Source organism: Megascapheus bottae, chromosome 35, assembly GCF_031878675.1.
Source record: "Megascapheus bottae isolate mThoBot1 chromosome 35, mThoBot2.hap1, whole genome shotgun sequence".
Classification (NCBI taxonomy): domain Eukaryota; kingdom Metazoa; phylum Chordata; class Mammalia; order Rodentia; family Geomyidae; genus Megascapheus; species Megascapheus bottae.
This window is the reverse complement of record NC_143543.1, coordinates 7,463,130-7,533,479: the sequence shown is the minus strand read 5'-3', so window position 1 is coordinate 7,533,479 and position 70,350 is coordinate 7,463,130. Positions and strand designations below refer to the sequence as shown.

The window sequence follows — 70,350 nt, the reverse complement described above, 5'->3', positions numbered from 1 at the left end:
TAGTGTGACCCAGTGATAGAATACTTGCATAGCATGCATGCATGAAGACCTAGGTTCTCTGGACTGCTTACACAGAAAAGCCAGAAGTGGTGCAGGCACTCCATAGCCTCCAGAGAGATCAAGGCCAGAGTGTCCAGGCCTTGAGTTCAGGGGCCATAACTTGGAAGAAAGGAAGGAAGGGAGGGAAGGAGGGAGGGAGGAAGGAAGGAAGGAAGGAAGGAAGGAAGGAAGGAAGGAAGGAGAAAAAAGAAAGACAGTGAGAGAGCGAAAGAGAGGAGAGAGAGAGAGAGAGAGAGAGAGAGAGAGAGAGAGAGAGAGAGAGAGAGAGAGAGAGAGAGAGAGAAAGTTTCGAGCTTGAGCTGGACTTGAATCTCTACCCACAGATGTCAGACTCCCCAGCAACTGGGTGAGCCACTGCAACGGACTGGCACCACCCCCTGCAGTCCTTGGCCTTTTTTGGGTCTTCATTGTTAGCATATTGTTTGTTTGTGCGTGTGTTTTAAAGAGCCAGTTGTATTCTAGCCCACCCCTGCTACTTTGTTTTTATAACTACCATTCTCCCAGAAGATATTATGCTCTTAACTTTCGTACACACACACGGTGATGAAAACCTACTGCCCTTACTGCCACTCTTGGGTGGGTGGGTGGGTGGGTGGGTGGTGAGGGGGTACAGCTGGGGACAGAGGAATTTCCATCTTCAGAAACAGTGATGAAGTGACATGTTGACACAGTATCTGTGCTCCAAATGAGATGAGAGGCCACTAAACGGATTTTTTTGCATTTTTGGGAGCACCCCCATGTAGGTGCTTCAAAGCAGTGTGTGTGTGTTCCTTCCTGGACTCTGCGGGCAGGGAGACTGGCAGACCCGCTGGCCCTAAAATACAGTTCTTTCTGGAGTACAGAAACAAGAGCAGGAATGAACAAGAGTTGGTGTGGGGTGGGGTGGGTAAAGACACGCATCGAGAAGGCAGGCAGGCAGGCAGGCAGGCATCCACAATTATCAGGCTGGATAGATCTACTAGTCACATTCAGGTGACCCAGTCAGTTACTGAGTTCTGGATATTTGGGGGGCATTTCTTCCCAGGGAAGGTTGTAAGGATGAAGCCTGCCATGAAACAGAGCCTTATTTTTGATCAAAGGAAGGCAGGCACCCAGGTTTCCCTGCCCCCCCCCCACACCACCACCAGGAAGGCAATCATACTGTCACACAGACAACATGTGAATCCTTGAGGCTGAGGAAAGCATCCCTGTGGAAGGAATGCATTCTGTGGTCTCTCTTTGAAGCAAAGATGGCATGTTGATGTCACCTTACCCTGAATCATTGTTCCTTCCCCCAGATGGCTTCCTCCACTTCATCTTTTTCTTTTTTTCTTTCTTTTTTGAGGGGTGGGTCCTGGGGCTTGAACTAGGCCTGGGCACTCTGTTCTTCACCTGAAGGCTGCCACTGTACCCTGGAGCAAAGCCCCACTTCCCGTTTTCTAGAGTTTATTTGGAGATAAGTGTCTCTCAGGTCGTCCTTTGGTACCCAGGCTGACTCTAAACCTTGGTCCTCAGACAGACAGACCTCAGCCTCCTGTGTGGCCACGCAAGTGCCTGGCAAGTTGGTCTTTCTTCTCTACTCACAGGAAGCCACCGGAGATGCGTATTGACTTATTTATTTATTTTTTTGGTTGGTGGGTGGGGATGGTCGTGTGACTTGTACTTGAACTGAAAACAATTATGGTGGGGCCAGGAATGCAGTTTCATGGGACAGTGCCTGCCTAGCCTACCTGAAACACTCAATCAGTGTTAGAAAAAACTGGGGGAGAAAGAAGGAAACAGGCCGGATGATCTTCCACTGTTTACTGGGATAGATAGAGCAGCAGCAGCGGGGAACACAGCCTTCCTGCAGGCTTGGAGACTATGTGGAACAGGGTTCAAGAGTGGGGTTTGTGAGGTCTGAGCAAGGAGGCAGGCAGGGGTGAATGAAAAAGTTGAAGGAAACCCCCCCAACCCAAAACAAAACCAAGAAAACGTCCACAAGGGAAGGTTGGGCGGGGTGTTGGATGGGCTTTCCGTCTGGGCCCCCATTGTGGCATGTTTACATGTGGGCAAGCTCGGGTACATTGGCTATGCTGGAGTCAGTCTGCTGCTGCTGCTGCTGCTGCAAGGTTTCCCTGGTACCACATCCATGGGGGGGAAATCCAGAAGTGTGTGGTGCTCTGGCTCAAGTGGTAGAGCTATAGCCTTGAGAAAGAAGCCCAAAGACAGTGCTCAGGCCCTGAGTACAAGCCACAGGACTGCCCCCCCCCAAAAAAAGAAAAAAAGACAGAGAAAGGAAAGAAACCTACCTCCTTTTCCTCGCTCCCCTTATCCATGTTTCCTAAGAGAACTGCTTTTGTTCTCTCTCCACCAAGCCACCAGATCTAAGTAAAATACAGAAGTTTAGGCACTCAATAACTCTCCGGTTCAAAGTACAGAAAAAGAAAAGGGTGGGAGGGAGGGAGAGAGAGGAAGACAGGAAAAGAGAGAGAGAGAGAGAGAGAGAGAGAGAGATAAAGAGAGAGAGATAAAGAGAGAGAGAGAGAGAGAGAGAGAGAGAGAGAAAGGGCCCCAAAGGGGACACATGAAAAACACAATATCGAGGTTATTTTTAGGTTGAGGCCTACCCTCAAACAAGGCCTCTGAGACTGCCTCCTTCCTGGTGGGATTGCCTTCACTGGAGCCCTGCATTTGGAGGGGGTGCGCCTGGGCTGTCTTGTCTCTGAATGCCTAGTGGTACTTTCCCATGCCTACTGAACTGAAACTCAGGGCCTGGGCTTTCTCCAGGCCAGAGCTCTACCACGTTGTCAACCACAGCAGCAACAGGAGCATTCATTTCTGACTTCACTGAGGAATGGAAGCCGGGTCTTCCCATATGCTAAGCAAGCCCTCTACCACTAGGCCAAACTCCCGGTCTCATCTATCCTACTTCCTTGAAATGTAGTATTTGATTTTTTTTCTTTCTTTCTTTTTTTCCCCCCTTTGGTGGTTTCTCTTCCCCAGTCCCCACCCCCACCCACAGGGTGATGACTAAGAGGAATGTCAAGCCATTTCCATGACAATATTTACAAGACAAAGCACAGTCCAAGCTTCCTTTCTGGGAAGGAGCTGACTAGCTGAGTGGCTTGCCTTCACCCCACCCCCACCCCCACCCATCCAGCGTCTTCCCCCGCAGACACACACACACACACACACACACACAGGCACACACACAAGCACGCACACATGCACACACGCACACACACGTGCGCACGGGGAAATGGCTCACTCTTCACTCTGTCTTGACAAACACAGCCTCTCATGTGCTTGGCCTGATCCTTGGGCAGGAAAAGGCAGCTTTGGGAGTATTTTTTTCTGCTGCCTGCCACTTCCCTGTTTCCCTGGGTGGCTTGTTTCCTGCTAGCTGGACTGGTCAGACTGCTACCACCCGCCCCCTGCCGGTGGCAGAGTGAATGCCCCGCCCCAGTCCACCGGGGACCCCCTGGGAGACAGACAGAACTGGGGGAGGGCGTGGGCATGTCTTGGCAGGACTGGGCTCTGCCCTGTACCCTTTGGTGAGGCCGGGTGTGTGAGTACGAAATGCCCCGTGCAGCTGACCCCCACTAGGCTGACCTCCCTGTGGAGAGAGGAGAGAGGGGAGGAAGTCAGGAGTCTCGTCTCCTCTTCATTTTCCTAAGCTCAGGCCAGGCCAGGCCAGGCCAGGGCCTGCTTCCATTTCCCAGGCGAGAGATTTCAGGATCACAGATGATGATGATGATGATGATGATGATGATGATGATGATGATGATAATTGTGGATGATGGATGATTGGTCCTGCCTGGGGCCTGGATTGCTGTCCTTGAGCTTTTTCACCTGAGACTGAGGTTCTACTATTGGAGCCACAAATCCACTTCCATCTGGCTTTTTGGGCAGATGTTATTGATATAGTTTAGTGAGTTAGTACTTAGTTCGTATTTTGCCAGTTCATTCCCAGTGCCGAGATCCCCCTCCCCGCCACCCCAGGTCCTCAGACTTGAAGTTAGGGCCTGGGCAATTGGTCCTTGGACATTTCTTTGGCTAGTATTCTGCCAACTGAGCCACAGAACCACTTCCAGCGTTTTCTGCAAAGGTGTTATCATTGGCATTGCATTTTTTTTAACTTTTAAAAAATGATCAAGGGGCTGGGAGTTTGGCCTAGAGCGGTAGAGTGAGTGCTTGTCTAGCATGCACAGAGACCCAGGTTTGATTCCTCAGTGCCAACTACATAGACAAGATGGAAGTGGTGCTATGGCTCAAGTGGCAGACTGCTAGCCTTGAGGAGAGAGCCCATGGGTATGCTCAGGCCTAAACTTCAAGCCCCAGGACTGGGAAAAAAATTAATTAAATAAATAAATAAATATAAATAAATACTGTTAGTATGGGCTGGGAATGTGGTATTGAGCCACAAGTGTCTAAGGACAGCGCCCAGGCAGGCAGGCAGGCAGGCAGGCCCTGAGTTCAAGCCCCAGACTGGCAAAATAAATAAGAAGATAAATACAATATATCCATTTCTGTGTACTACGGAGGTCAGGAGTGTGGCCCACTGCCAGGGTGCTTGCACAAAGACCTCTTCCCCGCCCTGGGTGGGTGAGGAGGTTTGTTCTCCGTTGCCTGGAAGGGGGGGGGCAGGGGCTTGATCGATCTTGGGTCTGCTGTTTCCCCTTGTCCTGGGATGCCACCTAGCAGACACTGTCTGTCATGGCGGACAGTGATTCCAGGTTGTTGAGGAAGTTCTGGTGAAGAGGCTCATCTTGAGAATAGTGAGTAACCCACTGGCTGTCAATTCTGCTGGGTTGTTGAAAATGAAACTCTCTTGGAGCTGGGAGTCCAGTGTCTCATGTGTGTCACTGCACCTACTCGGGGTGAAAGAGGGAGAGAGAGGACTGGAGAGAGAGAGAGAGAGAGAGAGAGAGAGAGAGAGAGAGAGAGAGAGAGAGAGAGAGAGAGAGAGAGAGGGCGGGAGGGAGGGAAGGAGGGAGGGAGGGAGGGAGGGAGGGAGGGAGACAGAGACAGAGACAGACAGACGGATATACAGAGACACAGACACACAGTAGACAGATGAAATTTACACAGAGAGACACAGAGACAGAGGAGGGGTAGCTAGTGGGAGGGAGAATAAGAGACTGCTTGTGAAATGTCAGGAGGACACAGAAAGGGCCTCGACAGATGAGATGGTAAATAGGTACATGGTTCCTTCATTTCCAAGGAGGAATTTTTTTTTCCTCTAGTCTTGAGCCTGGGATAGTGTCCCTGAGCTGCTTTTTGCTCAAAGCCATCACTGTACCGCTAAGCCACACTCCCAGTCCTTATTGCTATTATTATTACTTTTTTTGGAACAACCTTACCACTTCTTTCACTTGCTTCCCCATCCCTGAGAGAGAGAGAGAGAGAGAGAGAGAGAGAGAGAGAGAGAGAGAGAGAGAGAGAAAGAAAGAAAGAAAGAAAGAAAGAAAGAAAGAAAGAAAGAAAGAAAGAAAAGTCTAAATCTCAAAGAAACCACACCACCATGCCATGCATACCAGGTGTCCATGTCATGGATCCCACGTCTATGTATCTGCAGTGCCTTCAGCGTTCAGAGGAGTTCCACCTTCTGACCAAAAGAGAGCAGGTGCATCACCCACCCACCCACCAACTCACTCACAACACAGGTCAGGGAAACCACGGAGAACACCCAATAGGGAGAGAAGTTCCTACTGATTATGACAAATAAGGGAGATTATTGGGCCTAAGTTCCTTTTAGTCTGGCTTACTTCACTTAATATGATTTTTTCCTAAGTCTTTCCATTTCTTTACAAATGGGGCGATGTTGATCTTTCTGACAGCAGCATAGAATTCCATTGTGTATGAATACCACATCTTGTTGATCCACTCATCAACTGAGGGGCATCTGGGTTGGTTCCGTATCTTTGCTATGGTAAATATTGATGCAATGAACATTGTTGTGCAAGTGGATTTAGTCTTTCCATGTTTCTGAACGATTGGGTAAATGCCAAGTATTGAAATTGCTGGGTCATATAGGAGATCTATGCATAGTCTATTGAGGAACTGCCCTACTGCTTTCCATAGTGGTTGAACGAATTTTGCACTCCCACCAACAGTGTAGTAGTGATCCCTGCTGGCCACCTCCCCTCCAGCATCTTTAGTTACTAGTTTTCTTGATCCTGGCCATTCTAACTGGGGCGAGGTGGAATCTTAGCATTGTTTTGATTTGCATTCCTTTTATGACCAGAGATGTTGAGTATTTCTTCATGTGAGTGTAGGACATTTTTATTTCTTCTTCAGACAAGTCTCTCTTTAAGTCTTTGGCCTATCTTTAATGGGATGGTTCTTACTTTGAAGATTAGTTTTGGAGTGATTCAATCTTTTGAGCTGTTGAAATATTTTAGATATGAGGCCTTTGTCTGATGTATGGTTAGTGACGATCTTCTCCCATTCTGTAGGCTTCCTAATGAACTTACTACCTTTGCCCTCTGCCATACAAAAGCTCTTTAGTTTAATGTAGTCCCACTTATCCAGCCTTTCTCTGACTTGCTGTGTTTCTTCGTCCTTATTAAGGAAATTTCGACCTGTGCCAAGGAGGCCTAGTGTATCCCCTATTCCTTCTTGTAAAGTTTTCATTGTGTCGGCTTTTACCTCCAGGTCTTTGATCCATTTGGAGTTAATTCTAGTGCAGGGTGACAAAGAAGGATCCAACTTTAGTTTTCTGCTGGTGCTTAACCAGTTCTGTCAGCACCACTTGTTGAAGAGGCTGTCTTTCTTCCATTCTATTTTTTGGCTCCCTTAGCAAAGATTAAGTGGCCATAGGTCCGTGGTTTAATATCTGGGTCCTCAGTTCTATTCCATTAGTCTTCAGGCCTGTTCTTGTGCCAGTACCAATCTGTTTTGATGATTATAGCTCTGTAATAGATTCTAAAGTTTGGTATTGAAATTCCTCCTTCGCTGTTCTTTCTGCTAAGAAGTGTTTTTGCTATAGGGGGTCTTTTATTATTCCATATGAAATTTTGAAGTGCCTCTTCTGTTTCTTCGAAGAATGACACTGGGATATTTTTAAAGTGTGTGTGTGTGTGTGTGTGTGTGTGTGTGTGTGTGTGTGTGTGTGTGTGTGTGTGTGTTTAGTGTCAGTCATGGGACTTGAAGCCAAGGCTTGGGCAGTGTCCGTGAGCAATAATCCTCAAGCGTAATCCTCTACCACTGAGCTACAGGGAGCAAGAGGCAATGCGCAAGGGGCAAAACATGGTACAAAAGGCAAGGCTCATGGGGCAAGGCATGGGTCAATATGCTAGGCACAATGGGCAAGGCATAGTGCAAGGGGCAAGGCTAATGGGTAAGGGAGGGCACAAGGGGCAATGTGCAATGGGCAAGGCAGGGCGGAAATGGCAAGGGACAAGGGGCCAGGAAGGACACAAGAGGCAAGGCCCAACGGGCCACACTGTGAACAATAGGAAAGGTACAATGGGCATGGCTAGGGAAAAAAGGCAAGGCTCAACGGGCAAGGAAGGGCGCAAGAGCCAAGGTGCAAATGGGCAGGCAAGGTGAAAGAGGCAAGGTGCTGAAGACCAATGGAATAGAACTGAGGACCCAGATATTAAACCACAGACCTATGGCCACCTAATCTTTGACAAGGGAGCCAAAAAAATAGAATGGAAGAAAGACAGCCTCTTCAACAAGTTGTGCTGGCAGAACTGGTTAAGCACCTGCAGAAAACTAAAGTTGGATCCTTCTTTGTCACCTTGCACTAGAATTAACTCCAAATGGATCAAAGACCTGGAGGTAAAAGCCGACACACTGAAAACTTTACAAGAAGGAATAGGGGATACACTAGGCCTCCTTGGCACAGGTCGAAACTTTATTAATAAGGATCAAGAATCACAACAAATCAGAGAAAGGCTGGATAAGTGGGACTGCATTAAACTGCAGAGCTTTTGTATGGCCAAGGACATAGCTAGTAAACTAATCAGGAATCCTACAGAGTGGGAGATCTTCACCAACCAAACAACAGACAAAGGCCTCATATCTAAAATATATCAACAACTCAAAAAATTGAATCACTCCAAAACTAACCCCCAAAGTAACAACCATCCCATTAAAAAATGGGCCAAAGACTTAAAGAGAGTCTTCTCTAAAGAAGAAACAAAAATGGCCTATAGACACATGAAGAAATGCTCAACATCTCTGGTCATAAAAGAAATGCAAATCAAAACAACTCTAAGATTCCACCTCACTCCAGCTAGAATGGCCAGGATCAGGAAAACGAATAACAACAGATGCTGGAGGTGATGTGGCCAGGAGGGATCACTACTACACGGTTGGTGGGTGTGCAGACTCATTCCACCACTATGGAAAGCAGTGTTGCAGTGCCTCAAAAGGCTAAACATAGAACTACCCTATTACCCAGCAATTCCACTACTTGCCATTTACCCAACACCCAGAAACAAGGACATACTAAACCCACTAGCACAACAATGTTCATTGCAGCACTATTCACCATAGCAAAGTTATGGAACCAACCTAGATGTCCCTCAGTTGATGAGTGGATCAACAAGTTGTGGTATTTGTACACAATGGAATTCTATGCTGCTGTCAGAAAGAATGACATCGCCCCATATTTTAGGAAATGGAAAGACTTAAAAAAATCATATTAAGTGAAGTTATCCAGACTCAAAGGAACTTAGGCTCAATGGTTTCGCTCATTCGTCATAATCAGTAGAAACCTTGGGCTCTACTAGCAGAGATCTGCAATAGAGCAAAATCTTGATACATAAGGCCATATAATGTGAAGCTAATTGAAAGGACCTCCAGGATAGTGAAACAAAAGCCATATAATGAATGATTGTTGTCCTTAATGTACTATGTTGTCTCTCATCTCCTTTGCTGTCCCTTGGTTATCTCATATTGTTATAGTATCTCACTTTGTTATCTGATATATTGAATTTATTTGTATTTGGATATTTGAAATTTGATAGGGAAGGGGGGAAAACCAAGACGGGTGGGGGGTGTGTGGGGGGGAGGGAAATGGGTACCAAGACATGTGAAAGGGTATCAATGTATGTGAATTAATGCACCTTCTATCTGGCAAATATCATGTAACCCTTTAACTAATTACAATAAAAAAAAGAAAGAGGCAAGGTGCAAGGGGATAGGCAGGGCACAAGAGGCAAGGCATAAGGGGCAAGGCAGGGCACAAGAGGAATGGTGCATGTGGCAAGTCAAGGCTTAAGATGCAAGGCACAATGGGCAAAGCAGTGCGGGAGGGACAATTTGCAAAGGACAAGGCATTGAGAAAGTGGCAAGTGCAAGAGGAATGGCTGGGCACAAGAGGCAGGGTGCAAGAGGCATGGCTCAAAAGGCAGGCAAGGCGAGAGGCAAGGAGAAAGGGGCAAGGCAGGGTACCAAGGCAAGTTACAAGGGGCAAGGCAGGGCACAAGAGGCAAGGGAGAAGGGGCATGGCAATGCACAAGACCCAATGCACAATGGTCCAGGAAAGGCAAAATAGGCAAGGTACAAGGGCCAAGGCAGGGCACAAGGGGCTAGGCACAAGGGGCAAGTCAGGCTCAAGAAGCAAGGTGCAAGGGTAAAGGCAAAGTGCAAGATGGAAGGTGAAGGGCAAGGCAGGTGCAAGAGGCAAGAACAAGGGCCAAAGCAGGGTCCAAGAGGGAAGGTGCAAGGGACAATGCAAGGCGCAAATGTCAAAGTGTAAGGGGCCAGACAATGCACAAGTGGAAATGCGCAAGGAGCAAAGCAGGGCACAAGAGGAATTGCACAAGGAGAAAGGCAAGGACTATGAGGGAAAACGCAAGGGCGAGGCAACGCCCAAGATGCATGGCACAAGGGGCCAGGCAGGGAGCCAGAGGCAAGGAGCATGGGGCAAGTGAAGGCTTTTGGTGCAAGGTGGAAAGTCAATGGGCAAGGCAGGGCACCAGAAGCAAGTTGCAAGGGGAAGGCAGGGCTGAAGAGGCAAGGCACAAGGGGCAAAGCAGAGCTCCAGAGGCAAGGTGCAAGGGCAATGCACTGCACAAGAGACAAGGCACAATGGGAAGGCAAGGCACAAGAGGCAAGGGGCAAGGGGCAATGAAAGGCTCAAGTGGCAAGGCCAAGGGGCAAGGCATGGCACAAAATGCAAGGCAGAAGAGGACAAGAAGGTCGCAGGCAGAAAGGCGCCAAGGGGTTAGGCAAGGAAAAGGAAGCATGACACATATGGCAAGACAGGGTGGAAGTGGCAAGGTGGTAAGGGCATGGCAGGGCACAAGAGACAAGGCACAAGGGGCCCATGCAAGGGGCAAGGGTCAAGGCATATGAGTCATGGCAAGGCTCAAGATGCAAGGAACTGGGGCAAGCCTGGGAGCAAGAGACAAGGCACAGTAAGCAAAGCAGTGTACAAAAGGCAAATCACAAGGGGCAAGGCAGGGAGCAATAGGCAAGGCGCATGGGGAAGGCAGGGCGCAAGAGGCAAGGCTCAAGGGGCCAGGGAGGGCGCAAGAAGCAAGGCCAAAGTGTCAGGCTGTGTACAGGAGGCAAGGCGCAAGGGGTCACCTAGGGCGCACGAGGCAATGCACAACCGTCAAGGCAGGGCACAAGAGGGAAGGCACATTGGCAAGGTAGGGTGCAAGAGGCAAGGCGCCATAAACAATTGGGGGCATATTAGGCAATGTGCAACGGTCAAGGGAGGGCGCAAGAGGCAAGGCTCATATGGCAAGGAAGGGCGCTAGAGGAAAGGAGCAAGGGGCAAGGCAGGGCGCAAGAGACAAGGTGCATGGGACATGTCAAGGATCAAGATGCAAGGTACAAGGGGCAAGGCAGGGCGCAAGAGGCAAAGGCAAGGGGCAAGGCAGGGCACAAGAGGCAAAGGAAATGGGAAAGGCAGGACACAAGAGGCAAGGTTCAAGGGCAAGACAGGGTGCAAGGGGCAAGGCACAAATGGCAAGGCAAGGCACCAGAGGCAAGGCTCAAGGTGCATGGCAACACAAAAGGCAAGGCCTAGGGACAAGGCAGAGAGCAAGAGGAAAATTTCAAGTGAAGAAGCAGGGCACAAGGGGCAAGGCAAGGCGAAAGGGCAAGGCACAAGGGGCAAAGTAGGGAGCAATAGGCAAGGAGCAAGGGGCAAGGAAGGAAGAAAGAGCCAAGGGGAAATTGGCACGGGAATGAAGGAGAGGCAAAGCACAAGGGCCAGGCAATGTGAAAGAGTCAAGACTCAGGGGCAAGGCAGGGTGCAAGATGCAAGGCACGAGGGGCAAGGCAGAGCAAAAGAGGAAAAGCCCAAGAGGAAAAGTGCAAGGATCAAGGCAGAGTGCAAGAGGCAAGGCGCAAAGTGCAAGACAAGGCACAAGAGGCAAGGAGCATGGGGCAAGGCAAGGCTCAAAATACAAGGTGCTATGGGCAAGCAGGTTATAAGAGGCAAGGCTATGGGGCAAGGCAGGGTGCAAGAGGCAAGGCGCAAGGGTAATGGCAGGGTGAAGTAGGCAAGGCACACGGGGCAAGGAATGGCAGAAGAGGCAAGTCGCAAGGGGCCAGGCAGGACGCAGGAGGAAAGGCGTAAGGAGCTAGGTAGCGTGCAAGAGGCAATGAGTAATGGGTAAGACAGGGCACAAGAGGCAAGGCGCATGGGGCAAGGCAGGGCGGAAGAGCCATGCAAAAGGGGCAAGACAGGTTGCAAGAGGCAAGGCACAAGGGGCAAAACATGGCATAATAGGCAAGGTGCCAGTGGCAAAGCATGTTCCAAGAAGAAAGGTGCAATACACAAGGTAGTTAGCAAGAGATAAGGTGCATTGGGCAAGGCAAGCCTCAAGAGGAAAGGTCCAAATGGCATGACAGGGATCAAGGGGCAAGGCATAATGGGAAGGCAGGGCACCAAAGGCAAGGCACAATTGGCAAGGCAAGGCACAAGGGGCAAGGTACGACGCAAGAGGCTAGGAAAAAAAGGGCAAGGGGCAAGGCAAGGCAAGAGGCAAAGCAAAAAGGGCCAGGAAGGACAAAAGAGGCTAGGCCCAAGGAGCAAAGCAGGGCGCAAGAGGTAAGACGCAATTAGCATGGCAAGGCGCAAGAGGAAGGGTGCAAGGGGGCAAGTCCATGTGCCAGATGCAAGGTGCAAAGAGCAAGGCAGGGCGCAAGAGGAAAGGTTCAAGGGGAAAGGTAGGGCACAAGATGCAAGGTGCATCGGGCAAGGCAATGCTCTAGATGCCAGGCACAAGGGGCAAGGTAGAGCGTAAGAGGCAAACCGAGGAGCGAGGCAGGGTGCAAAAGGCAAGGCACAAGTAGATAATGCAAGGGGCAAGAGGCAAGGCGCTAGTGGTAAGGCAGGGAGTGAGAGGCAAGGCGCAAGCGGCCAGACTAGGTGCAAGAGGCAAGGCACAAGGGGCAAGGCAGCATGCAGAGGCAAGGTACAAGGGCCAAGACAGGGAGCAAAAGGCATAGTGGAAGGGGCAAAGAAAGGCACAAGAGGCAAGGTGCAAGGGGCCAGGTGGGATACAAGGGGCAAGGCATAATGGCATTGCCAGGCGCAAGAGGAAAGGCTCAAGGGGCATGGCAAGGCACAATAGGCAAAGCCCAAGCCACAAGTAAGGGAGCAAGAGGCAAGGCGAGACATGAAAGGCAGGGCACAATAGGCAAGGCGAATGAGTCATGGCGCAAAGGGGAAGTGAGGGTGCAAAAAGAAAGGCGCAAGGGGCAATGCAGGGTGCATGAAGCAAGCGGCAAGGAACAAGGCAAAGCGCAAGAGACAGAGCATAGAGGCCAGGCAAGGTGCAAGAGGCAAGGAGCAAAGATCAAAGCATAGCGCAAGAGGTAAGGCGAAAAAGGCAAGCAGGGGGCAAAAGGCAAGGCACAAGAGATAAAGAAGTGTGCAAGAGGCAAGGCTCAAGGGGCAAAGCACAGCAAAAAAGGCAATGCGAATGGATCAAGGCAAGGGGCAAGTTTAAGGCATTAGGGGAAGGCAGAGAGTGAGAGTCTAGGCACAAGTGGCCAGGCAAGGCATAAGAGTCAAGGTGCAAGGGGCAAGGCACGGCATGAGAGGCAAGGCGCAAGGGGCAATGCAGGGCACAAGAGGCAAGGCAAAAGGGCATGCAGTGCGCAAGAGGCAAGGCACCAGGGGCATGACAAGGCAAAACAGATAAGGCGAAAGTGTAAAAGCATGGCAATAGAGGCAAGGGGCAAGGGGCAAGGTAGGGCAGAAGAGGCAAGGTGCAAGGGGCAACACAAGGCAGAAGTGGCAAGGCGCAGGGGCCACACAGCACACAATAGGCAAGGGGTAAGGGGCAGGGGTAGGAAGAAAAGGGAAGGTGCAAGGGAAAATGAAATGCAAAAGGGAAGGAGCAATGGGGAAGAAAAAGCATGAAAGGCAATATGCAAAGGGCAAGGCAAGGTGAAAAATGTAAGTTGCAAGGACCAAGGCAGTGAGTAAGAGGCAAGGCACAAGGGACAAGTCAGGACACAAAAGGCAAGGTGCAAGGATCAAGGCTAGGCACAATATGCAAGGAGCAAGGGGCAAGGCAGGGCTCAAGAGGCAAGGCACAAGATGCAAGGAAGGGAGCAAGAGGCACGGTGCAAGGGGAGAGGCAATGTTCAAGAGGCAAGGAGCATGGGGCAAGGCAAGGCTCAAGATGCAAGACGCAAGAGGCAAGGCAGGACACAAGTGGCAAGGTGCAAGGGGCAACATATGTTGCAAGAGGCAAGGCCAAAGTGCAAGTCAAGGCGAAAAAGGCAAGGCAGGCAAAAGGGAGAAAGCAGGACACAAGAGACTAGGCGCAAGAGGCAAGGCAGGATAGGAAGGAAGATGGCGCCGAGACAATAGGGACGCTGCTTAGATTTCTCTGACAAAAAGAGAGAACCAGGGAGTCCCACGAGCCAACTTTCTAAAGAAATCCACGACAACAAACTCAAAAAGCAACGGAGAAGGACTCAAACTGGAAAAGAAATCCAGATAAAGCTCACATCCAACTTTCTTAAAGAATTCGGAACGTGAGGACCCCTCCCCCACCTCTCGCCCAAAGCCGCTGAAAGCCGCACCAGACCAAGCTGCGAAAAGCGGCTTGAGCTGGCACCGGCTCCACACGGGGAAAGCGGGGGCGGGCACGGGCTCTAATCCACGAAAAGCGGCGGCAGTGGAGGGCACCAGGCTGGGAACCCAACGGCTGCAGAAACCAGCACAGAACCTGGCCAGCGAACGGCGGAAGCAGCGGAACACAGACTCGGAACCAGACAGCAAGCAGCGGGTCCCAGACGCAGAACACAGGCGGCGGCGGAGACCCCAGGGGAGTGAAAGACTCCCCACCACTGTGGAAAACCCGCAGACGGACTCAGAGGCGTGAGTAATACAGTGCATCCCCAAACACATCGGCAAAGCGGAGCAGGTGCCAAGCAATAGAACTTAACTCAGACCCCAACACCCCGCCCCGAGAAAGACTGGTGGGAGCAGGGGGGCAAGGAATTTAGAATCCTGTCCCTCCCCTCAACAGCCCCCTCCCTCAGGCCATTGACTGGAGATTGACAGGCGGGCAACCCATAAGACCCAGCACCCCATCAAGGGAGGCGGGGCTGTCCCAACTCACACCCGCCCAACGGGCTCAACCCCCAGCCCTCTGACTGGAGACTGACAAGCGGGCGGACCCTAAGACTCAGCACCCCACCAGGGGAGGCGGAGCTGTCCCAACTCCCACCCGCCCACCAGGCTCCTCACCCAGGACACTGGATCTGGAGAGTGGAGGGCTTTGAGACCCTTTCTTACAAAAGTGGGTAGGGGGTGCGGGTAAATAGGAGCCAGCATCTGCCCACCCTCAATTCTCGAGCAGGGCATCCTCCAGCTGGAAACCCTGAGCAAGACACCTCCGAGGGCCGCCCCCACAGTCACAGACTCTGACAAAGCAGTGGAAACACAGCAGGGATCTGAAGGGCCAACCAGCAGCCAAGATCCCCTTCTGAGAACCAAAAAGGCGCGGCTCCACCCTTGGAGACCACGCCCCAGCTGGGCCCCGCCCCTGGGAAGAGAGGGGCCTCCTGCTGGTCCTGCTGAGAGGTCCTGAAACTCTCAATCCCCAGACCATTGGCTTGGGGCCGCCCCTGGAGGCAGCACAGGAAAACGTCCGCCAACCGCGCTCAGACAGAAGCTCGCAGATCCATCCCATGGTCCACAGTGAGGCCACTGGCTGGGCTAAGACCTAGTCGCGCAACAACACATAAGTTTTATTCTAATACTTTCCAAATACTCTACCTACTTACCCCCTGACCTCTCTCATTCTATTTTTCTATCTCTGGACCTCTGCTCCTCTTTCAACCCTTATACTGCATGGATCTACACATGATGGCTGTTGAGCAACATTGTATATCTAGGTGTTTAATTATCCTCTAGGCTCAGAGGGACTTAAAGACAATAGAGATTGGATTGAAAGGCTTATTGTTTTGAATATAAATTGCTTATCAGTGAAAAATTAGACTAGTCGGTAACTGCACGAAAAGAAAGAGTGATAACACCAATCAAAACTTGTGAACATCTAGAGTCTGCCAGCTACAGAGGTCTAGGTTGGTTATATCTGAAAAACTATAATCGTGTTTAGTATTAATCTTGCTCCCATTTTCAAATGGGCAGAACAAGAAACTCAAGAAAAATGTCAAATCAAGAAATAACACCTCCCACCTCCCCCACCCAATGTAAACAGCCAATGGAACAGTCACTGGCAAGCCTAGAGGAGAGTCTTCCAAGTGCTGTACAAATGCAATTGATAAACATCATTAATGAAAAATGTGAAAATATAAAGAAGGAGATAAGTGAGGAAGCCATAGCTGAACAAGAGGAAACCATAAACAAGGTGATAAGTGAAAAAAAAGGAGCCATAAAGGAAGCCATAATAAAGGCTGTTCAAAGAAAGATGGATGAATTCATAGAATCCAGAAATAAAAAGGTGACCGAACTCCAGCAAATGTTCAAAGAAAATAAAGCTACTGAGCTAACCACTCAAATGGAAATCAAGGAGCTAAAGAAATCCATACATGATCTAAAAGAAGAGATGCAAGGCATCAAAAATGAGCAATTAGTAGCAAGGGAGATGAAAAATAAAGTAGATAGCTTTGATAGCAGGTTAGACAATGCAGAGGAGAGAATTTCCGGGGCTGAAGATAATTTAGTTATTATAGAGAAAGAACAGAAAGTGAGTCAATCCAAATCTAGGAAAAATGACAGAGCGCTTCAGGAGGTCCAAGATACAATTAGGAAGCCTAATTTAAGGCTAATTGGTATTGAGGAGGGTCTGGAGAAAGAGGTCAATGGTACTGGAAATATACTTCAGGGAATCATCTCAGAGAATTTCCCAAATATCCAGAAGGGCAGACCCATCCAGATACAAGAAGCTTTTAGAACCCCAAACAGACCTGACCAGAAAAGAACACCTCACCGCCACATCGTAATCCGAACTGGATCAGTAGAAACCAAAAAAAGGATCCTAAAGGCAGCCAGGGAAAAGGGTTCAGTAACCTATAAAGGAAAACCAGTCAGAATTACCCCAGATTACTCAGCAAAGACCATGCAAGCAAGAAGTGACTGGAAGCACATATGTCATGCCCTTAAGTCAAACAACTACCAACCAAGAATCCTGTACCCAGCTAAGCTCTCATTCATAACTGAGGGAACAATAAAAACATTCCATTCCAGGGAAAAGCTGCAACAATATGTCGCATCAAAACCAACACTACAGAGAATTCTGCAAGATGTTCTATACATAGAAAACCAAAATAAAGGCCATATAGGGAAAGAAATGTTACCTAAACAGCATACCACCTAAGGACCACAAGAACTGTCAAGACACAGGCCCAAATAAAAGCTTTTAAAAATGGTAGGACCTAATAAATATCTCTCAATCCTAACTCTCAATATCAATGGACTCAACTCTCCAATTAAACGGCATAGGCTGTCTAGTTGGATCAAAAAGCAAGAGCCATCGTTCTGCTGTCTTCAAGAGACACATCTTACCCAAAAAGACAAGCATCTTTTGAAAGTGAGAGGTTGGAATAAACTCTATCAAGCTAACGGCCCCCATAAACAGGCTGGAGTTGCCATCCTCATATCAGATAAAATAGACTTCAAACCAAAATTAGTAAGAAAAGACAAAGAAGGTTACTACATACTACTAAAGGGATCTTTCCTCCAGGAAGACATAACGATCCTAAATATTTACACACCCAATCCCGGAGCTCCAAACTTCATCAAGCAAACTTTACTTACACTGAAACCATACATAGATCGAAATACAGTGATTGTCCGTGACTTTAACACACCACTCTCACCTATGGACAGATCAACAAGGCAAAAACTCAACAGAGAAACCTTAGAAATGAACAGCTACATAGACCAACTAGATCTAACAGACATCTGCAGAATATTCCACCCAGCAACAACACAATATACGTTTTTCTCAGCAGCAAATGGAACATTTTCCAAAATAGATCATATCTTAGGCCATAAAACAAACCTGGACAGATTCAGAAACACAGAAATTATTCCATGCACACTCTCAGAGCACAAAGGCATCAAACTTGAACTGAACACACACCTCCACCAACGAAAACCCTGTAACTCATGGAGACTGAACAACACATTGTTGAACCACCAATGGGTCATTGAAGAGATCAGAACAGAAATCCAACAGTTTATGAAATTTAACAGTAAGAAACACACAAAATACCAACTCCTTTGGGACACAGCAAAGGCAGTACTCAGAGGAAAATTTACAGCGCTGAGTGCCTACAACAAAAGTTGGAAAAATTGCAAACCAACAAGTTAATGTTCCACCTTAAGCTCCTGGAAAAAGAGCAACAAACCAACCCTAATCCCAGTAGAAGAAAGCAAATTATTAAAATCAAAGCAGAATTAAATTATTTGGAATCCAAAAAAACTATAGAAAGAATCAACAAAACAAGGAGTTGGTTCTTTGAAAGAATTAACAAAATTGACAAGCCCTTAGCAAATCTTACCAAAAAAAGAAGAGAGCATATCGAAATAAACAAAATCGCAGATGAAAATGGTAATATCACGACAGAAATTACCAAGATCCAGAATATCATGAGGGAATACTTCTCAGACCTTTATGCCAACAAATTTGAGAACCTAGATGAAATGGATGAATTATTAGCTAATATTAACATACCCACACTGAACCAAGAAGAACTAAGCCAATTCAACAGGCATATTTCAAGCTCTGAAATAGAAATGGCAATTAGAGAACTTCCACCTAAGAAAAGCCCAGGGCCAGATGGATTCACAGCTGAATTCTATAAGGTCTTCAAAGCAGAGCTCACACCAATACTCCTCAAGCTCTTCAACGAAATTGAAAATGAAGGTTCCTTACCAAACTCATTCTATGAAGCCAGTATAACCCTGATCCCCAAACCAGACAGAGATTCATCAAAGAAAGATAACTATAGACCTATATCTTTGATGAACATCGATGCAAAACTTCTCAGCAAAATACTGGCCAACCGTCTACAACAACTCATCAAAAAATTATACACTATGATCAAACTGGATTCATCACAGGGAGGCAAAGCTAGTTCAACATACGCAAATCAATTAATATAATTCAACACATCAACAGGAGAAAAGACAAAAATCACATGATTGTCTCAATAGACGCGGAAAAGGCATTTGACAAGATCCAACACCCCTTCATGTTAAAAGCTCTGGAGAAACTAGAAATCCATGGAACATTCCTCAATGTAAAAACGGTTGTGTATGAGAAACCTACTGCTAGTATTACACTTAATGGTGAAAATCTAAAGCCATTCCCTCTAAAATCAGGAACGAGACAAGGATACCCACTCTCTCCACTCCTCTTTAACATAGTACTAGAATTCCTAGCCAGTGCAATAAGGCAAGAAGCAAGCATAAAGGGGATCCAAGTAGGGAAAGAGGAAATAAAACTATCCCTCTTTGCAGATGACATGATTCTGTATTTAAAGAATCCTATAGACTCTACTCCCAAGCTCCTTGAGCTGATCCAAAGCTTTGGAAGAGTAGCAGGCTATAAAATCAACCCTCAAAAATCAACTGCCTTCCTTTATGCCAACAGTGAGAGGAACGAGGCAATAATCAGGAAAGAAGCTCCTTTCACAATAGCCTCAAAGAAAATAAAGTACCTAGGAATTAGCTTAACTAAGAATGTAAAGGACCTTTTTGACGAAAACTTCAAAACCCTAAAAAAGGAAATTAAAGCTGAACTAAGGCAATGGAAAAACCTCCCATGCTCCTGGATTGGAAGAATCAACATTGTGAAAATGACAATGTTCCCAAGAGCTATCTACAAATTCAACACAATACCCATCAACATACCAATGTCATTCTTTAAAGAAATAGCAGAGGCAATCCAAAATTTCATATGGAATAATAAAAGACCCCGAATAGCAAAACACTTCTTAGCAAAAATAACAGCGCTGGAGGAATTTCAATTCCAAACTTTAGACTCTATTACAGAGCTATAATCCTCAAAACAGCTTGGTACTGGCACAGGAACAGGCCTGAAGACCAATGGAATAGAACTGAGGACCCAGATATTAAACCACAGACCTATGGCCACCTAATCTTTGACAAGGGAGCCAAAAAAATAGAATGGAAGAAAGACAGCCTCTTCAACAAGTTGTGCTGGCAGAACTGGTTAAGCACCTGCAGAAAACTAAAGCTGGATCATTCTTTGTCACCTTGCACTAGAATTAACTCCAAATGGATCAAAGACCTGGAGGAAAAAGCTGACACACTGAAAACTCTACAGGAAGGAATAGGAGATACACTAGGCCTCCTTGGCACAGGTCGAAACTTTCTTAATAAAGACCAAGAATCACAACAAATCAGAGAAAGGCTGGATAAGTGGGACTGCATTAAACTGCAGACCTTTTGTATGGCAAAGTACATAGCTAGTAAACCAATCAGGAATCCTACAGAGTGGGAGAAGATCTTCACCAACCAAACAATAACAAAGGCCTCATATCTAAAATATATCAACAACTCAAAAAATTGAATCACTCCAAAACTAACCTCCAAAGTAACAACCATCCCATTAAAAAATGGGCCAAAGATTTAAAGAGAGTCTTCTCTGAAGAAGAAACAAAAATGGCCTATAGACACATGAAGAAATGCTCAACATCTCTGGTCATAAAAGAAATGCAAATCAAAACAACTCTAAGATTCCACCTCACTCCAGCTAGAATGGCCAGGATCAGGAAAATGAATGACAATAGATGCTGGAGGGGATGTGGCCAGGAGGGATCACTACTACACTGTTGGTGGGAGTGCAAACTCGTCCAACCACTATGGAAAGCAGTGTGGCAGTGCCTCAAAAGGCTAAACATAGAACTCCCCTATGACCCAGCAATTCCACTACTTGGCATTTACCCAACCATCCAGAAACAAGGACATACTAAACCCACTAGCACAACAATGTTCATTGCAGCACTATTCACCATAGCAAAGTTATGGAACCAACCTAGATGTCCCTCAGTTGATGAGTGGATCAACAAGTTGTGGTATTTGTACACAATGGAATTCTATGCTGCTGTCAGAAAGAATGACATCGCCCCATTTGTTAGGAAATGGAAAGACTTAGAAAAAATCATATTAAGTGAAGTAAGCCAGACTCAAAGGAACTTAGGCTCAGTGGTTTCCCTCATTCGTCATAATCAGTAGAAACCTTGGGCTCTACTAGCAGAGATTTGCAATAGAGCAAAATCTTGATACATAAGGACATATAATGTGAAGGTAATTAAAAGGACCTCCAGGATAGTGAAACAAAAGCCATATAATGAATGATTGTTGTCCTTAATGTACTATGTTGTCTCTCATCTCCTTTGCTGTCCCTTGTTATCTCATATTGGTATAGTATCTCACTTTGTTATCTAATATATTGAATTTATTTGTATTTGGATATTTGAAATTTGATAGGGAAGGGTGGAAAACCAAGACGGGTGGGGGGTGTGGGGGGGGAGGGAAACGGGTACCAAGACATGTGAAAGGGTATCAATGTATGTGAATTAACGCACCTTCTATCTGGAAAATATCATGTAACCCTTTTACTAATTACAATAAAAAAAAGAGGCAAGGCAGGGCAAAAAGGCAAGGTGCAGGGGGCAATTCAAGACTCAAGAGGCAAGGCACAAGGGGCAAGGCAAGGCGCAAAAGGAAAGGCATATGGGGTAAGGCATGGCGCAAGATGCAAGACACATGTGGTAAGGCAGCATGCAAGAGGCAAAGCCAAGCGGCAAGGCAGGGCCCAAGAGGCAGGCGCAAGGGGCAAGGCAGGTAACCAAAGGCAAGGTTCAAGGGACAATGCAAGTCGAAGGTGGCAAGGCAAAGGGCAAAGCAGGGCAAAAGAGATCAGCCATAAGGGGCAAGACAGGGCATAAGAGCCAAGGAAATCCGCAGGAGGCAAGGTGCAAGGGGCAAGGCTGGTCACAAGAGGTAATGCGCAAGGGGCAAGGCAGGGTGCAAGAAGCATGGTGCAAGGCCAAGGGGCTAGGCAATGAACAAGAGACAAGGCGCAAGAGGGTAGTTAGGGAGTAAGGGGCAAGGCACCGGGGCAAGGCAGGGCAGAAAAGGCAAGGTGCAATGGGTCAGGCAGGACAGAAGAGGCAAGCAACAGTGGGAAAGGCAGAGCACAAGAGACAAGGCACAAGGGACAAGGCAAAGCACAAGAGGCTTGGTCCAAGAGGCAATGCACAAGTGCCAGGCATAGCACAAGAGTCAAGGCGCAAGGGGCAAGCCAGGGTGCAACAGGCAAGGCTCAAGGGGCAATTCAGGGTGCATGAGGCAATGTGCAAGGTGCAAGGAACGGAGCAAGAGGTAAGGCACACCAAGAAAGACAGGGAACAAAAGGCAAGGCACAAGGGACCAGGTAGGGTGCAATAGGCAAGGTGAAAGAGGCAAGGTGCAATGGGGAAGTGAGGGCACAAAAGTAAAGGCACAAGGGGCAAGGAACAAGGCAAAGCACAAGAGGCAGAGTGCAAAGGGCCAGGCCAGGCGAAAGAGGCAAGGAGCAAGGCACAATTGCAAGGCAAGGCATAAGAGTTAAGGTGCAAAGCGCAAGGCAGTGCGCAAGACACAAGGTGAAAGGGGCAAAACAGGGCTCAAGAGGCAATGCGTAGAGGACAAGGCAGAGAGCAAGAGATAAGGTACAAGTTAGACAGGACACAAGTGGCAAGGCACAAGGGACATGGCTGGGCACAATAGGCAAGCACAAGGGGCAAGGCAGGGCGAAAGAGGCAAGGTGCAAAGGGAAAGGCAGGGCACAAAGGGAAAGGCCCTGGGGCAAGGCACAGCACAGGAGGCAAGGGGCAAGGAGCAAGGCAAGGCACAAAAGGCAAAGGTCAAGGGGCCAGGCAAGGTGAAAGAGGCAAGGAGCAAGGAACAAGGCAGGGCAAAAGAAGCAAGGCGCAATGGGCAAGGCAGTGCTCAAGAGGCAAGGCACAAGTGTTAAGGCAGGGCACAAGAAGCAAGGTGCAAGGGGCAAGGCAGGGTGCAAGGGGCTAGGAACAAGAGGCAGGGCGCAAGTGGCAAGGCTAATGGATCAAGGCAAGGGGCAAGAGACAAGGCGCTAGGGGCAAGGCAGGGAATGAGAGGCAAGGTGTAAGGGGCATGACAAAGCACAATAGCCAAGGCACAAGGGGCAAGGCAGGACGCAAGAGGCTATAAACAAAGGGGCAAGGCAAGGTGCAGTAGGAAAGCGGCATGGGGCAGGGCTAGGCTGAAGAGGCAAGGTGCAAGGGGCAATGTTGGGTACAAGAGGCAATGTGCAAGGGGTATGGCAGTGCATAAAGGCAAGGCCCAAGGGGCAAGGCAATGTGCAAGAGGCAAGGCAAAAGGGGCTAGGAAGGGCAAAACAGGCAAGGCAAAAGTAGCCAGGCTTGGCGCAAGAGGCAATGCGCAAGGGTCAGGAATACGCAGAGGAAGTAAGGCAAAAGGGACCAGGAAGGCAGGGTTAAAAGGAAAGGGGCAAGGAGCAAAGCAGGGTGCAAGAGGCAAGAAAAATGGTCAAGGCAGGGTGGAAGAGGCAAGAAAAATGGTCAAGGCAGGGCAAAAAAGACCAGACCCAAGGAGCAAGCAAGGTGCAAGAGGCAAAGCACAAGGGGAAGGCAGGGCATAAGACACAAGGCATAAATGGCAATGCAGGGTGCAAGATGCAAGGCTCAAGGAGCCAGGTAGTGCTCAAGAGGCAAGGCTAAAGGGCCAGGCAGAGCATAAAAGGCAAGGCGCAAGGGGCAAGGCAGGGTGCAAGAGGCAAGACACAAGGGGCCAGGCTGAGCACAAAAGGCAAGGCGCAAGGGGTCATGCAGCACCCCATAGGCAAAGAGCAAAGGACATGGCTAGGCTGGAGAGGTAATGCACAAAGGACAAGGCAGGGTGCAACAGGCTAGGGGCAACAGGCAAAGAAATGCACTAGAGGCAAAGCACAAGGGGCAAGCAAGGCGATAGAGGCAAGGTGCAATGGCCAAGGCAGAGCGCAAGAGGCAAGGCACTAGGGGCAAGGCAGGTCAAAAAAGCAAAGCTCAAGGAGCAAGGCTAGGTGCAAGAGGCAAGATGCAAGGGGCAAGGCATGGAACAAGAGGCAAGGTGCATTGGGCAAGGCTAGGCTCAAGATGCAAGGCACAAGTTCGAAGGCAGGGTGCAAGAGGCAAGGCCAAGGAGCCAGGCAAATTGCAAGATGCAAGGGACAACTGTGAAGGCAGGGCGCAAGAGGAAGGCGCAGGGGCAATGCAGGGCATAAGAGGCAAGGATCAAGGGACCAGGCAGTGTGCAAGAGCCAAGGTGCAAGGGGCCAGGCAGGGTGCAATAGGCAATGATCAAGGGGTAGGAAGCGCGAAGGACGCAAGGCCCAAGGGGCAAGGCAGGTAGGAAAAGTAAGGTGCAAGGGGCCAGGTAGGCCACAGGAGGCAAGGCGCAAGCGAGCAAGTAAATTGCAAGAGGCAAGGCAGGGTACAAGAGGCAAGGAGCAAGGGGCAAGGGGCAAGGTAAGGTGCAAAAGGCCACGCGCAAGGGGCAAGGCATGGAGCAAGAGGCAAGGTTCAAGGGGCAAAGCATTTCTATTTGTGCATGAAAGATAAAATTTAGACAGGTTGAGACACTTGTCTATTGGTCACATGAGACATCAGAAGAAAAAGTTAGACCTACCTTGGAAATGTCCAGCTGCAAAACCACCGGGAACTTATGTATACACTGGCACAAGACACTTTCGTGGCCTTCCTGCCAACTTGAATGAGCTACACTTGCCACTGGCTGTGGCCCACCAAGCTTTAGACAAGTGGTTCGAGATTGAAAAAGTGAAAAATCACAGGGCCAGACCATCTATGGTCTGAGCTGGATTTACAGTAACCTAGGAAAGGCCTGAAGTCTGCCCTGGAAGGCTCGCAGGCCAGCAGGGCAGAGGCTCATAGCTCCGGCAAATGTTATGTGGAGGCTGGAGGCAAGACCTCAGAGCTCTTCAGAGTATCAAGCAGGCAGCGCCCTGTCCCGGCTGCTCTGGGCAAGCCCACCTATTTCAAATGGGGGGAGGACTTGTGACTTTGGCAAAAGGGGCTGATGATCATTTCTCCACCCCAAACTTCCAGAGCCTTTTCTCAGTGCTAGAGAGGGATGGAGAGTTCAGTGCAGAAGATTCCCTGTGCAGCTGGAGGGGTTGTGTGCTCATATCATGAATGGGTCTTTGTCTGTGTGTGTCTTTGTCTCTGCCTGTCCTGGGATTGAACTCTGTGCCTGTTTACTGTCCCTGAGCTTTTGTAGTCAAAGCTGGCTAAACTGATAGAGACATACCTCCCCTGCTTTTTGGTAAAGTGCCTTGTAGGATTGTTTGCTAGGGTTGGTTTTGCTCCTTCACCCTTAGCTCTCAGCCTCATGAGCAGTGCATTCTGGAGTTGTGAGCCTCCAGTGCCTGGTCTGCAAATTTCACAGCAGGTAGGCAGTTCTGCTCTATCCACACTGCCCTATCTCCTCGAGCCTTTGTACACCGCTCTTCCTTATCCAGGCCCACCCTGCCCTCATAAATATGGCTGGGCTAGGAGGGAGACATAGGCAGGAGGGAAACAACATCGATCCACCAAGTACCAGCCAACTCTTTGGAATTTCAGTGGGATTTTTAGGTTGAACACAGACTGTGGCTCTGTCATCCAGCCCCACTTGTCCCGAGTCACTGGTCAGGCCTCAATTCCCTTTAGGAAATCTAAACCGCCAAACCCAACCCACTCCAGGTCAGGACAGCTGGGTAGAGGAGCCAGCCTACAAGCACACCCCACAGAAAGATCCTTCTGTCAAAGGAATAACGCAGATAGTTGAAATCAGAGGCATAAGCAAGACCAAGAGATGTCCTGATCTCTGAGAAAAGGGAACTGTAGGAGCTTATATAATGGTCAGGAATAAATATTTAATGTTGTACCCATTTCTGATGTGAGAACCCAGCCAGTCCAGTGGCACAAGTTTCTGCACTGAAACCTCCATCCCTACTTGCATTGAGAAAAGTCAACAGAAGTTTGGGGTGGAGAAATGAAATTCAGCCCCCTTGTGCCAAAGTCACAGGACCTCCCACCAAATGAATTGGATATGCTGGCCCTGAGCAGGAGGGGACAGGGCGTGTCAGCTTGCTACTCTGAAGATCTCAGAGGAGTGGCCTCCAGCCTCCACAGCAGACCTACTGGGGTTGTGAGCCCCTAACCGGAGTGAGGTGGTACCTTAGAGATATTTTGATTTGCATTTCTTTTATGGCCGGAGATGTCTAGCATTTCCTCATTGGTCCATAGGCCATTCTTATTTCTTCTTCAGAGACTATAAGTCTTTGGCCCATCTTTTCAGTGGATGTTTGTTTCTTTGGAGATTAATTTTGGAATGATTCAATATTTCTTAACTGTGGATATAATTTAGATCTGAGGCCTTTTTCCATTGTATGGTTAGAGAAGAACTTCTCCCACTCTCTAGGCTCTCTAGATAATTTGCTAGCTATGTTTATTGACATAGAGAAGGTCTGCAGTATCATGCAGACCCACTTATCCAGGCTTTGTCTGGTTTGTTGTGTTTCTGGGTCCTTATTAAGAAAGTTTCAACCTGTGTCAAGGAGACTTAGTGTATCTCCTATTCTTTCTTATAAAGTTTTCACTGTATCTGCTTTTACCTTGAGGTGTTTGATCCATTTGGATTTATTACTCCTGGTGCAGGGTGACAAAGAAGGATCCAACTTAAGTTTTCTACAAGTGCTTAACCAATTCTGCGAGCACCACTTGTTGAAGAGGCTTTTTTCCCATTCTAATTCTTTTAGCTCCCTTACAAGGATGAACTGGCCATAGGTGTGTGGGTTAATATCTGCGTCCTCAGTTTTATTCCATTTGTCTTCAGACTTGTTCTTGTGCCAGTACAAACTGGTGTTTGTCAGTATAGCTGTGTAATATGGTCTAATTTTGGTATTGAAATTCTTCCTGCACTGTTCTATCTGCTAAGAATTGTTTTGTCTAAATGGGGCCTTTTATTTTTCCATATGAAATTTTGGATTGCTTCTTCTATTTCTTTCAAGAATGACATTGTGGTATTGATGGGTAGTGCGTAGGATTTGTAGATAGTCTTTGGCAAGTTTGAGATTTCCACAATGTTAATTCTTGCAATCCATGAGCATGGGAGGTTTTTCCATTTCCTCAGTTCTGCTAAAAGTTCTTTTATCAGGAGGAGGAAGATGGCACCGAAACAATAGGGATGCTGCCTAGCTCTCTCTCACAAAAAGAGAGAACAAGGGAGTCCCATGAATCAATTACCTTAAGAAATCCACAACAACAAACTCAAGAAGCAACGGAAAAGGAACCAAACTGGAAAAGAAATCCAGATAAAGCTCACATCCAACTTTCTCAAAGAATTTGGAATGCGAGGACCCCTCCCCAACCACGCCGGCTCTGAGCCAAGAAAAGCAGCGGCGGAAGGGGCGGTGGAGGGAGCTGGGCCGGGCAGCGCTGGGCAGGGCAACCGGCTCAGCGAGCCATAGAAGCAGCGGAACCCAGACGCGGAACCAGAACAGCAAGCAGCGGAACCCAGACGCGGACCACAAGCGGCGGAGATCCGAGGGGAGTGAAGGATTCTCCAACAACGTGCAGCACCCACAGACAAACACAGAGGCGTGAGTACTGCAGCGGGCCCCCAGAAACAGAGCGGGTGCCAAACCATAGAACTTAACTCAGACCCCTCCAACCCGCCTGAGGAGAGCACGAGCAGGGGGTCAAGGAATTTAGAATCCTGTCCCTTCCCTCAACAGCCCCCTCACCCAGGCCAGTGATTGGAGATTGACAGGCGGTAGATGCTAAGAACTAGCACCCCACCAAGGGAGGCAGAGGTGTCCCAGTCCCCACCCGCCCACCAGGTTCCTATCCCAGGCCTCTGACTGGAGACCGAGAGGCGGGCTACGCCAAGACCCAGGACCCCACCAGGGGAGGTGGGGGGGATCCCAGCTCCCACCCGCCCACCTGGTTCCTCTCCCAGGCCACTGGGTCTGGAGAGCGGGGAGCACTGTGTCCCTGCCTTACAACAGCGGGTGGGGTGTACGGGACAATAGGAGCCAGGATCTGTCCCCCTCAAATCTTAAGCCGGGCATTCTCCAGCTGGGAATCCTGAGCGAGACAGCACCGAGGGGTCCCTCACAGTCACAGACTCTCTGACAAAGCAGCAGGGAACTGAAGGGCTGACCAGCAGCCAAGCTAGCCTTTTGAGAATCAGAAAGGCTCGACTCTGCCCTTGGAGCCCTTGGAGTCCTCAGCTGGGCCCCGCCCCTGGGAACAGAGTGGACAGCCACAGGTCCTGCTGAGAGCCCCTGGAAACTCCCAAACCCCAGACCCTTGGCTGGGGGCCGCCCCTAGAAGCAGCACAGGAAAACCAACCATCCGCCCAGCACGCTGAGACCAAAGCTCGCAGATCCATCCCACGGTCCACAGTGAGGCCACTGGCTGGGCTGAGAGCTAGTTGTACAGCAGCACACAGCCTCTGGGAATCGACCAAACACCTACAAAAATGGCAAACTCTGACATAGTCAACAGAGGAATCAATTTGGCGGAGAACCACAGGTATTCACATACTCCCAGAACCACGGTCCCAATCCAAGCAAAGACCGCTACATACTGACCACAGAGCAAAATACAACAACAGTTCTCAATGCTGAGGAGAGCTCAAAGAAGAATTACGACATACATAAATAATCAAAGTCCCACGCAAAGCCCAAAAGGCATCAAGAGAGAAGGGACGAGAGAGATGTCACCATCCCAAGAAATGACACCTGAAGAGACACGAAATATGACCCTATTCAAGGAGATGATTGTGAACATGACTAAAGAGATTAAAACAGAATTACAAAAACAATTCCAGGACCATAAGCAGAAAATCTCCAAAGAGCTCCTTGAATTCAAAAGAGAAATGGAAGAAAAGATTAATACCCTCAGAGCAGACATGATCAGCTCAGCGTCCACACTTCAAGCAAAAATAGAGGTATTAAGCAGCAGATTGACGGAGATGGGGAATAGAACATCAGAAATGGAAGTCAAAACACAAGAGCTGGAACAGAGAATTCCCCCCTTGAAAAAATCAGTCAGAATCTACCAGAGAGAGCTCCAGGAACTGGCAGATGCAGCAAAGAAGTCTAATCTTCGTATAATAGGGATTGAGGAGGGGGCCAAATTCCAGGACAAAGGTATGCAACCTTTATTCACTAGAATCATAGCAGAGAACTTCCCCAACTTCAAAAGGGAAAATACTCACATTATTGAAGGTTTCAGGACCCCAAGCAGGCAAGGTCCTAGAAGGAACTCACGTAGACATATAGTAAAGACATTAGACCAGAATACCAAGGAATTGATCTTAAATGCTGCAAAAACAAAGAAGGAGCTATATTATAATGAGAAGAACATTCGAATTACAGCATATCTCTCCACGCAAACCCTAAATGCAAGAAAAGGTTGGAAAAATGTCATTGATGTCCTCAATACCAACAACTGCCAACCCAGACTGATATATCCAGCAAAACTAGCATTTACATTTGAGGGAGAAACAAGAATATTTCACTCCAAAGAGAAGCTTTATGAATACATGCATACTAAACCAGCGTTACAAAGAATACTAATTAACTGAGAACAAATTGTAGAACATCAGGAATCCCCATCAAGAAGCAAACATCTATAATTCACTAAACACAAAAGGGGAAAAAAGAGAAAGAAACTTAGAAGTAAAAATAAATAACAACAATGGACACTGACCACTTCTCCATAATCTCCCTAAATGTGAACGGGCTGAACAATCCAATCAAAAGACACAGAGCAGCAGACTGTATTAAGAAACACCACCCATCCATATGTTGCCTCCAAGAGACACACCTCACAACCAAAGACAGAAACAAATTCCAAGTGAAAGGCTGGAAACGAATTTTCCACTCTAATGCACCATGCAAAAAAGCAGGAGTAGCAATCTTAATCCCCGATAAAATTAACTTCTCAGTAAAATCAGTACACAAAGATAGAGATGGCCATTATATATTAGTAAAGGGTACAATCCATGCCCATAATATTACAGTTATAAACATCTACTCCCCCAACACAGGAGCACCCAAATTCGTCAAACAAACTCTTTTAGAACTACAGAACAAGATAGACTCAAACACAATCATTGTCGGTGACCTCAATACTCCACTCTCAACAAATGACAGGTCAACTCAACAAAAGTTAAGCAAAGACACCATCGACTTAAATGACACCATAGCCCAGCTGGGCTTAACAGATATACACAGAGTCTTCCACCCAATGGCGAAACTTTTTACATTTTTCTCAGCAGCACATGAAACACTCCAAAATAGATCATATAATAGTTCATAGAGAAAACTTACGCATATACAAGAAGTCTGATATAACCCCATGTATCCTATCAGATCACAGTGGAGTCAGACTAATTCTGAACAAAGCAGTCAAAGTCAAAAAACATTCAATAACATGGAAACTGAACAACACACTTCTGAATAACCCCTGGGTAACAGATCAGATCAGAAATGAAATTAAAAACTTCCTTGAATGTAATGACAATCAAGAAACATCACAAAGAAACTTATGGGACACAGCAAAGGCAGTTCTAAGAGGCAAATTTATCTCACTACGAGCGCATATTAAAAAGACAGAAGAAGAGCATGTAAATAACCTTAAAAAAACTGAAACAGCTAGAGGAGCAAGAAAAAGTTAATTCTAAAACAGCTAGAAGGACAGAAATAACAAAAATAAAATCAGAAATTTCAGAGATTGAAATAAGATCTACTATACACAAAATTGATAAATCAAAAAGTTGGTTCTTTGAAAGAGTCAACAAAATTGACAGACCCTTGGCAAGATTAATCAAAAAAAGGAAAGGGGAGATTCAAATAAACAAGATTAGAGACCCCACGGGAACAATCACAACTGATTCCGAAGAAATCCAGTCCATAATGAATAGGTACTACCAGGGCCTATATTCAAAGAAACAAGAAAATCTAGTCGAAATGGATGATTTCTTAAATAAATATAGGCTACCCACACTGAACAATGATGAGGTAAACAAATTGAACAGACCAATTTCTTACAACGAAATTGTGGAAGCAATCAGGGAAATGCCAACCAAAAAAAGCCCAGGTCCAGATGGTTTCACTGCGGAATTTACAAGACATTTAAAGATGAAATAACACCTATACTCTTGAAACTCTTGCGAGAAATAGAAACAGAAGGAACAATACCAAACTCATTTTATGAAACTAATATTGCTCTCATCCCCAAACCTGGGAAAGACCCAACAAAAAAAGAAAGCTACAGACTTATCTCTCTAATGAACACTGATGCAAAATTCCTCAATAAAATATTAGCCAACAGAATCCAGAAACAAATTAAAAAATCATACACTATGATCAAGTGGGCTCATCCCACAAATGCAAGGCTGGTTTAACATCCGCAAATCAATCAATATAATACATCATATCAATAGAGCTAAAGATAAGAATCATATGATATTTTCTCTGGAAGCGGAGAAGGCATTTGACAAAATACAACATCCATTCATGTTGAAAGCACTAGAAAAATTAGGAATAAGAGGTACAGTCCTCAAAACAGTGAAAGCCATATATGAAAAACCTACAGGCAGTATTATACTAAATTGTGAAAGACTGGAACCACTCACCTTAAAATCAGGAACTGGACAGGGATGCCCACTCTCTCCACTTCTCTTCGATATAGTGCTGGAACCCTTAGCCAGAGCAATAAGACAAGAAAAGAACATCAAAGGGATCCACATAGGAAATGGAGAAATTAAACTATCCTTATTCGCAGACGACATGATCCTCTACTTGAGTGACCCAACAAACTCCACTCCCAAACTACTAGAATTAATAAACCACTTTAGCAAAGTGGCAGGATACAAAATCAACCTTCAGAAGTCAGTAGCCTTCTTGTGCACCAACAATACACAAACAGAAGGCCAAATCAAGAAAATGATCCCATTCGCAATAGCCCCCAACAGAATAAAATATTTAGGAAATACTTAACCAAAGAAGTAAAGGAATTATTCAATGAAAATTATAAAAGCTTAATGAAAGAAATTAAAGAGGACACTAGGAATTGGAAAGACATCCCATGCTCATGGCTAGGGAGAATCAACATAGTGAAAATGGCTATACTGCCAAAACTGATATACAAATTCAATGCAATCCCCATCAAAATCCCAAAGACATTCTTTATGGAAGTTGAAGATATAATCCAAAGATTCATATGGAACAAGAAAAGACCTAGAATAGCCAAAACAATTCTAGGCATAAAGAGCAATAATGGTGGTATTACAATACCAGACTTCAAACTCTACTATAGAGCCATAGTAACAAAAACTTCTTGGTACTGGCACAAAAACAGACCAGAAGATCAGTGGAACAGAATAGAAGACCCAGAAATAGAACCATATACCTACAGGCAACTTGTATTTGACAAAGGAGCCAAAGATATACAATGGAACAAACTCAGTCTATTCAATTATTGGAGTTGGCAAAACTGGGCAGCCACATGCAGAAAACTAAAAATTGACCCTAGCCTTTCACCATGCACAAGCATTAACTCAAAGTGGATCAAAGACCTCAATGTCAGACCAGAAACCGTGAAATTGCTACATGATAATGTAGGAGAGACACTGGATCTCATAGGCACAGGCAACAGATTCCTGAACAGAATCCCAGGGTCACAACAGATGGGAGAGAGACTCGATAAATGGGACTACCGAAAAATAAAAAGTTTCTGTACAGATAAAAACATAGTTGCAAAAGTAGAGAGACAGCCAACCAACTGGGAAAAGATACTCACCAACAATACATCTGACAAATGCTTAATATCCAGTATCTACAGGGAACTCAAGAAACGAATCCCCCGAAAACCCAATAAACCATTCACTAAATGGGCAAGGGAACTAAAGAGAGACCTATCAGAAGAAGAGATTAAAATGGCAAAAAAACATATGAGAAAATGTTCATCATCTATGGTCATAACAGAAATGCAAATAAAAACAAGCCTAAGATACCACCTTACCCCAACAAGAATGGCCAAGATTTTGAACTCAGACAGTGACAGTTGCTGGCGGGGTTGTGGAGAAAAAGGAACCCTACTGCACTGCTGGTGGGATTGTAAACTAGTTCAGCCACTCTGGAAAGCAGTGTGGAGGTTCCTTAAAGAACTGAAAATAGACCTTCCCTATGATCCCGCCATACGACTTCTGGGCATCTATCCTGAACAGCATGACCCAGGATATTATAAAGACACCTGCTCAGCTATGTTCATCTCTGCACTATTCACAATAGCCAGGCGATGGAAACAAGCCAGATGCCCTATTGCAGATGAATGGATACAGAAAATATGGTATATATACACAATGGAATTCTATATACTCAACAGACAAGATAAAATAGTGGCATTCACAGGGAAGTGGATGAATCTAGAGCGAATCATGCTGAGTGAGACAAGTAAAGACCTAAGGAACAAAAGGCGCATGGTATCCTTAATATGCGGTTATTAAATCCAAAGTGTACGAGAGCGAGGACTCAATAACTGCATACCCAAAGCAATGGATATGGTAATGGAAATACAAACATAATTATATAGACAAAAAATCCTATGACTCTATAATTATAATGTTTTATTTCATAAACTGATATGTTTCTATGACATAGAAACTGTCAGCCTAATTTTGATTAAGTTCTAAAGACTAAGTCCAAGACAATGTAATTAGAGATTTCCTCCTTCAACAATTGTTTGTTAAACTTGTCATTTAAAATATGATGTAAACATAAGCCATATAATTAATCATTGTTGTTCTTAAGGTACTATGTTATCTCTCATCACTTCTACTGTCCCTTGGTTATCTCATATTGTTACACTATCTCACTTTGTTATCTGATATATCGGATATAATTGTATTTGGTTATCTGAAATTGGATAGGGAATGGGGGAAAACAAGATGAGGGGTGGGGGAGGGGGGAAGGGAAATGGGGACCATGACATGTGAAAGGGTATCAAAGTGTGGGAATTAAGGCACCATTTTTCTGGCAAATATCATGTAACCCTTCTATTCATTAGAATAAAAAATGTATTAAAAAAGTTCTTTTATCAAGATTTTAATGTTTTTGTGGAAAAATCCTTTCCATCTCAGTCAGGTTATTTCCTACATACTTTATTTTCTTTGAGGCTATTGAAAAAGGAGTCTGGCAGCGACCCTAGTCGTTACTGTCTCAGATTGGAATGGAAGGGCAAGTGGTGGGCTTGCAGGTCTCATTTTTATTCAGACAGGGGAAGGTGGGAAATGGAAGGCAAGGAGAGCAAGGCCAGGCTTCCTGTTGAAAGATTTTTTTCATATATTTTTATTGAAATTAATAGAAGGGTTGCACAATATTTGCCATATAGAAGGTGAATTAATTCACATACATTGATACCCTTTCACATGTCTTGGTCCCCATTTCCCTCATCCCCACATCCACCCCTCATCTTGTTTTCCCCCCTTCCCTATTCAATTTCATATAACCAAATAGAAATATATCCAATATATCAGATAACAAAGTGAGATACTGTAGCAATATGAGATAACCAAGGGACAGCAAAAGAGATGAGAGATAACATAATACATTAAGGACAACAATCATTCATTATACGGCTTTTGAAAGAATTTGACATTTCATAGCAAGGCAGTTTGGTTAGGGAGACAGGGGGTGGATACACAATGGCGCCTCCTACTGGTACCAAGCCTCACGCTCCAGATTACCCCAAGGTGGGGATTGCGCCTGTCTGGCCTGTTTCCTTAGGCACTGTGAATGTCTCATGAGTGACATAAAGTAGGAGTGCAGTGAATTTTTCCTGGCTACATAGATTACATCTCGTGTGTGTGTGTGTGTGTGTGTGTGTGTGTGTGTGTGTGTGTGTGTGTGTGTGTGTTTGCCTGTCCTGGGGCTTGCAATCAGGGCCTGCGTACTGTCCCTGAGCTTTTTTCCTCAAAGCTGGCTCTATTGCTAGAAACAGAGCTCCATTGTTTTTAGGTAAAGTGGGATCATTTTGGCCCTTCACCCTTAGCTGTCAGCCTCCTGAGCAATGCAGACTACAGGCGTGAGACCCAAGTGCCTGGTCTGCAAATTAAACAGCAGTTAAGTCGCTTCTCTCTATCAGGAGACAGTCTTGTCTCCTGAGGCCTTTGTACACCCCTCTTCCTTATCCATGGCCACCCTGCCTTCACAAGAAGGGCTGGCGTAGGATGGAGAGGTAGGCAGTAGGGAGAAAAATTGGATCCACTGAGTGCCAGCCTTCTCTGCGTGGAATTTCAGTGGGATTTTAGGTTGAACACAAACATTAGCTCTGTCATCCGGGCCCACTTATCTCAGGTCACAGGTCAGTCTTTAATTTCATTTAGAACACCTAAACCAACTAATTCATCCCACTTCATGGTAGGACAGCTGGGCAAAGAAGTCAGCCTACAATTCCACTCCCCAGAAAGACCCTTCAGTCAAAGAACAACTCAGATAGGTAAAACCACAGCATAAGCAGGACCCAGGGATTTCCTCATCACTGAGAAAATGGAACTGTATGAGCCTGTACTTAATGTTTTACTCATTCGAGATATAAGCACTCAACCCCTCCAGCTTCACGAGAAATCTGCACTGTACTTTCCATGCCTCTCTAGCCCTGAGAAAAGTCTCTAAAAGTTAAGGGGGAGAAATGAACATCAGGCCTTTGTGCCAATTCACAAGACCTTCCCCCATCAGAAGTGGGATTGTCCAGAGCAGGAGGGGCCACGGCACTGTCTGCTTGACACTCTGAAGAGCTCAGAGGTCTTGCCTCCTGCCTCCACATTACATTTGCCAGGGCTATGAGTCTCTGCCCTGCTGTCCTGTGAGCCTCTAGTGCAGGCTTCAGGCCTTTTCTGAGTTAGTGTAAATACAGGTCTTACCTTAAAGGGTCTATCCCTGAAAATTTCATTTTCTCAGTCTCAAACCACTTGTCGAAAGCTTGATGGGCCACATTCAGTGGCACGGACAGTTCATTCATGTTGGCAGGAGGGCTATGAAAGTGTCTTGTGCCAGCCCACACATTAGTTCCTGGCGGTTTTGTAGCTGGACATTTCCAAGTTAGGTCTAAGTTTTTCTTCTGATGTCTCATGTGACCAACAGACAAGTGTCTCAACCTGTCTAGATTTTATCTTTAATGCACAAATAGAAATAAGGATGGCTTGGTAAAGAGATGCTCCCCATGACACCCACTGTGGCACATGTGATGTCCAGCATACATTACTACATGCACAAACCATATGCACCTGTGTTTCACATCTTTAATCATAGCCACACAGTACATGAGATCTAAGTATCAAGAAGGCCCATCCAGGCAGGAAAGTCTGTGAGACATTTATCTCTACCACAAAAAGGTGAAGGGGAACTTTGATTTGAGTGGTAGAACACAAGCTTCTTCAATAAACTAAAGAATTATGTGTAGGCCCTGAGTTCCCAGGACTAGCAGAAAATACTTTTTAATGTGTGTGTGTGTTTCAGTGTTAGTAATGTGGCTTGAAGTCAAGACTTGGGCAGTGTTTGTGAGCAGTTTTAATCAAGCCTAGACCTCTACAATTGAGCTACAGCTCCACTTTTGAATTTTCTGCTGGTTAATTGGAGATCAGTGTCTTGAGGACTTTCCTGCCCATGTTGAGATCTGATACTCAGATCTCAGGCTCATGAGTAGTTAGGAATAAAGTCATGAGACAACAGCACTCAGCAAATAAGTACTTACTGGGCCTTTGGGAATTCTGTTGCAGGGCAGTAAACACGCAGGAAGAGCGCCGGGAATTCCAAGTGGAAGCCGAGAGTATGAGGCCGAATTGGGACCCAGCTGCAACAGATTGAGAGCCAGAACTGAGACCTCCTGTGAGAAAACAGTCGCTTGCAGATGAATCTCGAAGCTGTCAAGGTAACAAGCTTTGGGACAATGTCATGGGTGAGAGTCGGTGAGTAGCCCATGTGTGTGGTGGGCCAGGCTGTGAAAAGCAGCGCAACAAGCTGAGCAAACAATCCTGCCCACTCCTACCTGCAGGCCTGGTGGGGTGTGCCATCACTGTCCAAGCAAGTCCCACCAGGAGAGATAGATCATCACTCTAGGAAATCTTTGGGGCTGCCATGGTGAGAGATCCCTGTTATTATTAGATTCCTTGATCATGGCCATTCTAACCAGAGTGAGGAGGAATCTTAAGAGTTGTTTTGATTTGCAATTCTTTTCTGGCAAGAGATATTGAGCATTTCTTCCTTTGTCCCTAGGCTATTCTTATTTCCTCTTCAGAGAAGACTCTCTTTAAGTCTCTGGTCCATCTTTTCATGGGATGGTTGTTTCTTTGGAGATTAGTTTTGGAGTGATTCACCTTATTTTAGCTATTGATATGCTTTAGAGATGAGGCCTTTGTCCGTTACATGGTTGCTGAAGGTCTTCTCTCAATCTGTACATTAATTTGAGAGCTATGTCCATTTCAACACAGAATTTCTGCACTTTCATGTACACACATTTAGCCAGATTTTGTCTGCTTTGTTGTGATTTAGGGTCCTTGTTAAGAAAGTTTGGACTTGTGCCAAAGAGACCTAGTGTATCTCCTATTCTTGTAAAGTTTTAAGTGTATCTGTTTTTACCTCAAGGTCTTTGATACATTTGGAGTTACTAATCTTGGTGCAGGGTGACAAAGAAGGATCCAACTTTACATCTCTGCAGGTGCTTAACCAGTTCTGCCATCTCCACTTGTTGAAGAGGCTATCTTTTTTCTTATCTATTTCTTTTAGCTTCCTTAGCAAAGATGAGCTGGCCATAGGTCTGTGGGTTAATATCTGGGTCCTCAGTTCTATTCCATTGGTCTTCACGCCTGTTTTTTGCCAGTTCCAAGCAGTTTTTGTCAGTATAGCTGTATAATAGTTTAAAGTTGGTATTGAAATTCCTCCTGCTCTGTTCTATCTGTTAAGAATTGTTTATCTAAACAGTGTCTTTTATTATTCCATATGTAATTTTGGTTTGCCTCTTCTGTTTCTTTAACAAATGACATTGTTATATTGATGGGTTTAGCATTGAATTTCTAGATAGTCCTTTTCAATATTGAAATTTTCATGATGCTAATTCTTGCAATCCAGGAGCATGGGAGGTTTTTCCATTTCCTCAGTTCTCCCTTAATTTTCTTTTTCAGGATTTCAATGTTTTCATGGAAAAGGTCCTTTCCATTTTAATTAAAGTAATTCCTTGGTACTTTATTTTTTGAGTCTATTTGCAAAAGGAGTCTGGCTTCAACCCTAGTTACTACCATCTGAGATTGGAAAGGAAGGGCAAGTGGTGGGCTAGCAGGTCTCATTTTTATTCAGACAGTGGGCAGGTGGGAAATGGAAGGCAAAGAGAGCAAGGCCACACTTGCTTTTGAACGAATTTGACATTTCACAGCCAGGCGGTTTGGGTAGGAAGACAGAGGGTGAACACAGAAGTCTATTGGTGCCAAGCCTCTCTCTCCAGATTCCCCCAAGGTGGGGATTGCGCCTGTCTGTCCTGTTTTCTTAGGCACTGTGGATATCTCATATGTGACAAATTATAGGAGCTCACTGAATTTTTCTTGGCTACATAAGTTTCATTGTGTGTGTGTGTGTGTGTGTGTGTGTGTGTGTGTGTGTGTGTCTTTGTGTCTTTGCTTTTCCCAGGGCTTGAACTCCCAGCCTGGGTACTGTCTCTGAGTTTTTGTACTCAAAGCTGGTCCTATTGCTAGAAACAGAGCTCCACTGTTTTTGGGTAAAATGGCTTTGTTTATCCCCTTCACCCTTAGCTGTCAGCCTCCTGAGCAATACAGACTACAGGTGTTAGACTCCAGTGGCTGTTTTGCAAGATACACAGTAGTTAGGCAGCTACTCTCTATGATCACCTTCCTGTCTCCTCAGGCCTTTGTACACCCCTCTTCCTTATCCATGCCCACCTTGCCTTCACAAGAAGGGCTGAGGTAGGATGGAGAGGTAGGCAGGAGGGAACAAATTAAAACCACTGAGTTCCAGCCTTCTCTGTGTTAAATTTCAGTGGGATTTTTAGGTTGAACAGAGACTGTGGCTCTGTCATCTGGGACCAATTATATCAGGTTACAACTGTCTTTAATTTCATTTAGTACATCTAAACCGCCTAATTCAACCCACTCCATGGCAGGACAGCAAGGGAGAGAAGCCAGCCTACAACTCCACCACTCAGAAAGACCCTTCCTGATCACTGACCAAAGGGAACTGTACAAACCTGTATTCAATATTTTACTCATTCATGATATGAGCACCCAAACCCTCCAGCTGCACAGGGAATCTTCTGCATGGAACTCTCCATCCCTCTCTAGCACTGAGAAAAGGCTCTGGAAGTTTGGGGTGGAGAAATGAAAATAAGCCTATTATGCCAAAGTCACAAGGCCTACGCCCATCTGAAGTAGGTGGGCTTGCCTAGAGCAGGAGGGCCACAGCTCTGTCTGCTTGTTACTCTGAAGAGCTCAGAGGTCTTACCTCCTGCCTCCACATTAGATCTCCCAGGACTATGAGCCTCTGCCCTGCTGGCCTGCGAGCCTTCCAATGCAGGCCTCAGGCATTTCCTGGGATACTTTAAAACCAGTTTAAACCTAAGCAGGTCTGGCCCTGAGAATTTAATTTTCTCAATCTTGAACCACTTTTCTAAGGCTTGGTAGGCCACAGCCAGTGGCAAGTGCAGCTCATCCAGGTTGGTAGGAAGGCTATGAAAGTGTCCCATGTCAGCCCACACATAAGTTCCCGGTAGTTTTGGAGCTGGACATTTCCAAGTTAGCTCTAAGTTTTTCTTCTGATGTCTCATGTGATCAATGGACAAGTGTCTCAACCTGTCTAAATTTTATCTTTAAGGCACAAATAGAAGTAAAGATGGCTGGGTAAAGTGATACTCCCCATGTCACCCACTGTGGCACATGTGATGACCAGCTTACATTAATGCTCACACAATCCATGTGCACCTGTGGCTCACTTGTAAACATAGCCACACAGTACACTGAGATCTGAGGATCAAGAATGCCTATCCAGGCAGGAAAGTCTGTGAGACTTATATCTAGCTGCAAAAAGGTGAAGTGGAGCTTTGGTTTGAGTGGTAGAGCACCAGCTTCATCAATAAAGGTAAAGGATTATGTGTAGGCCCTGAGTTCCCAGGGCTAGCAGAAAATAATTTTTTAACGTCCATATGTGTGTGGGTGTGTATTTCAGTGTCAGTCACAGGGCTTGAAGTCAAGGCATGGGTAGTGTCCATGAACAGTTTTTCTCAAGCCTAAACCTCTACCACTGAGCTACAGCTCCATTTCTGGATTTTCTGGTGGTTAATTGGAGATCAGTGTCTTGTGGACTTTCCTGCCCATTTTGAGATCTGATCCTCAGAGGATCTGAGGATCTGAGGATCAGATCTCAGCCTCCTGAGTAGCTAGGATTAAAGGCATGAGAAAACACCACCAAGCAAATAAATACTTTCTGGGACGTTGGGAATTCTGTGGCAGGAGGAGCACTGGGAATTCCAGGTAGAAACCCAAGAGTATGAGGCAGAATTGGGACCCAGCTTCAATTGATCGAGAGCCAGAACCGAGACCTCCTGTGAGAAAACAGTCAATGCGGATGAAGCTCAAAGCTGTCAAGGTAAGGAGCTTGGGGAAAATGTCGGGGGTGAGAGTCCGTGAGTAGCCCATGTGTGTGGTGAGCCTGGCTGGGAAAAGCTGCGCAATAAGCTGAGGACATAATCCTACCCACTCCTAGCTGCAGGCCTGGTGGGGTATGCTATCACTGCCCAAGCAAGTCCCACCTGTTGAGCTGGATCTTCAGTCCAGGAAGGATTTGCAGCTGCAATGTTGAGAGATCCCTTTTGTTATTGGATTCCTTGATCATGGCCATTCTAACCAGAGTGAGGTGGAATCTTAGAGTTGTTTTGATTTGCTATTATTTTCTGGCCAGAGATATCGAGCATTTCTAAATGGATCCATAGCCATTCTAATTTCTCCTTCAGAAAAGACACTCTTTAAGTCTTTGGCCCATCTTTTCAGGGGATGGTTATTTCTTTAGAAATTAGTTTAGGAGTGAATCAATTTATATTAGCTTTTGATATATTTTAGATCTGAGGCCTTTGTCCATCCTACGGTTTCATACATTCCCACTTATCCAGATCATGTCTGGTGTGTTGTGTTTCTGGGTCCTTATTAAGAAAGGTTTCACCTGTGCCAAGGAGAACTAGTGTATCTCCTATTCCTTCTTGTAAAATTGTCTGTGTATCTGCTTTTACCTTGATGTCTTTGATCCATTTGGACTTACTACTTCTGGTGCAGGATGACAAAGAAGGATCCAACATTACTTTTCTGCAAATGCTTAAATAGTTCTGCTAGCTCCACTTTTTGTAGAGGTTTTCTATTTCTATTTACTTTCTATTTCTTTTTTCCCATATAATTTTTATTGTAATTAATAGAAGGGTTACATTACATTCACCAGATGGAAGGTGCATTACTTCACATACATTGATACCCTTTCTCATGTCTTGGTCCCCATTTCCCCCCCCCCCACCTCATCTTGATTTCCCACCTTCCCTATCCAATTTCAAATAACCAAATACGCATTTATCCAATATATCAGATAACAAAGTGAAATACAGTAACAATATGACATAACCAAGGACAGCAAAAGAGATGAGAGATAACATAGTACATTAAGGACAACAATCACTCATTATATGGCTTTTGTTTCTATATCTTAGAGGTCCTTTCATTTAGCATCATACTGTATGGCCTTATGTATCTAGGTTTTGCTCTATTGCAAATTTCTGCTAGAAGAGTCCAAGGTTACCTAGTAAATTAATTATGACGCCTACAGAATGGGAGAAGATGTTCACTAATCATACAACGGACAAAGGCCTCATATCTAAAATATACCAACAGCTCCAAAAATTGAATCACTCCAAAACTAATATCCAAAGAAACAACCATCCCATTAAAAGATGGGCTAAATACTTAAAGAGAGTCATCTCTGAAGAAGAAACAAAAATAGCCTATAGACACATGAAGAAATGCTCAACATCTCTGGTCATAAAAGAAATGCAAATCAAAACAACTCTAAGATTCCACCTCACTCCAGTTAGAATGGCCAGGATCAGGAAAACTAATAACAACAGATGCTGGAGGGGATGTGGCCAGGAGGGATCACTACTACACTGCTGGTGGCAGGGCAAACTCATTCAACCTATGGAAAGCAGTATGGCAGTTCCTCAAAAGACTAAACATAGAGCTCCCCTATGACCCAGAAATTCTGCTGCTTGGCATACTAAATCCACTAGCACAATGATGTTCATTGCAGCACTGTTTACCATAGAAAAGATATGGAACCAACCCAGATGTCCCTCAGTTGATCAACTGTGGGGAGCCGGAGCAGCCAAGACGGCGCCTGTCCCCTGCCTCGCTCATTGTATACAAATTTCTTAGTTCCCCTTAGTGGGTGTGTGAGTGCAGAGCCTTTGCTCGCTCCGCTGCGTCTGCGCGTATGACGTCTGCGCGTATGACGTCAGAGGCCTGACCAATCCCGAGTTTTAAAAAGACCTTAGCAGCACAGCAGCCAATGGAAAAAGTCCCACGTTCCTTGATTGTATATAAGCAGCTGCACTTCCCTGCCCCGCGCCCCTCTGCTTCAAGCCTTCCCTTCAAACGAGTTGCTCTTCATTAATAAAGCGTGATCGAGAAGGATCCTCGTGTGGTGTCCGTTCTTCCCTGCTGGTCAGGGGTGCCGGGCGCCGCAACTGGTGCCGAGACCCGGGACCTGCGGAGGGGCCGAAGAGGATCCAGAACTTGACACGTGAAGAGGACTCCTTCTAGGTATGTTGTTCTGAGAAGTTTTTGTCTGGGTGCTTGTTATCGTTCTTCCTCTGTGGTTTGTGTTAACTCGGTCTTTAAACATCAGTATGGGTAACTCTTTAGGAAGTGTGTGCCGTATAAGGGACTTCTGTGCCCCCTTACAGGCCCTTCTTAAACAGCGTGGGCTGAGAATTTCCCGCGGCACAATACATAGAGTGTTAACAGATATTGAGATACACGCCCCATGGTTTGCGGAGTCTGGAGATCTCTCACTGGCCTGTTGGGATATATTAGGCGAGGACCTGGATAGAGCTCTAGAAAAGGGAGGGGTCTCCCGCGCCACGTTGCCCATATGGAGAATGGTGCGCGCTTGTTTGGAGGAGGGCAGAAATACTGAGATTATTAAAGAAGGGAGGAAGGTATTAATTAAGCACCAGGATAGTCTCTCAGAGTCATCGTACAAGGAAGGAGGGACCACCAAGAGTGGGGTAAAATGTAAGAGAAAACAAAAGAATGGAATTGAGGGACTGCAGCCCTCACAAAGTACAGTGCAGGAGGAGGAGAGAAGAGAAAAGAAAAAACAGGAGGGACCAAGGAGCTCCCTCTATCAGGATGCAGGAGAGTCAGATCAAAGCACAGATAATGAGGGGGAAGGGCCCCCGGAGGAACAAAGTTCAGTGGAGGAGGAGGAGTTACAGGAACAGGCTGCCAGGTATGAGGCTGACAGATACAGCCCCAGGGGAGGATTTGGTGCAGACAATGGCCAGGCTCGACCTGCCCCTTCTGCCCCGCCTCCCTACATCCCAAAAAAGGGAAGTTCCTTTATCAAAGCCCGCACCTGGTCTCGGTTGGCCTCTGCTTTTCCTGTTTTTGAAAATCCCATTACGGGACAGAGAGTTTTTGAGCCAGTTTCTTATAAAGCTTTAAAGGATCTCATGGCCGATGTACAAAATTATGGTCATTCTGCAAATTACACCATTGCACTGGTTCGTCGATTGCAGACCACCAGCATGACTCCAACGGACTGGTATGAGGTTGGACGTTCTTGCCTGACGCATGGCCAGTACCTTGATTATTGTGCTTCCGCAGCAGATTTGGCCGCTGCCAGACATAGGGAGAATGTACTGGCGGGCTGTCCTCACTGGTCAGCTGAAATGTTATTAGGAAAAGGCCCTTATGCAGCGGACCAGACTGGGTATCCTAACGAAGTCTATCAACAAATTAATAATATTTTTTACAGGGCTTGGAAGTCCCTTGCCAGTCGGGGGGAGCGCCGTGGTAACCTTACTAAAGTTGTTCAAAAACCTACCGAGCCTTTTACAGACTTTGTTGGGCGAGTCCTAGAGACCGCAGATAAATTATTTGGGGACCTAGAGGATCACATGCTTTTTATCCAACAAATTATTTTTGAACAAAGCCTCCCTGAATGCCAAAAGGCTATTATTCCTATAAGAGATAAGCCCTTACAAGATTGGATTAGGGCCTGCCGGGAGGTGGGAGCCCCTGTGAGCTTGGATAAAATTGTTGCTGCAGTAGCTGAGACCACTAGAATTAATTCAGGACTATGCTTCAACTGTCAAAAGCCAGGACATTTTAAGAAGCAATGTCCCAATTTAAAATATTCAAAGCAGAGGCCCCCTCGCGAACCGGGACTTTGTCCACGATGTAAAAAAGGAAAACATTGGGCAAATGAGTGCAGATCAGTTAAAGATGTGAATGGACAGCCTATCCCACAACCTCAGGCCTTGGAGCCAAAAAACGGGTGGAGGGGCCCGCTGCCCCAGGGCCCGCAAAATCAGGGGATTCGGTGCCAGGAAACTTATCAGAGGCTTTCACCTCATCTCCAACAGCCATTTGTTCCCGCAGAGCAACCGCAGGATCTGCAGGGCTGGACCTCCGTGCCACCGCCGGAGTGGTCATAACGGAGGACATGGGGGCTCAACTCATAACTACTGACCTAATGGGCCCCCTCCCTGAAAATATGGTGGGAATAGTGTTGGGACGTGCTTCCAATACTATGAAAGGCCTTGTAGTGTTCCCTGGAGTTGTTGACCCTAATTACAGGGGAGCCATCCAAGTCCTCTGTTCAGTCTCTCGAGGGGTCATTTCAGTGGCTCCTGGAGATCGAGTTGCTCAATTAATCTTAGTGCCTTCCCATCATCAAGTTTCCCCGGTGCAAGAAAAGGAAAGAAGTTTAAGTACCTCAGGAGCAGACCTTGTCTGCTTGTCCATGGCCTTAAATAACCGTCCCATGTTAACATTAACAATTGAAGGAAGGACCTTTAATGGTCTGGTGGACACGGGAGCGGACCGGAGTATCGTCCAAATAACTCAGTGGCCAAAGACATGGCCCCTACAATTCTCTTCACAAACCCTGCAAGGTTTAGGTTATGCAGATACTCCTCGGGTCAGCGCAAAACAGTTGACCTGGTCCACAAAGGAGGGTCAAAAAGGAAAATTTCAGCCGTTTGTCCTCCAGGTCCCAGTTAATTTGTGGGGCCGGGATATCCAACAGCAAATGGGTTTAATTCTAACTACTGATTATTCTTCAACGGCACAGACTATATTGAAAAATCAGGGCTTTGTCCCTACTGGTGGGTTAGGAAAATATTTACAGGGCCGGCATGCCCCTGTGGAGCCAGTAGCCAATAGAGATAAGCAAGGTTTGGGTTTTTCTTGGGGGTCACTGAAAATTTAGCCTCTGCCAGTCCAACACCCATACCCTGGTTAACAAATAAAGCGGTGTGGGTGCCTCAGTGGCCCCTGTCCCAAGAAAAATTGGAGGCTATAACTCAATTGGTACAGGAACAACTAAGGTTTGGACATGTGGAGCCTTCTGTTTCTCCATGGAATACCCCTATTTTTGTTATTAAAAAGGCCTCAGGCAAGTGGAGACTATTACATGATCTCAGAGCCATTAATGCTCAAATGCAAATATTAGGGTCAGTCCAACGTGGCCTCCCACTGCTTTCTGCTTTGCCCCAAAGATGGCCCATTATATCTATTGATATTAAGGACTGTTTCTTTTCTATTCCTTTGCATCCCAGGGATAGAGAACGTTTTGCCTTTACCCTGCCTTCTGTTAATCACGAACAACCTGATGCGCGATTTCAGTGGAGGGTTCTTCCACAAGGAATGGCTAATAGCCCTACAATATGCCAACTATATGTTGACACAGTTCTTTTCCCTGTGAGACAGCAATTTCCCATTGTTAGAATTCTTCATTATATGGATGATATTTTAATAGCTGCCCCAGAGCAGAATATCCTTTTTCAAGTATTTAGTAAATTGTCTAAACTTCTTGCAAAGGCAGGCTTAAACTTGGCACCAGAAAAGGTGCAATTTTCAGAAAAGGTTCAGTTTTTAGGTTCCATAATTTCTCCCACAGTTGTTACACCTCAAAAGGTGGTATTAAAAACGAAGCATTTGCATACCCTTCATGATTTTCAAAAATTAATGGGGGACGTAAATTGGGTCCGAAATTTTCTTAATGTCCCTCGCTCTGAATTGTTGCCCCTCTTTTCCTTATTGGAGGGAGATCCGGATGTTACTTCACCTAGAAAATTGACTGTTCAGGCTAAGTGTTCCATTCAGCGTCTTGAACAGGCCATAGAAAATGCACAACTCTTGCGTGTAAATCCATCAGCGCCAATCTTATTGTGCATATTTAAAACAAAAAATTATCCTACAGGAGTATTATGGCAAGAAGGCCCATTGTTATGGTTGCACGGAAATTCTTATGGCTTAAAAACTATTCAGTATTTTCCAGAATTAGTTGCTTTGCTAGCTCTTACAGGTTGCAAGGCGTGTTTGACTCACTTTGCAAAATTTCCTGACAAATTAATTATTCCTTATACCCGGCAACAAGTACAAATATTGGCTGCCTCTGTTGACTGGTGGGCAGTTTTGGTGTGCTCCTTTCCAAATATAATTGACAATCATTATCCCAAACATCCACTGCTGAATTTTGTGCGTGAAGATTGGGTGTATTTCCCTAAAGTTACGAAAAAACTGCCTCTGAGTAATGCCCTAATTATATTTACAGATGGGTCAAAAACAGGCCGAGGTGCCTATGTAGTTCAAGGAAAAGAGCCAGTAACTTTAAATTTTCAACCAGAAACTCCACAAGTAGTTGAATGTCTAACAGTTTTAGAAGTATTCAGGAAATTTTCTGAGCCTTTTAACCTATATTTTGATTCACAATATGTAGTTAATGCAGTGGCATCCCTGGAAGTCGCAGCCTCCATAAAAGGTAGCAGTACAGTTTCAAATATATTATCCCAACTTCAGAGTTTAATTTTACAAAGGAAAAATCCTTTTTTCATTGGTCATATTCGGGCACATACTGGCTTGCCTGGTCCCATGTCAGAGGCCAATGCCTTAGTGGATTTGACTGCCAGAGCCCTGGTGGGCCTTTCCCATAATTCTGTTCAATTAGCACGAGATTTTCATCAACTTTATCATGTTTCTGCAAAAACCCTTCGTTATAAGTTTTCCATTTCACGCCAACAGGCTAGAGAAATTGTTAAAGCTTGTCAATCCTGTGTAGTATATCATCCCTCTTTCATAATTGGAGTTAATCCTAGAGGCCTTTGCTCTAATGCCTTATGGCAAATGGATGTTACTCACGTGCCTGAGTTTGGCAGGACAAAATATGTTCATGTTTCAGTGGACACTTTCTCTGGCATAATGCATGCCACAGCCCTTACAGGGGAAAGGGTGTCCAATGTTAAAGTTCATTGCTTGGAAGCATGGGCAGCATGGGGAAAACCATTAAAATTGAAAACAGATAATGGCCCTGCTTATGCCTCTGCCGGATTTCGCTCTTTTTGCACTCAAATGCAGGTAGTTCATTCTACTGGCCTTCCTTACAATCCCCAGGGTCAGGGAATTGTGGAACGCGCCAATAGAACACTTAAACAACTTTTATTTAAACAAAAGGAGGGAATAGGCCGAGATGCCTCCCCCAGAGAAAGGCTGGCCATTGCACTGTTTACCTTAAATTATGTAACAGTGGATGACAATGGACAATCAGCTGCTGATCGGCATGCTGGAAAAATGGCAATACCACCCACACAAAAAGTAATGTGGAAAAATGTTATCGATAACAAATGGTATGGACCGGATCCTGTAATTCAGAGATCCAGGGGAGCTGTTTGTGTTTTTCCACAGGGACAGGAATCCCCCCATTGGGTGCCGCAGCGCCTCGTAAGGATATTGGAGGAAAATCAAACGCCTAAAGAGGATGATGCGAAACAAAATCCTGGGAATAATCCTGTTAATAATTCTTCTGCTGCCACGACTTTGGATGAAGAGACAGAAATGAAAAAGCAACAAAGAAAGGACGATGTGGGCAGTGATGAAGACCTTTCCATTACCAATGCCTGTGACTAATGCTTCTTCCATTTTCCCCTTTGTGCCACCAATTCTTCCTTGCAACTTCCCTAGGACTGCAAGGTTCAAAAAATCTGTCCTTCTGTGTTAGGCTGGTTTCTCAAAAAAATTGTTCTGCTATAGAGTGTAAATTGAGTCAATGCTGGAGCCGTTGCCTACATTTGTTCCAGTTCCTGTGAATGTTTGTTGCAGTTTGTTTTGGGTTTTGTGTCTTTAGCCTTTGGTTGCTCTGCTGAATGAGGTCTCGCAATAAGAGAGAGAGAGCAATGCTTGTTCATGCACTCACTGCCTTGGAGCAGGGACACTCCCCCAAAATTTGGCTTGCAGCTTTAAAGGCCAACTAAAACTGCCCTGTACTGCCTTTGCACCCTCGAGACCTTAGTCTATTGCACGAGGAATAGGAGTATAGGCAGTCAAGAGTTGTGAAATGATGGACAAAGTACCACTCCTGACCCTAACAGGTCAGGGAGAGCATGTGCGTCAGCATATGGGTCTTCGCCCCTAGCCCATCTCCACAAAGGGAAAAGAGGACCTGGAGGGGAGGGATCCAGGGTTGGCCGCCTGGGTCACTCCTCTAGAGTAGGACCTCAAGTTTTACTTTGGAGGACAGCACCTCTACTCTCTTCACAACAGGTATGTTGGCCTGCTGCGTTAAAACAGAAAGGGGGAGATGTGGGGAGCCGGAGCAGCCAAGACGGCGCCTGTCCCCTGCCTCGCTCATTGTATACAAATTTCTTAGTTCCCCTTAGTGGGTGTGTGAGTGCAGAGCCTTTGCTCGCTCCGCTGCGTCTGCGCGTATGACGTCTGCGCGTATGACGTCAGAGGCCTGACCAATCCCGAGTTTTAAAAAGACCTTAGCAGCACAGCAGCCAATGGAAAAAGTCCCGCGTTCCTTGATTGTATATAAGCAGCTGCACTTCCCTGCCCCGCGCCCCTCTGCTTCAAGCCTTCCCTTCAAATGAGTTGCTCTTCATTAATAAAGCGTGATCGAGAAGGATCCTCGTGTGGTGTCCGTTCTTCCCTGCTGGTCAGGGGTGCCGGGCGCCGCAATCAACAAGATGTGGTATTTATATGCAATGGAATTCTATGCTGCTGTCAGAAAGAACCACATCTCCCCATTTGTAAGGAAATGAAAAGACTTAGATAAACACATATTAAGTGAAGTAAGCCAGACTCAAAGGAACATAGGCTCCATGGTTTCCCTCATTTCCTTTCTATTTCTTTGAGCTCCTTAATCAATGAAGAGGTGCCCATAGGTCCGTGTGTTAATACCTGGGTCCTCAGTTCTATTCCATTGGTCTTCATGCCTGTTTTTGTGCCAGTAACAGTTTTTGTCTGTATAGCTGCATACTAGAGTCTAAATTTGGTAATGAAATTCCTTCTGCACTGTTCTATCTGCTAAGAATTGTTTTGTCTAAACTGGATCTTTTATTATTTTTATTTTTCAGGATTTTAATATTATCATGGAAAAGTTTCTTTCATTCTTAGTCAAGTTAATTCCTAGGTACTTTATTTTGTTTGAGGGTATTGCAAAAGGAGTCTGGCATCGACCCTAGTCGCTACCATCGGAGATTGGAACGGAGGGCAAATGGTGGGCTAGCAGGTCTCATTTTTATTCAGACAGGGGTTGGGAGGAAATGGAAGGCAAAAAGAACAAGGCCAGGCTTCCTGTTGGGAGAATTTGACATTGCACAGCCAGGCAATGTGGATAGGGAGACAGTGGGTGGACACAGAAGCGCACACTCTAGTGATGCCAAGCCTATCCCTAAGCTTCCCCCAAGGTCAGGATGGCTCCTGGCTGGCCTGTATCCTGAAGCACAGTGGATGACACCATGTGTGACAAAAAGTAGGAGCTCAGTGAATCTTTCTTGGCTACATAAGTTACAACATGTGTGTGTGTGTGTGTGTGTGTGTGTGTGTGTGTGTCTGTGTCTGTGTGTCTGTGTGTGTGTCTGTGTCTGTGTTTGCCTTAGCTTGTCCTGGAGCTTGAACTAAGGTCCTGGGTAGTGATCCTGAGCTTTGTTACTCAAAGCTGGCTCTATTGCTAGAGCCACAGCTTCACTAATTTTGGTAAATTGCCTTGTAGGTTTGTATTCCTCGTTGCTGGTTCTTCACTCTTAGCCCTTAGCGAAATGTGCAGTGCAGACTACAGGTGTGAGACTCAAGTGCCTGGTCTGCAAATTTCACAGCTGATAGGCAGCTCTTCTCTATCCTCCCCACCCTGTCTCCTCATGCTATTGAACACCCCTCTTCATTATGTATGCCCACCCTGTCTTCACCAGTAGGGCTAGGATAGGAGGGAGATTTAGGCAGGAGGGAGACAAATTTGATTCACCAAGTACCAGCCTACTCTGTGTGAAATTTCAGTGGGATTTGTAGGTTGAACAAAGACTGTGACTCTTTCATTCGGTCACACTTTTCCCCAGTAACTGTTCATGTCTTAATTGCGTTTAGGTAGGATATCTAAACCTCCTAACCCAACCCACTCCATGGGAGGAGAGCTGGGCAGTGGAGCCAGTCTAGAAGCCCACACCCCAGAAAGGTCCTTCAATCAAAGGAACAGTTCAGACAAGTAAAATCAGAGTCATAGCAAAACCAGGGATTTCTTGATATCGGAGCAAAAGGAACTGATGAAATTTGTACAATGGTCAGGAATAAATATGTAACATTGTACCCATTCCTGATGTGAGCACCCAACCACTCCAGCAGCACAGGAAATCTGCACTGAACCCTCCATCCCTCCTTGCTCTGAGAAAAGGCAAAAGAAGTTTGGGTGGATTAATAAAAATCAGCCCCCTTTTGCCAAAGTCACAAGACCTCCCCCAACTGAAGTGTGTGGGCTTGCCCTCAGAAGGAGGGGGCTGGTGTCTCTGCTTGCTACTCTTAAGAGCTCAGAGGTCTGGCCTCTCGCTTTGAGCCTCTACACAAAGTGAGGTGGAACCTTAGAGATGTTTTGATTTGCCTTTCTTTTATGGCCAGATTTGTCCAGCATTTCTTCATGGGTCCACAGGCCATTCTTATTTCTTCTTCAGAGAACTCTCCCTTTTAGTATTTGGTCCATCTCTTCAGGGGATGGTTATATCTTTGGAGATTAGTTTTGGAGTGATTCAATTTTATTAGCTGTTGATATATTTTAGATCTCAGATATTTCCTCTTGAATAGAGATAAGAATCACACGGGCCGGATTGGAAGCTCAAGCCTCCAATTTCAGACCCCAGAGGAGCTAGGACTATATTCATTAGCTACTGCATCTGGCTTTCATTGATATTTTCAGGGTAACTTGGCAGAATAGAAGATGCCTGCCTATAGAACTGGAATCTTATTCTAGATTTGTCATTTTGTAAAAACATCAGTCTCTAAGCTTCCTCATGTTTCACAGAATTCTTAGTTGTTACTGTCATTAGCATAAAATGAAATACAATGAATTTAGAGAGTGAAGAATTATAAAGTAGAAGTTAAAGGTAAAAATCTTGAAAATTTGCACAACTTGTTTATGGTTTCCTCTAAATCACATAAAACTTATGATATGGAAGAGGAAAAACTTAGGTCTAAACTATCTTTCCATATAAAGTTGTATAATATTTTAAATACTTAAAAGTAGTTCAAATTAGACCACTCTTTAGTGGTCTTTTCCTTCAAATTGCATCAGTGTATTTCTTAAGCTCTGATCCAAGAATTCTGTGAGAATTCTGACATTATGGCATTAAAATGATCGATTACTTCTGTTGATTATTGAGTGAATAAAAACCAAACACCAATTGAATGAGATCAGTTATTTTTTTTTTTACCAATGATTAGGTCTCAAACTAGGACAAACTGGTTGTCGATGTAAAATGGCTTCTATGGCCTGTATTGTTTTCTTTTCCATTGTGAAAAAACAGTTCAGTAGCTATACTTTATATTTATGATATGTTCTATCTCAATATTTGAGATAGGATACTGGTCTAAAAACTGGAAAATATATCAGCTCATTTTCCCCAATGAGACAGAGGGAGAGAGAGGGAGGGCCTGGAGTTTGGCCTCATGACAGAGTGATAGCCTAGCATTTACAAAGACCCAGGTTTGATTCCTGACTACCACATACATAGAAAATTCAAAAGCCAAAATTTGTGCTTAGGATCAAGTGGTAGAGCTCTAGTCTTGAGAAAAACCCAAGGACAGTGCTCAGGCCCTGAGCTCAAGCCCAGGACTAACAAAAAATAATAAAATAAAATAAATTAATATATATATATATATATATAGAGAGAGAGAGAGAGAGAGAGAGAGACAGAGACAGAGACAGAGAGACAGAGAGAGAAAGTGAGGTGTGTATGTGTGTGTGTGTGTGTGTGTGTGTGTGTGTTTCAGAGAGTTCAATAGGCTCTGCATATACCAAACAGTATTCTAGAAAACCGATTTCTTACAGTTCATTGAGTGCTTAAGTTTTGTTAACTAATGACAGTTTAAAAAGTCATCCAACTGTGAACTGAAAAAAAATTACCTTAATATAGACTACATCTCAGAGACTGCTCCTTTTCAATGTCAATTCAACCTCGCTAAAAAAGAGCTGTAGACACTACAGTTCCCTGAACAGAAATATCAATGAGAAATATAAAGCTTAAGCAGCACTGAGAAAGTGTCAGAGGAGCAATCTGGTAAACTGATCATTTTTATTGTTTGTAGGCAGGAATTTTAAGATATTATATTAAAAGGTTCTCCCTGGAAGTAACCCAATTAGAAAATCTATATAAATATCACCAATAGCAGCTGCTGGCATGAGGTGTGGCTGGCCCTGTTCAGTAGACATCCAATTAAGTGGTCTGTTCTCCTGGAACCCATTGTGTCCACCCTGGCCCTGCCAGGAAGCTGTTGGTGCTGCTGGTGGTGTCTGAGAACACTGCTGGCATGTCAGAACGTGCTCTGCCTCTCCTGGATCCTGCAGTTGATCCAGTTGCTGCTCTGGCTATTCCATCTAGGCTGCCAGTTTAACAGATCCTTTAGAGCATGCAGAGTGGATGGGTTGCAGACTTTGAGCCCTGTTCCATTCTGGTGCCATAAGTTTAAGAGGAAAAGTTTAATTCAGTACCAAGAATACTTTTTGTGTCCTAAACAGCTCATAGGTAGTACATACTGACCTTTGGGGAAAGAGAGTAAAAGTAAAGTGGTGAGTGTTGGTGCAGCCAGGGCGTCTGGTCCTAGGATATCTCCAGCATCCTCACTACTATGCTGTTACTTCTTTCTAACCAGTGTTTGTCCAGCATGATGCCGCTCAGCTTCATCTCACATTCTGAAACCTAATTAAGGATCAAATACCTGATGTGGACTTGGTAAGCGCCTGAAGCTGGAGGAGTCAGAGGACCCCTAGAAGTCTCTCACCATTGTTTATGCCATGTGCAGTGAGGGTTCCTCAGAAACCCGGTGTTCTTCCCCCCACCCACTGAACCCTTGTGTGTAGGGCAACCAGTGTGAGGGGCTAGGCAATCTAGGAGGTCCAGCTCTGGATAGCAGCCTAACCTGTCCTTGGCTCCTTCTTACAGGTGGAGAAGCTGTAGGCCCTGTACACGATGCAGGTCAAGGATTCCTTGGTTTGCCTCACCTATACTGGAGGGAGCAAAAGGACAAGCTGTGTGCTGACTCTCCCTCTTCCCCTCTTCCTCTGTATGACATGGACTCAAAACCTCTGAATTCACTGGTGAGACCTGGTGAATCCACACTCCATTCTGCCAGTTCCCTATTGTTTGTGTCATTTCCCTTGATATCAAAAATAATTGTTTCACTTGCATAGCTCTAGAGGGTCAATTTTATTGATCAGAAAATATTCTCTCTCCTATTACTCCTTTTCTTATACTGTTCTACTAACAAGGGCCCCTCCCGTTTTTTCCCCTCCAATTCATGGAAGATCCTGGCACATGTAGCAGTAGAGGTGGGGCTATTTAGAAGACTGTGGGGGAAAGTGGAAGCAAAGGTTGAACCCTCACATTCGGGGGTGGGCTGCTTTCTTCATGGAAAGGGTCCGGTAACATTGCCTGTCCCTTGTTCCCCTCCACCAGGCAGGAAGATGCCCTGCGCTTCTTTTTCTACCCTTGGGAGTTAGCCAACAAAAGCAAGTGATTCAGTGATAACTGTGGATTGAAGACACGTGGAAACCAGGTACTCACACCTCAGATTCAAATACTTCCAGTGTGGGTTTCCTGGCCAAGGCTTCCCAGACACCTTCAGTACTCTTCATGATGCGTGGTGGAGTGGGGTCCGGGTGGGGTTGGTGCCAGGATCCCTGAGCTTCCCATGTAGCTTCACCAAGAGCTGAGGGGCAGGGAGAGTGTGGGGCCAGGTGGTGGTGGGTAAAGGGGTGGTGGGGTTTTCTCTCCAGTTTTAGACTAGCTCCCTATGACAGACGCCTGCTTCTAGGGTTTCAAGGGCATGTGTGCAGCCCTGGGAAGCTCATGTTTTTTTTGTCTGAGATCTGTAGTGCTGTGACAGTGAAGAGTCACTTGAGACTTGGAGGAGCTGAACAGATTCCCCAATGGGAGCCTTTAAACGTGTAGTGTGTCTCCTACACACCTCTCTTCCTGGGGAGAAGAGTAAACCACCAGCCCTGGAATTTCACAGTGATCTTTGCTTTTGCAGGTCTTGAAGATGATGCATTTGCCCCAAACTTTGACCATTCACCTTATGTGATTCTCCCTTAGAAATTCACAGACTGAGAAAATCTGCCACTTGTTGCATTTCCCTCAGAACTTGGATCTCAGTCATGTTCTCCTGACTGAGCAACAAGACCTCAGTGAGGCCACAGAGCAGGTGAGGTATTCCCACCTTCTTGGATCCATCTCACCAGACAGGACTTCCTTCAGGCTCCGCTGCTCTAACCCCTCAGCTGTTAGATGGCACCTACTCAAGAATTCTCCAGTTCCAGGTTCTTACCAGCCAAGGCCAGTGATTGGGTCTCTTGCTTGCTTCCACTGTGAGGTGAGGTGGGCAAGCTGTGCTGGGTGCACACTGGCTGAGGCAGGACAGCATCTCATGCAGTGAGGTCTGCCTCCTCTGAGCACTGCTCTCATCTGAGAATGTACGCTGTTTGCTGGCCTGGCAAGGGGTCTACTGAGGAAGACAGGTGGTCCTCAGGTTGTTGTGAGTCACAGAAGTGAAGGTGTATTTCAGGCAGAGTATTTGTTTGTTTATTTGTTTTACCAAGCATAGTATCAGAGCCTACAGTCTTTGCAGTTGGGAGACACAGGCCAGAGGATCATTGGTTCAAGGCCAGCTTGGGTTACATGGTAAGACCTTGTCTCACAGGACCAGAAAAAAAGGGGCCAGAAGTGTGGTCTAGTGGTGGAGTGCTGGCCTATTATATATGAAGACCCTGGTTTGATTCCTTGGTTCCATCTCCAGAGAAAAGGCTGGAAGTGATGCTGCGGCTCAAGTGGTAGAGCTCTAGCCTTGAGAAAATCCAGACATTGCTCAAGCCCTGAGTTCAAACCCTAGGACAGGCAAAAAAAAGAATAAACCATGATGAAACAAAGGCTCTAAAATCTCCTCCCTAAACCCTTCCCCAATCCAAACCCAAACCAAATCAAATTCCCTTTGGATAACTGGTCTGCCAATGTTATCTACCCTTCTTTACTTGGGATTTAAAAAACAGGTCTTTTCTTCGGGGGTTTCCACTTTCCTCAGGGGACAAAGATTAACCATCCCTACTTACTGTAAACACCTATCTAATAATAAGCAAGCCATTATATTTCTGGTTTATAATGTTTCCTTTTAAGTAGCTATGAGATTCTCCAGGTCAAGGACATTTCACTAGTACCTTTGAAGTACCAGTGCCTAGCACAGAGCGGTAACAAATGCATGGCAAAACATACTTCCTTCAAGACTAGGGCTGGGGAAGGTGGGACAAATCACTGGGAGCCTTGTCTTCTTCCAGCCTGAAGGGCAGTTTGAACTCTTTGCTCTGATCACCCATGTCGGGATGGCCAACTTTTTTCACTACTGTGCTTATATCCGGAATGCAGTGGATGGAAAATGGCTCTGCTTCAACGACTCCAATGTTGGCTGGGTGAGGCTTATCATCCACACGTTCTCTTGTTCTGAAGTAGCCATCGCTAGTAAATCCTCAGCAGAGTTGAAGACACAGTATGGCCTCCTTTTTTTAATGTGTAGAAGCTGGGGAGTTCTGTGGTTCAAAGCTGTTCCTCTATCTAGATTTATTGCTTTTTTCTAGTTCTGGGGCTTGAAGTCAGGGCCTGGGTGCTATCCCTAAACCTGTTTGTGTTCAAGATTAGCACTGTAGCACTTGGGACACAGTGCCATTTCCAGCTTCTTCTGAGTAGTGTGTTGGAGTCCCACTGACTTTCCTGCTTGGATTGGCTTTGAACCACAGCCCCCTGAGTAGCTGGGATTACAGGCCTGAGCCACCAGTGCCCAGATGGTTTACTGCTTTCTAAGAGTCTGCTTGCTTCAGTGTTTAGGTTTCTGGCCCTGTGGGTCCAGTACCTTGATGTTTTATGCTCTGTAGGAAACTAGTGAAACCAGAAATTAGAAAGATGCAAGATAAAACTCTGGGGGGATAAGTGTAAAAGTTTAAAGATGAGTGAGGACATTACAGAGGGTATTGTTATACAGGGCATCATGTCACCAGCTGTCATCACAGTGGGCTTCTTTATAGGAGTCTAATTGGCAGATTACAGGGCCTTGTATTCCCTGAATACTTCCTGGTAACCAACTAGCTGCTGCTGTCATCCGTGTGTGTTCTTTCAGGTGTCCTGGGAAGACATCCAGTGTATGTATGGGAGTAATCACTACCGCTGGTAAGAGAAGCACATGCGTGATGAAAGATGCATGGATGAATTATTGCCTTTATTCTGAGCATCCCCTAGTTACTAAACCATTCTATCCATCTTTCAACACTCATCCCATTACACCATACTTCTCTGAGAATGAAGGCTTCAGGTGTAAGTGTTTTCTGTAACTATGCTCATGTGGTTTCTGGCCTCTATTACCTTGTCCTAATTTAACCTCTGAGCAAACGCCTCCTTGTGCTTTCATAATCATGGCGTTCTCTACTGTGCAAAGCCTTTACTGATGCACTCAAGGAGATCGGTAGGAAATTTTATTTGCTTTCATTGCTTCTTGAGCATGCCTCCTTTATTACTTCCAAATTTTTTTTGATTATATGATTGTCCCCCCTTTAGACCATGTACTCTTTTTTTTAAATTTTTGGTGCTGGTTCTGAGGTTTGAAGTCCAGTCCGGGGCATCGTCACTGAGCTTTTTTGCTCATGCTAGCTCTCTATCACACATCCTTCTTTTGGGTGGGTAATTGGAGATAAGGGCATTAAAGGCTTTCTTTCTCTGCTGGCTTTGAACATAAATCCTTAGATCTAAGCTTCCTGAATAACTAGGATTACAAGTATGAGTCATGGTGCCTAGCAGACCAAGGGACAGGACGACTCTTCTCATCATTCCCAGTCTGGCCTAGTGGCATGCACTCAGTAAGCATGAAGACATACTTTTAATGGCTACGGAGGTGAAACTAGAGAGAAAAGCTGAAGAAAGTTAAGGCAGAGAGGTTTTATATGTGCCCATGGTGGCACTGGAGGTGGTATTGGAGGGCATACTCAGTCACACAAGGAGGCTTGATTAATTCAAAATTAATGGATAAGGTGGCGGTTATGTTTGATGCTCTCCTCTAACCTACTTTTCCTGTTTTTCTTTCATTGAGCCTGAGCATTTCTCTTAGGTACCTGTTCTTAGCAAATTTTGGCTTATTGACTCCTCTGTGATTTAGAATAGGGGTTAGCACACTTTACATGATCATGGCTAGAGAGAAAGAACTTCAGAGTTTGTGGGGCACAGTTTTTGCAGCTGTTACTCCCTTTGGCCTTGTAACACATCGGCTGCCGTAGACAGTACAGGAATGAGTGAATGAATATAATTGGCTGTGTTCCAATAAAATGTGTTTTCCAAAAATAAGGTTGGAGTTGGCTTATACTCCCACTCTCATAATTTGCCGGTCCCTGATTTATTATTTTATGTATTTATTTGTATATTTGTGCCTGGCCACTGTCCTTGCACTTTCTCAGGGCTAGGGCTCTACCACTTGAGCCACAGCACCACTTCCAGCTTTTTCTGTGTATGTGGTACTGAGGAATGGAACCCAGGGCTTTCTGCATGCTTTGGAAGCACTCTGCCACTAGGTCACACTCCTATTTATTTAATTTGCTGGTCATGGTTTTTAAACTCAGGGCCTGGGTGCTCTCCCTGAGCTTCTTTGTGCTCAAGACTAGAGCCCTACCACTTGAACCCCAGTGCTATTTCTGGCTTTTTCTGAGTAGTCTATTGCAGATTAGTCTCACAGAGTTTTCTGTCCAGGCTGGCTTCAAACTCTGATCCTCAGGTGTGAGCCATTTAACGTCAGGCTGGCTGTGATTTGTGCTAACTAACAAGAGCGTAGAAGTGACTGTTCCAGGACACTGTTCTCTCCTTGATGAGATGGATGGTAGGTGATGGGTAGATGAACATTTGCCAACTCACAAGAGCATAGAAGTGACTTTCCTAACTCACTCTTTTCTCTCCCTTGATGAGATGGGTGGTAGGTTGGTGGATGAAAACTTGCTCTGCTAGCCTGGAAGCTTGCTGACCCGCATTCCTGCTGTCCTTTCACCACAGATGTTTGATTTTACTATGCTCATAAATCTCTCTTTTAGGTGGGAAACTGCATATCTTCTGGTTTATACAAAGAGTGGAGGCAATGGAAATATTTCAGACTTTCAGAGACTGACACATTCATTTCCTTTACTGTCCTGGGATCTGCTAAGTCTTCCAGGAGATTCTACAATGAAGAAACAATAATTTAAGCCACTACATAATAATTTATATCTTAAGTTATAATGACGGGTGATTGCTGATGTGATTTGAAGGAGGGTTGTCTCTCAAAGGTCATGTGACAGGAGCCTGCTCCTTGTAGAACAGTGTTGTGGGGCATAATCTTGTGAGCGGTGAGGCTTGTGCAGGGCATCTGGCTCATGCTTGTAATCCTAGCTACTCGGGAAACTGAGATAGTTCAAAGCCAGATAGGGTAGAAAAATCCAAGAGACAGACTTTCAGCTGACATCAGAAACAAAAAGCTGGAAGTGGAGTTGAAGTGGTAGTGGATGAGTCTTGAGTGAAAAAGCTATAGGACAGCACCTAAGTCCTGAGTGCAAGGCCTAGTGGTGTGACCCAAGTGAACAATTTCTTTCAGCTAGGTCCCCATTCTGGAGTCTCCAAAACCCTTAAAAATAACACCACCATCTGGAGAGTAAGCATTCTTCACAGGAGGCTGCGGAGGATATATCTTATTCAAACCATCTCATTAGTGAAATAGGCACCATATGTAAATAAAGTTGTTTCTCTCAGAAGAGTGTAGAGTGTACAGCTTAATCTAGGGGTAATGAATGCACATAAGATACAAATGATTTATGCTATAGAAGTTGGAAAGAAAGGCCGGGAGTTTGGCCTACTGGTACAGTGCTTGCCTAGCATGCACAAAGATGCTGGTTCGATTCCTCAGTAACACATATATAGGAAAAACCCTGAAGGGTGCTTAGGCTCAAGTGGTAGAGCTCTAGTCTTGAGAAAGCCCTGAGTTGAAGCCAGAAGTGGAAATAAAAAAGAAATTGGAAAAAAGCTTGGATTCCTTCTTTAGTAGAAATCTTGAGGCTGTAGAGAGGTGTAGGGGTTAGGATAGTCCATATATTCAGAAAACACATTCAAAGACACAGCTGAGAAGATCACAGAAATCCACAAACTAGATTAGGGTGAGTTATAATTAGTCAATTCACAGAGGAGAGGACAGTGAGCACTGGCCCACGGAGGGGAGGAGGGTGGCCAGCATTCACCCAGAGCACCCTCTTGTAAGTGGACCTCACTGCACAATGGAGGGGAAGAGGGTGGTGAGCATTCACCTAGAGCGCCCTCTGGTGGTATGTGGCCCTCACTGCACCAGGGAGAGGAGGAGGGTGGTGAGCAGTCACCCAGAGCGCCCTCTGGTGGGTAGTGAAGCTCACTGAAACGGGGGGTGGGGGAGGAGATAGTAAGCATTCACTCAGAGTGCCCTCTGGTGGCAAGCGGAGCTCACTGCACCACTGAGGGGAGGCGGGTGATGAGTATTCACTCAGAGCGCCCTCAGGTGGCACGAGGAGCTCAGTGCACAACGGGAAGGCTTGGAAGGTGGAGAGCATTCACCCAGAGTGCCGTCTGCTGGGAAGTGGAGCTTATTGCACCATGGAGGGGTGAAGAGTGGTGAGTATTCACCCAGAGCACCCTCTGTTGGAAAATGAAGCTCACACCTCCACGGAGGCGTCAAAGGTAGTTAGCATTCACCCAGAGCACCCTCTGTTGAGAAGCGGAGGTCACTGCACCATGGATTGGTCTAGGTCTGTGAGTATTCACCCACAGTGTCCTCTGGTGGGAAGGAGAGCTTACTTCTCCGCGGAGGGGTGAAAGGTGGTAGGCATTCACCCAGAAAGCCCTCTGGTGGCAAGCGGAACTCACTGCACCACAGAAGGGTGTAGAGTGGTGAGCATGCACTCAGATTGTCCTCTGGTGGGTTGTGGAGCTCATTGCACCACGGAGGGGTCTAGAATGGTGGGCATACGCTCAGAGCGTCTTCTGTTGTGTAGTGAACCTCACTGCACAACAGGGAAGAGGGTGTGGTGGTGAGCATTCACCCAGCGCACCCTATCGTGGCAAGCAGAGCTCAATGCACCATAGAGGGGAGGAGGGTGGTGAGCATACACCCAGAGCACCCTCTGTTGGGGAGCAGAGTTCATTAGACTATTGGGTGGGGAGAAAGGTGGGAAGCATTCGCCCCAGCGCCCTCTGGTGGGAAGAGAAGCTCACTGAACCACTGAGGGGAGGAAGGCGGTGAGCGTTCCTCCATCGAGCCCTCATGTGGGAAGGGGAGCTCATTGCACCGCGGGGGGCTGTAGGGCGGAGAGTATTCACTCAGAGAACCCTCTGATGACAAGCGGAGCTCACTTCTCCATGGAGGGGTGAAAGGCAGTGAGCATTCGCCCAGAGCACTCTCTGGTAGGAAGTGTTGATCGCTGCAACACGGGAGGGGGCGGTGGTGAGCATTCACCTAGAGGGTCCTGTGGTGGGTAGTGGAGCTCACTGCTGCATGGGGAGTGTAAGGCATTGACCCTTCACACAGAGCCCCCTCTGGTGGAAAGTGGAGCTCACAGCTCCATGGAGGGGTGAAAGTTGGTGAGCATTCACCCAGAGTTCCCTCTGGTGGGAAGTGGAGTTCATTGCACTACAGGGTTTGGAGAGAGGCTGTGAGCATTTACTCAGAGCACCCTTTGTTGGGAAAGGGAGCACACTGCACTGCAAGGGTTGTAGGGCTGTGAATATTCACCCAGAGCACCATGTAGTGGCAAGCGGAGCTCAGTATTCCATGGAGGGGTGAAAGGCGGGGATTATTCACCCAGAGCGCCATCTGGTGGGAAGCAGAGCTCACTGACCTCGGATTGGTATAGGGCAGTGAGCATTTACCCAGAGCGCCCTTTGGTGGTAAGCAGAGGTCACAGCACCAATGATTGGTCTAGAGCTATGAGTATTCACCAAGAGCGCCCTCTGTTAGGAATCAGAGCTCATTGCACCACAAGGGGGGAGGCGGTGAGCATTTGCCCAGAGCACCCTCTGGTGGGAAGGGGAGCTCACTGCATTATGGAATGCACTAGGGCAGTGAATGTTCAGCCAGAGACCCCTTTGGGGAGTTCACTGCTCCACAGAGGGTTGAATTGTGGTGAGCATTCACCCAGAGTGCTCTCTGATGGGAAGCGGAGCTCACTGCATCACGGGAGGGGGAGAGAGTGAGCATTCATCCAGTTCACCCTCTGGTGGTAAGCAGCGGTCACTGCACCACAGAGTGGAGGAGGATGGTGAGCATTCACTCAGAGTGCCCTCTAGTGGGTAGAGGAGCTCATTGGACCATGGAGGGGGGAAGGAAGTGACCCTTTACACAGAGCACCCTCTGGTGACAAGCGGAGCTCACTGCACCACAGAAGGGAGGAGGGCGGTGAGCATTCACTCAGAGTACCCTCTGGTGGCAAGCAGAGATCACTGAATCATGGAGGGGAGGAGGGTGGTGAATGTTCACCCAGAGCATCCTTTGATGGCAAGACTCGTTTAATGGGAAGATACCAGGAGCTAAAGTAAGAAGCAGGAATCTATTAACATAAAAGTAGGCAGGACGGGGAGGGGGTAGCTGTGGTCAGAGATGGCGGCGGGGCCAATCTACGGGTTCAAGGTAGCCTTATTTTACATCACAAACCACAGCCAAACCTCCCAACCAGGAGACAGGCAGGTTGGATCTCCAAAACCAGGAAGTGAGCACTGGGCCAAGAGGTAGGCCTTTTATCGTTGATGTGAAGTGCCCCACAACTCCTCCCTTTGTTTTATTAAGCAGGTATTTGCCTTACTCGAGAAGTGTGCCTGTCTTAGGTTGTCCCCCTCTGGAGATCTTACCCGTCATTGACTACCACTCTAGCACTTCAGGCAATTTACCTGTAGGGTTGGCAGACCTAAACGGAGGTTTGAATAAGGGGGATGTCCAACGTCAGCAAAGGAAACCCTTCTGTACACCTGTACATCCTGGTAAGGGCCGGGGTCAACCTCACAGAGTTCCCAGTCTGACATCTCATAGCACAGCATATTGTTGCCAGACCACCTTTAGCTGAACGGCTTTCCCTGATCCTGCTTTCTAAGACACTGAAGGAGCTTATGGATTACACAAGATGTGAATGTGAATACAAAACCATTGTAACCAAGGGGCCCACCCACAAAGGGGACAAGGTAAGGGAGCCAACCATAGTCCAGTCCATAGATAGTTTGTATCGAGTTCATTTTAGAGGCATTTGGGAACCTCCTGTAGCCTTTTTAAGCAGATCAAAGTCTCGACTATTTGGAGGACTCCTGCAGTCAGGAAATCAAGTTGAGATTGTAGGTAGTGTCATTGTGGGCGTCGTGGATAATGATGCTCAGGATGAAGAGAAGGAACGTGACTGAGGATTCCAACCACAGCTAAGCAGGGTGTCCAGTATGGTCTCCTTATTCCTGAGAATGAAAGGGAGAAAGCATACCTCAAGAGGGGGTGCTCTTGGGTAATTATTTTTTTGTTAGCTGACAATATTTTAAATCTCTAGCCGGTACCCAAATTGGGTTTGATTCTCCCACCAGGAAGATACATCCAAATCCTCTCCCCACATTAATGAGAGGATCAGGGCCTCTCCAGTAAGAGGATCTCTTCAACAGACTTCAACCTTTAAATAAGACGTCTGATTAGACCAATGTCTCTGAAAGGCAGTCAGAGGCTGATCCTTGGAAAAATTTCAAATAATATAAGCATAGCTGTCCTCAATTGGTCATGGGGGTTGCCTCCTCCATTTTGTTTTATTAAAACAAGGCCCATTATCCATTTTAACCTGTAGGGGTAAACTCAAGATAACAAAACATTGTAAAGAATGGCTTTCATTGTGTCAGGCTCTTTCGCCAGAATGTGCAGTGTCCCAACAAACATGTGAATGAGTAGCTATAGACATAATTTTCCAAAGGGTGCTTAGTGGGTTACATCAGTCTGCCAGATAACATTAGGTTTAAGGCCTCAGGGATTGACCCCAGAGGACTGTAGAAGTGGGACTTGTAAAACTGGTATGCACAATTTACATGTCCTCATGATCTTTTTTCTTTTTAAATGCAATATTAGGATCTTTAGAAAACTCATATTAACCAGTTTCTTGTGTTTCAATTATGAATTTATCCATTGTTTTGGATGCTGACAATTTAACCTTGAACATGTTTACTCACACCCATTCACACACACATTCATAAAGATCTTAAAGCGTGCAAAATTAGTATCGGCCGTTCATTTTAAAAGGATTCGCGTACACACACTCACACAAACCTCAAGGATCCATATTTAGGATGGTTATCAATTTTACCATAATACTTTTTGCAGATGAAAGTTGGGTGGGAGTCTTAAACCTAGGAGAACTAAGACTGAGGTCTGTATCCTGCCACCCACTGTCTCTAGACCGTCACTACTAAGCCTGCCGAGTGGGAGGGGCCATACCAGGCCCTAGACCTACCCTAGGTGGGGACCAAATTTTTGTTTTCCAGAAATAAAGACAGAGAAGCAGAAACTTTTAAGAAACTCCTAAACTTCTGATGGCATGCCTGGCCTTAAACTACCAGAGTGACGGAAAGATCATGGGCCCTGGAATCGGGAATTCAGGGGGTGCCTCCCCTACAGAAATTTCCATTCCTTGGTAGCTGTCTGGCAGAGGCCATCCTAACCTCCATCATAACCTACTCTCAAACAGAACCAGACATTTAAAACAACAATACAAACTCAGATGAACGCTCTCACCAAACAACTTATTTAGACAGACATACATGGTGGTCGGCTGAATTTTACTGACCTCCGGAGGCTTTTGCTTTAAACCTGGGCGTCTTTTCCAAAAAAGGTTGTTAAAGGAAAATCACTGTTTCTAGAAAAAAGCAATCTTTTACCTCAATAGTATAAATATACAAATTATTAGGAATTGATGAAAGACTTGGGAGCCCTGGTTGGGTGGCTCCCATGGGCATATTTACTGCAGGGAGATCATGAAAAAAACTGTATTTGAAACTTTTATTTGCCGGATCCTTATTAACTTTAGTAGCTCCAATTCTTTTTCCAGCCAATAGGCCACTGCTCCCCATGCTATTAGACTGCGGCCTCTAGAATTGGGGGAGCAGTTCTATGCTAATTTTTTCATAACTAATGCAGTCATCATAGAATGTCACAACATCCTTGTCTTGTCTCTCCCTAGAGATTATAGGGCAGGTCCTCTTTAAGAGCAATGGCTGAATGGCTCTGGCCAGGACAGGGGCATGCCAATTGTTAAGATGCTGCTAGGCCAGCTAGCTGGGGCCTGCAGCAGTTTTTTGGTGGAGTTAGGCCTTTTGTCAGGCCTGAAAGACTTCCCTGTGGGGGATTCATCCCCCAGGGCTATCTCTTTTGAATTGGCCTTGCTGGCCACACCCATAACATCCTCTCCCAGCACCATTGTAAGAGGTAAGCATGCCTAGGCCTTTTGGGCTTGTAGGGCTGCAACCAGCATCTGTGACTGGTGGGCCTCAGTGCCTACAGCTCTCCAGCTCAAGGCTGGCACTTTGCCACTTTGAGCTCCAAAGCAACTCTGCCCAGCATTCTTCTGCTGGCAGATTAGACAGCACAGTCTCACACGGACTTTGCTTTGCCCGGATTAGCTCAAAACTGCAGCTTTCAGATCAATGAGTCCTACAAAGGGGTATGGTAAGAGCCAAAGTTACATCTGAATCTTAAATACTTAACACCTTAGTCTTTATTTGCTTTTGAAAAACTTTAAGTGCTCAAGGAACTTCCTTTGCCTTTTAGAAGAGGCTTTTTTTTTCTGAAGTTTAGATTACTGCCTAGAACTCCAACAGTTTAAACTAAAATAAGTTTTTCCTTAATGCAAGAACTACAAACATCATCAGTGCACCAAAAGTCTAAGTCTGGACTTAGTTTCCTTCTTTTTCTAAAATACATCCAATTGCAAAGTAGCATGAAACCAAATTTTAAGAAGATAAACTTTTAAACATTCCTTTAAAATATTAATCACATTAGCATCCCAAAAGTCACAGGACTGGGGGATTAACTGCCTGGTTCCTTTCAGACTGGGCATGGCACTCCTCATTAGGCCCATCTTTGGAGACTGCTTTCTTAAGCTCTTTTAGGGCTGGTCTATTGCTCCCAAGGTTAGCATTTACCAAGCATGGTGGGGGCGGGGAGTAAAATGGTGGCTTGACCCACGCTTTCGGAGGAGCAGCCACTGTATGGCTAGTTAACCTCCTCTTCTGGTGCAGGGGAGGAGCAAGATGGTGACTTGACCTCCTCTTCTGGCTTAACACGTGGTGAAGAGTGGGAGGAAGGATGGTAAAATGGCGGAGGCCGCTCTGCCTCCCAATTGTCTGCTGCAAATTCCGGGGCAGGAGCACTTGGTTTAGGGCTCTGGGGCCCGATCCCAGGATCAAAGGGGCCCAAAAATCCCTCCCCAGGATGAGGCTCTAAACCCTTTCTTTCCTGAGCAGTGGAAAGGCCAACTCTCCACGACCCTGAGCGCTCCTTATCAGGAGGGCCAACTCTCCACAACTCTGAGGGCTCCTCAATTAAAGTTTCCTTGGCCCTAGATGTAACTGAGTCAGGATAGAAGCAGGCCTTAAGGTAAGACAAGATCGGAGAGACCCTGAGAGGAGGGTCCTCTCCCAAGTTAATCTTCCTCCTTCTCACCAGGAGATCCACATGGTCCCATGCGGCCCAATTGAAAAGAATGGCCGCCATTAACAAAGCGGGTGTTAAGGCCTCCCAGACCTTCTTAGCCTGGGGGTCTGAAATCTCCAAACTTCTGCTTTTAAATCTAGACACTGTGAGCACCGGGTTCTCATTCTATAAACCTCTGCTTTTAAATCTAGACGCTAGGAGCGCCGGCTCCTCATTCTTGGCGTGAGATTGCCCCATCTTTTCAGGGAGACACATACCTCGTAATCTGCATATCTCGGCTCATAGACAATTCCGATTCTGATGAGCATTACTTTCGTGCCCCACATTGGGCGCCAGAAATGTCGGGGTTTTTAGCCCTCTTTGCCTCCTGACCAGCAGGAAGGGCAAAGAGAACACGCCCCGACTAAGACAAGACCAAGAAAGGTTAGGGCCGGCTGGCCGCCTTCACCCAGCCGTCCCTTCTCCAGAGGGAAGACACAGACGCGCCAGGGAGAATGTCACAGCAGACTCGATTAATGGGAAGACACCAGGGGCTAAAGTAAGAAGCAGGAATCTATTAACATAAAAGTAGGCAGGACAGGGGGAGGTAGGTAAGGTCAGAGAGGGCGGCTGGGCCAATCCATGGGTTCGAGGTAGCCTTATTTTACATCACAAAACATAGCCAAACTTCTCAACCAGGAGAGAGGCAGGTTGGATCTCCAAAACCAGGAAGTGAGCACTGGGCCACCAGGTAGGCCTTTTACCCTTGATGTGACGTGCCCCACACCTGAAAACTCAGACTAACCCTAAACCTAACATGAATACTAACCTGAACTCTCAATTTAACCCAGACTCGAACACTGTCTCTAACCTTAACCAGACAGGAGGCTGAAAGCACAAATTCTACATCATTCTGAAGAGCCTAGTGGCCCTTGCCAGAAAAGCCAGCCTCTGGTGATTCCTGAGCTCGGGGGAACACAAGTGTGGCCCACACAAGGAGACAAGGCACATCTTCTATCAGGTGGACAAGGATCCTCTCTGTGCACAGTGCTCCCACTCTCAGGAGAAAGACTCTCACAGCCACCAGCCCGTGGAAAGGCCTGCTGAAGAGTAGCAGGATGCCATTTGCAAGCTAATTTCAACCATCTGGAACAAGATACAAGAAAAACAGAGGAACATAGACAAGAACAGGAGACTAATCATTAGGTGGGTTAACTATGTGAGCCTGTACCACTAAGGAGGTTTTTGCAATGCTAGATCAGAAATGCCACGAGGAGGAAAAGCAGCATTCAGAGAGAATTCTCAGCCAAGGAAGACAGGGTTTATGGCAACTCATCTATATGGATGATTCAGAAGAGGCACCAGCTCAGAGAAAACTATCAGGAGCTGATCCAGACATACCAGAAAGTAGACCTTGAACTTCTCCAGGCTGTCGACTTGACAATGGAGAGTTGTAAGGAAGTGCTGGCCTTCATGCCTGGCCTTCTGAGGCCACAGCTCAGTGCTCTTCCAGTCCATGGAAAACTGGAGAGACTCAACAAGGACCAAGTGGTCACTCCCTTGCAAGAGGATGCCCACAATCAATATGAGCTGCACCCTCCTCCGCAAGAGGTTGGAGCCACCTGAGGAGACGGGCTTGGGAATCCTCCTGAACACTCCATCGACTCGACCGTGTTCGGGGTCCAGGTCTTCAGCTCCGGGAAACATTACTGGGAGCTCAGTGCCAACGGTTCTTCCACCTGGGCTGTAGGAGTCTGCTGGTACTCAGCTGTGGGGAGAGACCTCCCCATGGATGTATGTAAGGACACCTTTCTTCTCTTAAGTATGAAATCCAACACCTATTACAGTCTTTTCACCACTTTTCCTCTTATGTCTCACTACATGGAGATTGCCTCTGGACCAGGTTGGGGTCTTCCTTGACCTGGACAGTGGGAGTGGGGGCTTTTGGAATGTCGAAAAAAGTTCCCTTATCTGGAGATACCCCAATGGCATTCTCCAATTTCCGGTCAGGCCCTTTTTTCACAGGGGCAACCGATTGCAGTGAGTGGTGAGCCTTTCCAGGTGTTGGGAACTCTGCACCGGAGAACCCAGCTCACAGGTGTTTGCCATCCCAACTCAACCAACAGGTAAGCCAAGGGCTCTGTGTTCTGTTGTCTCAGCTATGGGGAAATGGTGAACAGGAAGATCACAGTCCAGAAGAGACCATGCCAAAACACAAGAGCCTCTTCCAAAAACAAAAGCCAAAACAAAGCAAAAACAAAACAACAACAAACCCCACACCCAAATGAAACCAAAAACCAAACAATGAACGACTCCTCCCCCACAACCCTAAACAGAGAAACAGAAACAACAAAGGAAAAACAAAGAAAACTGTAACCACAACCAAAAGAAACCAACAAGTACGCAAGGAAAGACAGGTTCCGGTCGTTTGACCCAGTGCAATGGAGTTCTGGCCTAGCTGGATCCCTTTCCTTGATACCACTTTATTTGACAAAGCTGACTGAGATCCTCCTGTTCACACTTTCCCCATAGCTGAGATGATGGGCCCTAGTGCTCCTGGCTTCCCTGTATGTTGGCTTTCCTGTAGAGTTGGGTTGTTGATAACTTTTGAGATGAGGGCATTGCTCAATGCGTGAAGACCCTGCCCAACAGAGGTTCCTAAGGTGTTCAAAAATATACTTTAGGAGGATGCCCAAATAACATGACATACACTCCCTCAGCTATTTTGAGTAAACTCAAGGAGCAATGGATGTTTCCAGCCAGCTTGCCCACCTTTGGGTGTTTAAGTCATAAAGTGAGAGATGCAGAGAAATGAGTTGGGGGAGAAGGGAGGATAAAAGATGGTTTGGGGACGGATGTCTCATGTCTGAACATCCTAGCTACACAGGAGGCTGAGATCTGAGGATTGCAGTTAAAAGCCAGTATGGCAACAACAGGAACTGAAACTCTCACCTCAAAGTAATCATAAGAAAATGGGAAGTTGTAATGTGGCTCCAGGTGCAGGACAGTAGCCATGAGCTGAAGATTTCAGGGACAGTGCAAAGAGTTCAAGCCCCATTACCCACAAAGCAAGCAAGGAAGCAAAGAAACCAGACAAGAAAAAGGACAAAAAGGAAAGAAAGGAAACATTTTAGCCATGGCGTCAAACCTCACTTTCACTGAAAATTCACCTGAAATGGACAGGGTAGAAAGAAGTTGTCAGAACTATTTGCATGAAGAAGGAATTGAAAGGTGTTCCTGCTGCTGCAATGTAAATTCCAGCACCTATTCATATGTAAATAAAGTTACCTGGCACAGGTGCATGGTTGCAAGCACTTCCAGGGGCTCCGCCCCTCTCAGCATAAATAAGAGCGTTGGTCGGCCTCTCAGGCCTCTCGGAGGAAGGGCCACCCCAGCGAGACCGTCTGCGTTGGAAGGTTGATAACGCTGCTGAGTGTGCAATTGGTAGGATCTTCTCTTTTCATTCTTGTCAAATGTTGGTTTGGTCTTTTTTCTGATCGCTTAGTGGATTGGTTCATTTTTTCCTTCGGTCGTTCTGTCGGTCGGTCTCGGTCGATTGTTGGGCTAGCACCCGGGCCTGAGGACGATCCCTGAGTTCCTCTGGGCTCTAGGCTAGTGCTGTGCCACAGCGCTGGGGCTGATTACTGAGTGGTTGAACGGAGGGAGGAGAGAAGGGCGTCAGGCGGGCCTTCCTGCGTGGGCAGGCTGGGAAGCAGGACCTTCAGATCTCAGCCCCCGAGTACCTGAGATCAGCGGTGTGAGCATGTGATGCCTGGCTCTCCGGTTTCAACTATGGACGGCGAAGATCTGCAAGCCTTCCAGAAGGAGCTCAGCTGCGCAGTCTGCAGAAATACCTTCCTAGACCCAGTCACCATAGACTGCGGCCACAGTTTCTATCGACCTTGTCTCTGCCTGTCCTGGGAAGAAAGGCAGATCCTTCCTAGAATGGAAAGCCATATACATTATTTAAGAGAAAACCCAAACTAGATAGACAAGTGTTAATAAATAGAAGTCTTTAATATTAATTTTTTAAAAATAATACAATATATATGTTACATGACAAATATACTATCTAAAATGTAATATTGGAGTATCTAAAGATCACATACAACTAGAATATTGCCTTGTAGAAACAGGCTTTTAATATATTTACCATTATAGGAATAGCAATCATAATATTATTCATCATCATGAATAGTGATCAGAATAAGTACTATTCTTTTCTTTTCTTCTCTCTTCTTTTCTTTTGTTCATTTTCTACGAGGGTGGGACAGTGCCACTTC

The 70,350-nt window shown here is 46.2% G+C and overlaps 1 pseudogene; it reads left to right on the top strand.

Moving 5' to 3' along the window:
- The first annotated feature begins 9,722 nt into the window (after window positions 1–9,722).
- Window positions 9,723–58,611, top strand: LOC150042576 (ubl carboxyl-terminal hydrolase 18-like; annotated as a pseudogene).
- Window positions 58,612–70,350: the final 11,739 nt, after the last annotated feature.